The sequence below is a fragment of the Lactuca sativa genome, chromosome 2 (assembly GCF_002870075.4).
Source record: "Lactuca sativa cultivar Salinas chromosome 2, Lsat_Salinas_v11, whole genome shotgun sequence".
NCBI classification, from domain to species: Eukaryota; Viridiplantae; Streptophyta; class Magnoliopsida; order Asterales; family Asteraceae; genus Lactuca; species Lactuca sativa.
This window is the reverse complement of record NC_056624.2, coordinates 120,633,297-120,705,385: the sequence shown is the minus strand read 5'-3', so window position 1 is coordinate 120,705,385 and position 72,089 is coordinate 120,633,297. Positions and strand designations below refer to the sequence as shown.

At 34.9% G+C, this 72,089-nt stretch overlaps 2 protein-coding genes across 2 annotated transcripts; one reads left to right on the top strand and one right to left on the bottom strand.

The window, feature by feature from the left end:
* The first annotated feature begins 35,160 nt into the window (after window positions 1-35,160).
* On the top strand, window positions 35,161-37,558 carry LOC111887665 (uncharacterized). Its single transcript, XM_023883842.3, has 5 exons — window positions 35,161-35,319; window positions 35,435-35,611; window positions 35,951-36,079; window positions 36,173-36,739; window positions 36,831-37,558. The coding sequence occupies exons 1-5, from the start codon at window positions 35,280-35,282 to the stop codon at window positions 37,388-37,390; spliced, it is 1,473 nt and encodes a 490-aa protein (XP_023739610.1). The 5' UTR covers window positions 35,161-35,279; the 3' UTR covers window positions 37,391-37,558.
* An 8,119-nt stretch (window positions 37,559-45,677) lies between these two features.
* On the bottom strand, window positions 45,678-46,067 carry LOC111888245 (uncharacterized). The gene has a single exon (XM_023884378.1). The coding sequence runs from the start codon at window positions 46,065-46,067 to the stop codon at window positions 45,678-45,680; it is 390 nt and encodes a 129-aa protein (XP_023740146.1).
* Between the last annotated feature and the right edge of the window lie 26,022 nt (window positions 46,068-72,089).

The following is a 72,089-nucleotide window of genomic DNA, read 5'->3' as shown; positions in this document are numbered from 1 at the left end:
ATTTTTTTTTACAATAAAGTCATAATTACCGGCTAACTAGAAAAAAAAAGGCAAATGTGTCAAAAATTGTCAGTAATTAAGATTTTACTGTCAAAAAAATAAATTTTATGACTTTCTTGTCAAATCGATGAAAATATTGAGACTTTAGTGTATATATCCTTTGGTTTTATACGAGAGAGTTGGGTTATTCATCTTCCTCGAATTTGGAAGATTGTTAATTCAGATTGTAAATTTATAATGGACAAAATTACATGAATGATCCTTGTCGTTTGTCAAATGTCATAGTTTTTGGTCTTGTTTATTTTTTTATGAACTCAGTCCTATGGTTTATAAAAGATAAAATTGCAAAGATGCTCATGTGGTTTGTCAATTTCTTTGGATAACGACCTAAAAAGAGTTTATTAGCAAAAAAATGTTAATATTTGATGGTTTTTTTTTTGTGGTTTTGATCCCAACCTCATTAAGTTAACCGCATGACCGTTAACTTTTTGAAAATAACAGATTTATTCTCAGGGACCATTTCTATAGTTTTTTTTTTTTTTTTTTTTTTTTTTTTTTTTTTTTTTTTTTTTTAATTTTTTTTACCAAACTACAATGACCATTTCTGCAATTTGTCTTTCTCATTTTATTGAATTATTGTATATTATTATTTTTAATTAAATCTTTTTTTTTTCAAATTTCTTTCTTGTTGTATTATTTTTTTATTGGATTATTACATATTAATAAATAATTTTTTCAAATATTATATTTATATATTAATCAATAGTACTTTATTTGATTATTAATTTTTTAATTTATTCTTTATTGGGTTATTATATACTAATAAATATTTTTTTAACATATAATATTTACCTATTAATAAATATTACTTTATTGGATTATTAATTTTATTTAATTAATTTTTAAATTTTTTTATCGAGTTAATTCTTTTTATCGGATTATTACTTTAAATTTATTATTTTTATTTATAATAAATATTATTTTTTTTGTTGTTTTTATTTTCTTTTAATTGTTTTCTTTATTATTTTAAATAAAAATTCCAAAAAATCTCACATACCCTACCTATCCTAATTTATTTTAAATTTTTTGAAGATTACATATTTTGGACAACATCACCATCATCACTCAGTCACCACTAACACCATCGGACCGACTTCAACCCCTGTTACTATATATATCTTAAATTTTTAGTAATTATTCACGAAGTGAGATAATCATGTGTATTTTAGTTTTTGTGTATTCACATATATCTAAATTTGTTATATTTTTCAATAAACTTATCATTTTAACTTATGATTTTGACATAATTTATTTCCCTAGACATATTTCTACACGAGTTACTAAATCTGAGTACTCCCGAGTACTCGCTACTCGGCAGTCGGCCGAACGAGTATCGCGTAGCGATTTTTACAACCGTGCCACCACATACAGTGGCTATGGTGGTTTGAAAACCTTCGATCTAACATTGTCGCCATCGATGGTGGCGTCGTTAACGAATGGCCGGATGGAGGCTGTATGTTTTCTGGGGTTTTTTTCATTGTGGTATGTTTTATGGGGTTTGTTGCGTATTGTGTGGGTGGTCAACCAATGTAGTTATCGTCGAGAATGCTTGAATGTAGTTGATGATCGGTGATTACCAACGAGATGATATGATGACGGGAGGTGGTAGAAGGTAACGAATGTAGGAGCTGACTAGGAGTGTTTAGACCGGACCTCCTGGTGGTTCGAATGGTAGTGATTATAGCAGAATATGACCGACTTAATTTTAGCAATGAAACTTGTATACTCATTTTAGCTACGAAACTGTTTTACTCATTTAAGCAACGAAACTTGTATACTCGTTTTAGCAATGATACTTGAATACTCATTTTAGCAATGAAACTTGTATACTCGTTTTAGCAACGAACTTTATTTCCCATGAGAATATGAACTTTGCATCTCATTTGAGCAATGTACTTTGTTTCTCATGATGACAATGAACTTTGTTTATGCAAACTTATTTACTCATTTTAGCAATGTACTTTTATTTATGGAAACTTCTATCAAAACTTTGATTACGATTCATGAAACCAACATTTTTGTAAACCTGTGAACTCACCAACTATTTTTATAGTTGACACTCGTTTACATGTTTTTTCAAGAATCAATGAGTAAGTGGCATATAGAGATATATCACTTGTAGGAGCATTCACATATGTGATTCTTTTTATACGTTGTAATTACTTTTAAAAGTTGTTCAAAGTTACTGTAAATTGTAAATCTTTTAATATTATGGTTTGTGTTGTCTTTTAACTTTTGCTATGAGACCCGTTGTGCTGTCGCGTCCTATGTTTCCGCTTTAGCGGGGTGTGACAACTCTCTCGTCCGACGTCCGTTCTCGACTATCTTTATATCGACAGGTTTATATTTACGATATATTCAATTATTGTTTAGATTATTTTGGCTAACAATAAACCGATTTGAAATTCAATTTCTGTGTCCGCACTGTTACGCTGAAACTTCGAAAAATCATAACTTCCTCTTATGAAGTCAGATTTGGACGTTCTCTATATGACACTCTTGGTTATACGATTATTATGACTTTCGTTTAGATTAATTAGGCTAAAAAGTAATTTCTCACAATTCCACAATTTACCATGTACAGTCGTGTTAATTTAATCTCGAAACTTCTAAGAAGCATAACTTCTTAATATGAAGTCGGATTTCAATGTTCTTTATACGTACACAATCCTTGTCATATATACTTGTGGTTAAGGTTATTTGTACCAAATAACCTTTTATCAAAAAGCCATGTTTAACACTTATTATAACTTAATTGACTAGCCCAAATTTCCAGGTTTTACAATATTGTATTCCTTTGGGTGGTTGTAAATGATGAGCCCATATCAATCAACCATCAAGGTATGTATGATCATCTCCCAGAGTAGGATGACAACCACTGACCCTTTCTAGAAGATTTGGCGGAACATTAGCAGGTATATATTCTTGTATGTGTTTCGTACTCTATCCCCTCCAACAAGGTTGCCTTTCTGACTTTCACTGTCAAGGAATCCCCGTAGCAAAATAGTCAACTCATTTCTTATAGTGATCTATCAGTCTAGATCTTATAAGATCATTGTTATAGGATCAACATGTGAGAATTAACGGGCTGGGTAACTGGGGTATAGTGTTATATAGATATCTATCTTATAAGATATGTTGTTTGGTAACAATTGTTTTTATAGGTGTATTAGTTATGGATTATTATCATAATAAGATTGTGCGATTGAAAACTCTATGTGTCTCACCAAGTTTCCCAACCCAAACCACTCAAACTATATGCATCACAAGTATCATGGCTAAAGCTGCTGCAACTTGATTAGGATGTTGAGTGATTAAGAGACAACCTGTAATAGAGTTCTAGACCATTAGGTCTTTACGATGTAACATATGTTGTGTATTCATTATGACATCCTTAGGATTTTTTGATTTTGAAACAACATGTGTACTCAAGATATTTTAATAAAATGATACAAATTCTGCAAAATGTTGTATTAAACTGGCATTTTCCGCAAACAAATACAACATGGTTTTGAATGCATAAAGAAAAGTTTTTTTTTCGGTTCTTGAAAATGAGGGATGTTACAAGTTGATGTCAAACATGAAGTAGGGAATGTAATAATAATTGAATTGTACTTACACATGAAGGTGCTTCAGTATCTAACATTTTTTTTATCATGCTATGTAAGTAAATGAAATAAACATGTTTTAGTAGGTCAATATCAGGAGGAGGTGCAACTCACTCTAATTAATATGAAAGTTACTCCAATTGAGGTTCAAGTTTAAGAGGATGCTCAAGATGAAGAGGAGTTTGATAGTATGAAAGTTGATCAGGATGTTGTTAATGTTCAAGTTCAATAGAAGATAAGAGTAACACCCATTTATGATATATTGAGGAGGATGAGACAAAGAAAGTTAGAGAAAATCTTGAAGTTGAAATTGGGTAAGAGAGTAGGTGAGGATGATATTGCATGAAATTTAAAGGAAAAAGCTATTAATCTAGACTAAGGGAGTGTTTAATGATGATGTGTATGCCATATATAATGTTTAATTTTCTTTTATTGTATAGACTGTATGAAAATTATACAATGTTTTTTGCATTTTAACATGTATGAAACTTGTTTGCTTGTTTTGGAATGTAACATGTTAGTATTGATTATATATGCATGTATGCATCAGAAGGACTAATATGGTTCATTTGGGTTACATATTAATGGTATATACAAACCAAATAATTTGGATGCTTGTGTAATAAAAAACCAATGTGGTCCCAATTCTTTATTAATGTCAACCCCTAGATTTTTGAAGCAAAACTTGCACATTGTTGTTTGCATTATAAATAATTGCTGATTGTACACATGTATTGTCCACAAGCTGAATGATAATAACTTATATGTTGTAATTATGTTTGCATTATAAAAGGAAAACAATGTTGTCCATTAAAGTTATTCAATGTACTTTATGTAAGCTTCAGGAATCTAATACACACACTTTTCCACACATAATTTTTTATAATAAGTTGAACACTATTCATTGTAATAAGGCCACAAGTCTTTACAAAAGCATACATTTGTTAATATAAAAAAGTATTGGCAGTATTTATAAACTACATAAACTAATTCAAAGGCTCCCGAAAGTTTGTTGGAATTTTGATCATCAACCAATGGTATTCCGAGGCTCCCAAATGTTGGTTCGAATTTTCATCATCAACCAATGCCTACTACCTATTAAAAAACCGCCTACCCTAGTAGACTAACATCACTTGCATAACATATATATGTAAAAAATGACAACCACAACAGGACACACAACCACAAACTTCAACCTAACAAATGCCTTCTTTGAGTCACCCAGGATATACTGAGGTTTCTCAACCTCAACCATCTCCTTTGAAAACAAAAACTCCAGCTCAACCACTTTATTCATGCACTTATGTAATTTATACATATCCTCCTTTTATCCAAACTTTTCTTTAGTGAGTAAATCAATGTTTTGTAATATCCCTCTTCCATCTCATCATCTTTTCACTCAAAGCACTCGCATTTCTTCATCCCGATATATTAATAAACAAAAAAATAAAGAACATAATTATTTCCAAAATTGTTGACATAATCGGTCCATAATGTTTTCTTGATGAACGCATCATTGATATATTTAGTAAATTAGGGGTTTTAAACAAAACATTGAAGGTGGATCATGTTCGTGTCCTCGATGAGGGTAACATATGCAAAGATTCTCAATAACCTTTATGGTTTCTTTTGGACACATTAGGGTTTTGAAATTTGAAACCCTAATGTTGCTAAATCGGAAGCTCACTAAGCTATTTTGACAGTTATAGAACCTTCTCCCTATGTTTTCAATGTTCCATGAAGCGCGTTCCATTGAAGGATTGTCACAACCACAAAAGGGCAGATCTTCGCCGTCACCAACTGTGGCAACTCGTAGCCTCAAATGTCGACCGGAGGAGGAGGACGACATATTTTCAGCGAAAGCTCTTAACTGAAGGACCTTAGATCCAAGAGTCAGATGAAGGAAACAATGTTAATGGAGTGTTCCATAAGGACTTATATGTTGGTGGAGACTTACCTGTCACAAGGCCATAATGTTATAGTGCTATAAGCTTCCTTTAAACGTCACACTGCCATGTAGATTTTATCATATGTGCTATTTGAGTTCATTTGCTTTTGGGTTATTATGGTATCGATATCAATAACTGTTTTTACAGCATGTCGGTCCCTGATTATAAGTTCTCGTTAACGACGACCTATAGGAACCACACTATCTCCCACTTTTAACCTAGTTTGCATAGGATCGTGCACATATTTATGATAAGCGTTTTAAATAAAAAAAATAGCTTAATTGATAAGTAACTATTGATTTAAACAATTTATTATAAAAAATAAAAATTAATAAACGATTCGAGACAAAAACAAAAAAATCATTGTGTAAGCCTTCAATATAAGTAGTAAATTACTATTTTAAAAGGACATTCTTAAAAGCAACCGGGTTTAAAGAAAGTGTAAGAGTAAAATCTTACGTGTCTCTCTCTAGTATTTATAACCAATCACCAATAACCATACTCCCTAACACTCTAAAAATCTTTTTTATCACTTTTCTCCTTACATTCGCGAGTCTTCTAAACCCTCATGGCTTCGGAAGAAGTTGAAATTTGTTGTCCTTGTAAAGGAAGTTTTTGTGATTGCCATCGCCATGTCCCTGGAAGTGACGAGGATAATGTCAATAACGCCGGTTTGGTTACCGGTGTAGAAGATGGGGCGATTTTCATCGTGGAATCCCGATTGGTTTTAGGTTCCATCCTTTTGACTCCGAGTTACTCTTTGACTATCTATTGAACAAAATCAACAAAACAAAAATGCCGAAGAACAACATCTTGGAAGTGGATGATTGTAGTGCTAATCCTGCAACGCTAATTGGTACGTGATTGATTTTTATTGATTTTTATCTCGTGTAAGTTTCTTTAATGTCTTTGCCAATAACTTCAGCGTTTTTATTTTATTTTATTTATAATAAAGAGAATCAGCCTCCTGTCGTGGAGGGGGAGTAGATTTTTTTCTCCCCCAAAGAAGAAAAATACAGAGGCTATGACAGAAATCATAATGTTTGGTGACGGCTTCTGGAGTTTTACAGATAAACACATAGCGTTTTCGGATAACAATGGCGAAATTGGTGTCGTACATGTCTTTGTTTATTTTGAAGGGATTAATCCCCATCTAATAAAAAATATTCGGTGTGTTGAAGGTCACAACTAACCCAATGGAGCTTAATATAGTTTAGCCTTTTATGAAAAAGATGTTATAATGTTCTAGAATGATCTACAAGATTCTAGAACATAGTGGAAGCCTATGGAATATTCTAGAACGTACAAGAAAACTCAAGAATGTTATAGAACGACATGGAAGACACTAGAATCTTATGGAGCATTCTAGAAGACATTGGAAGACACAAGAACTTCCTAGACTTATCTAGGAAATTATATAACATTCTAGAAACATATATAAGGATGTAATAGATATAGATTACAGTAGAAGATTCTAGAATAATCATGAATGTATGTAGCTTGTAGGAAGATCTAGAAACTTCTTATAGCGAGGTGGAAACACCTATAAATAGGTGTGGAGCTCATTTGATCCAAACAATCCCAACATCCAAACCATCCAAGAAACACCTGAAAGTAAGCAAAGTGTAGTAGTCTCTGAGAGTGTAAGTTCTTCTTAATTGGTCTTAACAAAAGTATTGTATTTTCCTACATAAAGAGTCGTGTTCAACACTTTGGTATTAGAGCGAGGCTTCTTGATTGTGAGAATTAGTGATTCTCTTTGTATCATGAGTAGTTTGTGACTCTGCAAGTTTAGTGTTAAATCTATCTTGTATGGTGTTACCGAGGTATTGCCAACATGATGGGTGATCTCCAAGTCGTCGGAGGAATCAAGAAACTCAACAAAACAACTACAAAACATGGGAAACGTGTATGAAGTCCAACTTACAAGGACAAGATCTATAAGAGGTCATTGACATAAGCGAAACTATGCCGCCAAAAGAAGATGTTAATGGAACCTTGCGCAAATGAAGAATCAAAGCAGGCAAAACAATGTTTGCCTTGAAGGCCACAATCGAAGAAGAGATGTTGGAGCATATTCAAGATGACAACACGCCGAAAGAAGCTTGAGACACGTTTGTGACACTTTTCTCAAAGAAGAATGATATGAGACTACAACTATTGGAGAACGAGTTATTAACAATGTGACATGTTGATTGCTCAGTATTTCCACAAGGTCAAGTTGATATGTCAAGAGATTACTGAACTAGATCCGCAATCCATCATTCTAGAAGCTCGAATGAAGAGAATAATCATCCATGGACTGAGGCTAGAATATAGAAGTTTTGTTAATGTTGTACAAGGATAGTCCATTCAACCATCACTTGTAGAGTTTGAGAATTTGTTGTACAGCCAAGAAGCTATGTCTAAGCAAATGGGAGGCATCACGTTGAAGAGTGAAGAGGAGGCACTCTACACAAGTAAAAGTCAGGGGAATTTCAAGCCACCTTTTAAAGAAGGATACAAAAATGCTGACAAAGGGAAGAATCAACAAGTAACCCCACAACCATGGAGATCTCAAAAGACCGAAAATTAGAGTTCTCGAGGGAGGAGGTTCGAAGACAACTGCAACAATTATGGAAAGTGGGGCCACATGTTTAAGGATTGTTGGTTAAGGAAAAGGTCTATGGGAAGCAATGTAGTAACTTCCAAAAAGGAAGTAGAGGATGAATGAGATGCTGAGGTACTATTTGCTATAGACGAGAATAAGACTAAAAGAGGAAGGCTAATGTTCGTGGAGGCCAGGGTAAATGGAGGATACACCAAGGCATTGGTAGATACAGGTGCATCTCATAATTTCCTTGCTGAAGATGATGCTAGGAAGTTCGGGATCAAATACACCAAAAATCTAGGCCGGTTGAAAGTTGTCAAATCTTTATCCAAGCCTATCATTGGTGTTGCATATGAAGTACCTCTTAAGATAGCAGAATGGGAAGGCACCATAGACTTGACAGTGGTGCATATGGATGACCATCACATGATATTGGGAATGGATTTCCTAGACAACATACATCCCTGGTCATTTGAGAGAGATGATACCATGCATATCACTAAGGGTTCAATAATTCACATTGTTGTTGGATTAGTGTCTAAGTACATAACTATTTTTGTATATACTTGACCCGATTATGAGCATGGTCCTTTTGGGTTGCCTTCACCATAGCAACTTGTAAGATGAATTAAGGAGAGAAAGGATTAATTATGATTTATTAATATTTTATAAGAATAGTATATTAAAGGAGAAATCATAATGTTTAATTAATATTAGTCAATAATTAATTAAGAATTAATTTTGTGGCTAAAAGAGATTAATTAAACTTAGGGGACTGGAATTACAATTATAAGATAATTGCAATTGGGCTATGGATCACCTTGGAATATAGGTTGGACGAAATTTATGGGAAGCCCATATGATTTTCGTCCAAGGCATGTTCCAGAAGGGATCCATGGGCTGCTTAGGGCTTAAGCAGTCAAATTAGGGTTTCCTTGTTAGATAACCCTAATTGCCTACCTATTTAAAGGCCCCTTGAGACCCAAAAACGTGGCTATATTTTTGAGAGGGTTTCCAGCCGTTTTTGAGTGTCTTATCTCTTCTCCTTCTTCATCCTCTTGCTCTTGGTGTTTGTGAGCCATTAGAGGAGTGACACTTGTGACTCTAAGATTTATGAAGTCATTACAAGAAGGATTAGATTGTTATTGCTATATAACAATCAAAGGTTAGATCTAAACCCTATTTTATGTTAATATGATTAATTGTATGCTAGATCTAGGATTTATAGCTTTGGATATTCAATTGCATGTTCATTAGACAAACTAGATCCAAATACTATTAGGGTTTGCATGTACACCATAAGAATGACGTAGTGGTTAAAACCCATCAGTGGTATCAGAGCCTAGGGCTGTTTGTTAATGAATTTGATGCCATTTGATTGAATATTAACTGAAAATCGAAAATTTTGAGTTTTTAGGGCTGGACTCGCCGAGTCCACTGGGAACTCGACGAGTCCAGTGCTGACTCGACGAGTCACCGAGTCTGCCAGCTGATTTTCGCGATTTTCTTGCTGGTTTGGCCTAGGATAATTACCAAAAACGTTTTTGATTAATAAAATCCAAATTTTATTGATTTTGGGTGAATATCCTTATCAAAATAGAAGATAATTACCAATTAATCAAATATTTGTTGCCTTATAAGATAATGTTTAATTATTTAAGTTATTTGATGAATTATCTTGCAAATAATTGGACTAGGTCAAAATTAGATAATCACCAATTAATTGTTAATTGCCTAATTTGAATTTGTGATCTATAATGTTCTTTATATAGTTTTGAAAAGTTTCAAAACTTACCCTCAAGTTTTGGAATTTAAATTTTTATTAAAAAGTTTATTTTTGAAATATTTAAATTCTAAACCCTAATGATTTGAAATGTTTCAAAAATTGCCCTCAAGTTTTGGAATTTAAATTTTAATTAAAAGTTTATTTTTTTTAAATGTTAAATTCTAAAACCCAAAGTTTTGAAAAAGTTCAAATTGCACCCTATGGTTTTATTAAATTAATTAAGTGTATAATTAAAAGAGAGTTAATAAATCCATAGTAATATGGTTTACTTTTAATTAAATTAAAAGTGTAATTTATTAAATTAGACCACCTAGTATTTTAAAAATGTAAAATACAACATTATACTATATATAACATTAAGAGTCTAATATTATATATGTATAACTTAAACTGCTAGTCTTACCGTTAGTAGGCCTCATTCACGAAGCCGATCTATAAGGGGGGGGGTATAAGGTTATGACCTATAAAATGTTCGTTTAATGGGTGTCCAGTCTCACCCACCGCTTCCTTGATTGGTGGAGGGTCGTTAGCCGAACGGGTAGGATAAGGCAAACCCTTTCCATTAAAAGTATAATGAAGTATAAAGTAATTAAATGTATTTACAAAATTCCCAGTCTTAGTTACTTTAGGCAAAAGTGAATTGATGTAATTCCATGAAATTACACTTTGTACCCTTGCGAAGACGTTAGTGGAGCGTGTGTGGTTAACCGACACACTAAATGGTTCTAAGCAAAGGTAGCAAAGAGTGACTCAATGTTTGTTATAGTTTGGTGGAGTGTGTGTGGTTAACTGGAACATCGAATAGGTGACTGTAACATTGGGGGCACCATGTAAGTTTGCATGGTTATTCACACCCTGTTTTGTGATCCTCAGCATCCCAGTCACAATTCGAGGGGCATATCGAGTTTTAAACATGCCACTGAAAAGTTCAATAAATCCCAAAGGATCTAGGAGTTTTTTCAATACCTTTAAAACCTAATCTCTTTTTCGTTTTTCATGGTGGAAAATTAGTGAATCGTCATTCACTTACTTTCAAATGTTCTGCAATTTGGGTTACGACATCCCTCTCCCAAGTTGTAGAATATTGTGTTGGGTCCTAGTCTTAATATCTCATTTGGGTGATTTATTAAGGGCACAATCAATCAACTATCTTGAATTTTCTCCCGTTTTTGTAGATATCTGCATCTTACAATGGTCTTCCTAAATTCCATGGAACAAGCTTTCCAAATGAAGATGACATTCCACGATACGATCGAGGTACTCAAGGTCATGCTTCACTTCCTCCACCTCCTCCTATTGTTCTCCCTAACCCACGTGATTGAAGGCTTGAAAAGTTCAAGCTCACTCAAGCCCTATTGGCAAGTAAGCATGAAGAAGGAAAGTTTGTGTGTGCACACGTCTTAGAGATGAGGTCACACATTGACAGGTTGGGTATGTTGGATGTTGTCATCTCAAAGGAGCTGGCTGTAGAATGGGTTCTTAAGTCGCTTCCTGAATCATATAGTGAGTTCGTAAGAGAGTACTATATGATGGAAGTATGATGTGACACTCATCGATCTCACCTATTTGCTTGTTGCTGCTGAATCAACAATGATTTGGCGCACTGGAGAAGCAAAGTTGATTGGTAGATCTGCCTTCCAAACCTCCATGGAAATAGGCAATGGTAACGAAAGGCATGCCATGGTCAAAAGGTTTGACCATAAGAGAAAGGCAAGGTCTGAAGTAGTGTCATGTGCTGTTCCAAAAGAATTAATTTCCTTTTTTTGCCAAGAGAAGGGGCATTGGAGACGAAGCTGCCTTATTTACCTGCGAGATCTAAGAGATGGGAGAGTCAAGACGTATGGCTCTACTTTAGGTAAAATCTATTAACTAACTCTATAAGTTCCAATTTTGATTCTTGATACATGATGTGATAAGATTACATTTTGATGTTTTGAAGGATCAAAGAAAAGAAAGGAAACTTAAGGAAGAAGCATGCTGAATCTGATCATGAAGAAATAGATTTCAATCGCATGGATTCGAGGATCGGATTTTTGAGTTGCTACTTTAGAGTTAAGGTAGATTGCTAAGAAATATGTAATAACATAGTTTTCAGTTGAATTGCATTGTAAGGAAAAAGTTTTTCCGCAATAAAATAAAATTTGATTTTGTCTTATTTATTTATCCTTGCAATGGCATGTATGAAAAATTGATGTTTGAATGTTTCTACTATTAGCAATAATGGATTTGATTCTTAATTATGTTATTTGTGGACATGTCGACAATTTATCAAATAGGGAGAGTTTCTCATCGCCCAAGTTTCAATTGGATAGAAACTTGGAATCATGCAACCTGCATTGTGTGATGAATGAAAAACTTTCATATATGGAAATTAGACTAATTCCTTGACAAAGAGTCAAGTGAAGGGCTAGGGATCAGGTACACTTGGTTGTGCGCTGGTCAAGTCCACCACAAAAAGAGATAAAGTATTCGTCATGATTTTCTAAAGTTTAGTAAATATGATTATGCTTATAAGATTAAGTGTAATTATGGGTTGGTTGAAAAGGTTTCAATAAATGGCAAAACGAATAAGAAGAATCAAATAAGCAGAAGTATAAAAGTTTATCCATTCTAAGAAGAAGGAAGAGTACCTTTTATTGTGTTTTATGATAAGTCTTAATGATTAAGAACCATATCTCAATTTATCCTATAAGTGAGTCTTAGTGCATTTGTATGGCTAAGAAGAGGAATCGAGAATTGTGGAAATGGTTAAATTAAGAAGCCAATAATACTTCGTTCCAATATCAAATCTTAGAGTCATACTCCAAGATTGTGACATTGAGTGACACGTCTTTAGTAGGTTTATAACACTCAACAAATGTGGAATTTGGAAAAGTTTTCTTATTCTTGCACATTTGAAATTGGCAAGTTGTGCTGTCTTGGATAAGACAAAGACCAAGTAGGACCAATTATGTGAAGTGTTTTTGTCTTGATAAGAACTATACTAACTCTTGAATATTTGTTTTGTCTAGGAAAGTTTCCTGACAAAAGAATCATATATGTCAAGAGGCCAGTGGGAGTTTTAATGATCTTGAAAAAGTTTCAAGAACAAATCAAGAATAAACCTTATCGATCATCACTAGCACACGACTTGAGGTTTACCACCTATCGTGTTGACATAATCTTGTTTATGTGCCATTCCAATTTGGTTAATTATGCATGTGAGTTCTATGAGTTCTCATTTGAATGCATAAAGGCAAAGCACCATGATCAATGGAAAGTACATTGATATGTAGGGGTGAGCTGTTGAACAACTTGGAAGACATGGTGGGCATCCGTGCTACCATGAGGCAATAAATCAAAATTAAACAAGTTCAATCCATATGAGTTTAGATTTGTCATGAACATTATCTTACGATGATGGTTATGACAAATTTACATGGATAGGAACACATACACCATAAAATCTAAGTGTCATAAGGTTTCTCTCCTTCATGAAAATGATTGTGAGGAAATGCTTTCACTAAGAAAGATTTTAAGGAGATAGCGTTTATGTAAATTGCATTCTCAAATTCGATTATGATTACGACATCCCTTTTCATAGTTCGAATTGTGAGATTTGGCGATTAGTCTGAACGTTGGGGACTTAGTAATATAAGTTCTGAATTAGTCTAGACACACATGCAACGGGGACATTGCATAACTTAAGTGTGGGGTAGGGGGTTGATTACATTTAGTCAAATTAGAATCCTTGCTTGGTTTGAAAAAAAAATTGCATAAAAAGTACTAGGGTTAATTTAGAAAATTATGGTAAAAGCAATTAGGATTCCATGCTAGTATTGTGTTTGATGATTTTATGAGGACCCAAATGTTTAGTTGAGCCAATGTACGTTATAGTGAATTTGTGGCCCCCTTTATTCTAGTGAAATCATGGGACAAAAACCCAACCTCGCTTAGTTTGAGGATCGCAATATGTTTAGCATCGTGTACTTGAAATGTATCCAGGAAACCTCAAGTAGTCATTGCACACGAGACTAATGCCTTTAACCAATAAAGGATGAAGTTAAATTCCCTTGCTTAAGCATATGTTTTTTCTAGGTTTTTAGTTTTGAGTGGAAAAAGTGCGTTGAAAAAAAAAGTTGAAATAAAAAGAGTGATGAAATGTTTGAATAAAGAATCTACAAAGCTATGAAGACAAATAAGAGTATCATGAAGAAAAGCTACAAAATATAAAAGATTCAATCAAAAGTTGTATTTGTCTTTTATTTGTAATTTTCTTTTCTAGGTTATTTTATCGTATGTATGCTTGGGGATTTAACCAAAAATGACTTGAGGTTAAGAAAGTTTTCTGAGGATGGATTCGGAGGGATGCATAAAATGAGCGTTGTTCAAAAGAAGTGGGCGAGTGTTTATGAGGATTGTAAGTATTTAGAATTGAGGGGGGTCCTTAGGAAAAATTTTAGACACAAATGCATGCGTTGCGGTCTTGGCTTAATGGCTGGGTTCAATTGGGATTGTCTTATGTGATATTAGCGTGCTAAAATTCGGTTTTGCTTGGGGGCAAACAAAAGTCAAGTATGGGGTATTTTGATATGGGCTTATTTAGTCATAGAAATCATTCATTATCTTATTAATTATTGTTGATATTATATCATTTAATGGACAAAAGGTACTTAATTAGCTTAATATTTCAATTTCAGCAATAAAAGACATGCTCGGGTGAAAAAGGAAGAGGATTTGAGTGATTGGAAGCTTGGAGATTGAAGACTGAAGAAAGAAGGATGTTGCTAGACAGTTTGACCCATCGTCAGTGTTTTGTCCATATCTCAAGAACCGTAACTCCGATTGACGAGATTCAAAATGTTCTGAAAACTAGATACAATTTCGGACGACTTTCGTGTTTTGCAAAAATGTTGATTCCAAAAGAAACTCAACGAGTTTTTAGCACAAACTCGACGAGTTTATTAGAATATTCTTGATTCGAAGATGCCTTGCCGTACACGCTGTATACGCGGATTATCGAAAAAACTCGACGAGTTTTTGGTGAAAACTCGTCGAGTTGACGCTGTTTTCAGAATTTATATATAGAAACTCTTCTCATTCGAACCCTAACTTTTTGTGGAGGCTAGCTGCGACTTTTGAAGACCAGAAGGGTTCTTGGAGCTGCTATTTTCGAGATTGCAACATAAGAGACAATTTAGAAGAGAATCAAAGGCAAATAATCATTCTTCTTTTCTTAATCTTTGTTTTGAACCATGTTTGAATCATTAGATTTTGATTTTAGGTTATTACTTGCTTTAGATATGAGCTAAAAGCTTTTTACTTCTGTTTGGATGAGATAATCTTATGAATATGGTTTGATTGAGTGGTTGAATTGATATTAATTTGGTTATTCATCTTGTTAAGCTTATTAAAGATCCTTATGTATTGATGATAAATGTTTTTAGTTAACAAATAAGTGATTGAGTTGCATGAATATCTTCTTGATTACTTGATTCATATAGTTTTATGAATATAAGATTGTATGCCTAGGAATAGTGAATATGAAACTAGGGTTAACTATAAAATATGTAAATCAATGTGTGATGAACAACCATACATGAATTGATTGAATTAAACCAATTTGATTAATTATTATTATAAGTCTTACTTGATACAAACTGAACACTAGGAAACTTGTTAATTTAATCACTTGATCACTGTTTGAATTAACTTGTCTACTAAAGGATTGGTAATAATGAACATGAACCCAATCACATTAGGAATCGATAACCATTGACATATTAATTCATTGCACCTGCCACGAAATCAACCATAGGAATAAGTGAATCGAATCTAAACAGAAGTCGCTTTTATCATTGAATCTAGTTGTCCTTTCTTGTTCTTCTTAGTTGTTAATTGTCTTTGTTTGAAAGTTAATTGATTGATTAAGTTTCTAGTCTTGCAAAACTAGAGAAACCCCCTTCTTTTATTAATTGTTTTTAATTAGGTAATACTAGTACTTAATTTGATTGTTACCGTTCCCTGTGTTCGATACCCTACTTGCTTAAACTAAACTACTATCGATAGGTAAATTGCCTGCGTGTGTTTGTTTACATTTGAGTTTGTTAGGATTAAAACTAGTTCGTTTTACGCACATCAATGGTCCTTTTGTGTTGCCTTCACCATAGCAACTTGTAAGATGAATTAAGGAGAGAAAGGATTAATTATGATTTATTAATATATTAATTATAAGAATAATATATTAAAGGAGAAATCATAATGTTTAATTAATATTAGTCAAGAATTAATTTTGTGGCTAAAAGAGATTAATTAAACTTAGAGGACTGGAATTGCAATTATAAGATAATTGCAATTGGGCTATGGATCACCTTGGAATATAGGTTGGACGAAATCTATGGGAAGCACATATGATTTTCGTCCAAGGCATGTTGCAGAAGGGGTCCATGGGCTGCTTAGGGTTTAAGCAGTCAAATTAGGGTTTCCTTGTTAGATAACCCTAATTGCCTACCTATTTAAAGTCCCCTTGAGACCCAAAAACATGGCTATCTTTTTGAGAGGGTTTCCAGCCGTTTTTGAGTGTCTTATCTCTTCTCATTCTTCATCCTCTTGTTCTTGGTGTTTTTAAGCCATTAGAGGAGTGACACTTGTGACTCTAAGATTTCTGAAGCCATTACAAGAAGGATTAGATTGTTATTGCTATATAACAATCAAAGGTTAGATCTAAACCCTATTTTATGTTAATATGATTAATTGTATGCTAGATCTAGGATTTATAGCTTTGGATATTCAATTGCATGTTCATTAGACAAACTAGATCCAAATACTATTAAGGTTTGCATGTACACCATAAGAATGATGTAGTGCTTAAAACCCATCAATTGTACCCTTGAAGAGAAATAGGATTGGGTCCCAAATCCTATCAACTATGCAACTCGACAAAGGTCTTCTTCCGAATCCTATCATTTATGAAACTCAACAAAGGTCTTAAGAAGAATGAGAAAAAAGTTTATGACAACCTTGAAGTAGGAAGTTGTTCCCTCGAACATGGATGTTCCGAAGGAGAATAAGAACATGACGTCACCAGAGCTGCATAAAAAGTCACATATTATATGAAAAGTGGAACATGTGACGGAGAAACTGGATAAGGCGAATAAGAAGAAAAACAAATTGATTTGTAAGGGAAAATTACAATCTCTCAACCGAGCAACATCTAAACGAGATGATCAGATCGATAAGGTTTCACGTCATAACATGTTAATGTTGCGGGAATTTTTTAAGGCTTGTAAAAGGGACAACCCACATGCTTACAAGTTTGACAAAGGGAGGCATAAGAATATATACAAGATAGTTCAACGGGGACAGGAAGAATATTATGGTGGAACAAAAGGCAACCAAGAATGTCGTTGTCAACTATGGAAAAAATATATGAAGCAACGACTGCAACAAATTAGGAAAAACAAAGCATGTGCAAGAGAAAAAGTTCAAAAGGAAGAAGTCAATATAAGAAATATCAAGCCTGATGGCTAAGTAGCAGACGAGTTCACAAAATGGCTAAGTACAGGAAAATATAAGAGTTTTCATTGTCAGCTTAACATGGTATGAAGAATAAGGGCTGGTGTTAAGGAGGAGTGTTGAAGTCACCACTAGCCCAATGGAGCTTAATATAGTTTAACCTATTATCAAAAAGATGTTATAATGTCCTAGAATGATCTACAAGATTCTAGAACATAGTGGAAGCCTATGGAATATTCTAGAACGTACAAGAAAACTCAAGTATATTATAGAATGACATGGAAGACCCTAAAATGTTATGGAACCTTCTAGAAGACAGTGGAAGACACAAGAACTTCCTAGACTTATCTATGAAATTATAGAACATTCTAGAAATATATATAAGCATGTAATAGATATAGATTACAGTAGAAGATTCTAAAATAGTCATGAATGTATGTATCTTGTAGGAAGATGTAGAAACTTCCTAAAGGGAGGTGGAAACACCTATAAATAGGTGTGGATCTCATTTTCTCAAAACAATCCCAACATCCAAACCATCCAAGAAACACCTCAAAGTAAGAAAAGTGTAGTAGTCTCTCAAAGTGTAAGTTCTTCTTAATTGGACTTAATAAAAGTATTATACTTTCTCACAAAAAGAGTCGTGTTCAACATGGTGGGTCATGGATGAATACATCATCCATGCAACCCGAAAAAGACTCCAAAACAACTTCGTGTTGTGTAGAATCTACTGCAAGAACGATGGAAGAATAAAGAACATCCAGATTGTTCAAGGACAACGAGAACCGAAAACCTTAATTCCGGCACCAAAAACCAACATCACCAATTCGAGACTTCTACTGATGAAAACCCTAACCCTAACCATAACCCTCATGTTGATACTTATATTCTTGGATCTGAAAACCTATGCCATCAATTCAATACTATAGTTGAAAACTCTAATACTCATTCTTCTGATATGGAATTCGATCGTTCTAATCTTGAATTCGATCCTTATGTTGAAAACCAAAACCCTAATGTTCAAGTTGGTCCTTATATTCCTGTATTTGAAAATCAGTTCCATCAATCGAGACTACTCCGCTAGAAAACCCTGATACTCAATTGGATTCTTCTGACATAGAATTAGATACTTCAAATCTTGAATGACAAGAACTAAGATCTTTAATTCCCACATCGGAAAACCAACATCACCAATTCCAGATGTCTTCTGTTGAAAACCCCAACCCCGACGGCAACCCTAATGTTCAAGTTGATGCTGCTATTCCTATATCTGAAAACCAATACCATCAATTCCAAACTACTGTGATTGAAAACCCTAATACTCAATTGGATTCTTCTAATATGGATTCCGATCCTTCTAATCCTAATTCAATGCTTCTTTTCTATTTGTGGATCAAGAATCTAATAACCAAAATTATCAATTCCATAGCCTTTTTGATGCCCAATTCATTACTTCTCCTAACCCTCACTTCTAAAATCTAATCCAATTCCCACAAGAATACATTCCAGAACAAGATAGTGATTCCAACTTCCTAAATGGCTAGTATATCGATTCCATTCCAAGCACAAATGGTGGTTTCAACTTCCCAAATTCGAATGGTGGTGACATTTAGACCTTTCCAAAAGTCAAATGTATTATTTTTGTTTCCCTACTACATCAAAATTGTAAGAAAACTTGGATTGCATTCTTTTGTGCATTGTATGGGTCTCTAATTTTTGAAGTTTTTAGCAACAATAATTGTGATCTTTGATGTTCTCTTGAAGTTTTTAGCAATATAATTGTGATGTTTGAGGTTTTGTTGAAATTTTTAGCAATAGTAACTGTGATGTTTGAGGTTCTGTTGAAGTTTTTAGCAATATAACTACGATATTTCAGGTTTTATTGAAGTTTTTTTAGCAAAGTTTTACTTCTTTCCACTATACGCATGACGATATGTGCCCTGTACATTGTTGTTAGTGCATACTTGGTGTATAATTTCAAGTATTACCCTTGAGTTGGTTTAGCCATATGATGATAAGTCAATGTTAACCGAAAGCAGATTATATGTAGCTGGAATTTTCTTCTGTGATTGTTGATGTTGACATCTTTTTCTGGATCTTATTTGTTTAGTTTGTTTGAAAATTGATGAAGTGTTCTAAGGGTATAGTGGAGCTGTTTAGATGCTTATGACCTACACTATAATCTACATTAAAGGTGACACTATATAATGTCTAGGGATGTGAATAAATTAGCAGGTAAGAAGACAAAACGGTTGCACGTGATAGATTTAAGAAGCACGCTTTCATGAAGTATATATAGCTTTTTTCTTAGATATTTGTCTTTTATTCAATCAATATAACCAATAATATATTTAGAACCTTGGATTAACAACTTTTACAGAAAACCTTATGTGTCCCTTTAACATGAAGATGGTCATGAAAACCAAAAATTTCATTAGTTGCATGAATAACTCAAAGTGATGTCATCATGACAATGGGTGGTTATCTTTTTTGTTACTTGTTAAGTATTGAGATAGCCAAATCTTTGAACATGCATCTTCTTCGTTAAACAAAGTATGTTCTTGACATTATATGAATGTTTGAAAGTAGTGTATTAAGATGTTGTTTTCTGTTTAACTTAATAAACTTAATAGGGACATGGCTTAATTCATGAGGTTTTATATCAATGTTTATTTCAACTTAACAAAGAAAGTTATTGAAATGAGAGTCTCCTCTTTAAGTCCTAACTTTTTATAATTGTAAGTCCTAACTTTTTACAATTTGTCCAACATTTATCCCCCCCCCCCTCCATTTCCACAAGTGTGCCATTAATTCTAAAAGTATATTTTATTTAAATATTTGATAATGTATAAATGTATATACATACATATGTGTATGATGACCTTGACATATTCAACAACAAATAATTTTAAGGTTATAAATTATTCACCAAGACAATGTACAAAAAACTAAATAAAATACAATAAATTTAAAGATAATATTTGTAATTATAAACCACAACTTGATGTTTTTTTAGTAAAGGGTCAATTAAAAATCAAAATGAAATGCTAGAAATGTTGGAAGATGACATGAATCTAACTTGAGGTTCTATTGGTATGTTTAATAGATCAATGAAACTTCAAATCAGATGCAAAAAAATCTTAAAGGATAACAATTTAGATAAAGTTAGCCTGGGATTTATTTAGAGGTTCTTTTGAAATCTTTAATAGATCGATAAACATACAAAGAAAATAGAAGAAATCTTTTATTTGAAGTTCTCCCCTCAAAAGAAAAAATAAGATCCAAGAAATCTTAGATATATCGAGCATAATCGTAATGGATTTAGCCGGAGGGTTTATAGTCTACTAGGTTACAACCTGTGGTAACCACGGAAAAAAGATTTATAAACTTTTGATAAATTAATAAGGTTTAAATTTTTTTTAGACTTTTGGATTGTTAATATATATATATATATATATATATATATATATATATATATATATATATATATATATATATATATATATATATATATATTATTGTGAAGAAATTTCATATAATTATGATTTGTAAAACATAATATATTTGAATAAAGAAATATATACTTCACAATATTACTTTCCTATTCCTAATGTCATTATTACTTTCCTATTGTACATACAAAATTCTCATAAAATGGTGCGAGATGTAACCCCTAATTTACATTATGATATGACCCATGGAATGATATGAGATTTTATATCTTTAAACTTATTTACTTTTAGTAGTTACATACAAGCGTTTGTAATAAAATAATTTTAAAAAGTTGGAAACCGAAAAAGAGTTAAATCAAATTATATTTGCAATCTTAGTCCCTCACTCTCACAATGCTATAATTGGTTAGTTTCAAAATAAAATAGTCAAACTGCAATACTTGGTTAGTTTCTAAAAAAGCGAAGTATGATGCTACAATTTGTTAGTTTTTCATAATAAAAAAACTCAAGGTCAATGATATAATATACAAACATAAAAGTATGTTGCTATTTGTTGCAAACATTTGAATATATAATTGACGTTTTTCTTGGTTGTACATGTAATAAAAAACCTTTAATTAAACATTCTAGTAACTTTATGAGATTGCAAGTGAGATGTATTTTTTTAATAACACATGTCATCTTGTAGTCATTTGATTGTCTCATGACTTTTTTTCATCAAAAGTTCGGTGTGTTCTTCATCGATTGCTTAAAGTTTCAATGTATGATTTCCCCTTAGTTGTTGGTTCAGCCAAGACATTGAAAAGTGTCTGGAGATTGAGTGAATTGAGCATAAACTCCATTTGTATATCGTTCAACCTAGAACGACCTAACCAGTTTATGAACTTTCAGAAAATAAATAAGAAATTCAATAGAGAATTAAACATTTTTACCTACCAATCCAAGTTAAGTAAAATATTAAAAGGTAACACATTTAACTTCAAAAAAAATCAAACATTGACATTTTCACGACATATTCACCCTTTGGACTTCTTAGAATTATAAAATGAGCAAAAGGATAATTTGGTAACAAAAATACTTTGACTAAACTTGTATACAACAATAACCAAACTTATAATTTGCTCTTGATTTCAACAAGATTTATAATATATATTAGTAATTAATAGAAAAAACTCACGATTCTTTTTAGTCAATGCCCTTGTAAATTTATGATTGCCAACTATCATTATTTAACTATATTTACCTAGACACCAAAGGGACTTCAACCATCTTCCCTCGTCATTGTCCCTTAATCAGGAAGTAAGTCTTATTCAATAGTTTCCATTAAGCATTTCAACCAGCAAAAAAAGCTAAGATTTTCACAATCTGAAATTATATTGCATTAAACAAATGTCAACATTCACTTCTTGGTCATTTCAACAAAAAAATACATACTTTGGAAGGGGAAGTAAAATGGCAAAATTACCCTTGTCTAAGAGACATTTTATCAAATGTTTTGAGAATTGTGTACCTGAATGTATGTCAACAGATGCAACATCACCATATCCTTTGTCAATGTTAAGTGTATTACCATCTAGATCTTTAGCGACTTTTTTAACCGATGTCTTGTGAAAATAAAATGCCATTACAGGTCTTCTCTGAGCAACCGTATCATACATGAAGTGAAAACCAACAGGATAGATATAATTCATATGAAGTTATACTTCATAAACCAAGCACATAAACATAAATTAAAAAAAAAAACATTTTTATTGGACTATTTTTTGTGTTTACCCGGAGAGAGACCATGCAATTGAGACGCAGGACGGGACATAAATGAATGAACTGAAAGGTTTTCTTAACCAGGTAGAAAAATAAAGCATCAAAGTATCTTTGAGACATTTAGTCGAACAGCTGAACGCTACCTTTCAAAAAAATTCTCTAATTTTTGAACTTTTTTAAAACCCATTCACAACCATATACATAGGTCAAATAAATACAATCGCACACACCCATAGTTACATATATTCATATACAAACACACTAAACACCATATACATACAGTCAAATACATAGACCTGAACACAATTCTTGAAAACTTTGATTATTGATTTTTAGAGCCTCGTTATGCAATTTGGTAGCTTGGACCTATAACTTAACAACTTTTTGGTATGAATAGACGATCAATATAACGATTAGGAAGAAACTTGAAACTACTCTAATCCTTTATTGGATTTAGGCGACTAGGTATTTTTTTAAAACCTAAGTTTACCTGAATGATTTTAGCATCATGTTGAAAAGGGCATTTTCGATTTGAATTGCACATGAGATGATGGTCCATGGAACCAAAAAGAGAGATGGATTGAAAAAGATTTGTAACAGATCACACATCAGAATAAAAAAGAAGATTAAAAATGTTAATGGCGTTTAATTACGGAAAAACAATTTTCATTTTCCGTTTTTTGTTTTCTCTTTTTGATTTTCGTTTTCCGTTTTCATTTTTCATTGAAAAATTTATAAAACACGTTTAGTTAAACTTATTCATTTTTCATTTTCAGTTTTAGAAAATTAGAAAATGTGTTTAGATGTGCATTTTCTATCGGTTTTCATTTTTAGAAAACGGTAGTGGTGGTAGGGTGTGGGTGGGGGCGGTGACGGTAGCGGGTCGGCGGTGGTGGTGATGACAGGCGATGGCGGCGGCAACGGCAATTGTGTCAGTTGAGGTGATGGCGGCGGCAGCGGTGGTGGTGGTGCTAGTGATGGGTTAGTGGTGGTGGTGGTGATGGTGATAGTAGGTCGGTGATTGTGGTGGTGATGTTGGGTGGGTGGGGGTGCGAGTGTGTGTTTATGTGTGAGTTTGTGTGTGTGTGGGTGTGTGTCTCTGAGGGTGGGGGTGAGGGTAGGTGTGGGTTTGCATGTGTGTGGGTGTGTGTGTCTGTGAGGGTGGGGGTGGGGATAGGTGTGGGTTTGTGTGTGTATGGGTGTGTGTTTGTGGGGGTGTAGGTGGGTATGTGTGTGAGTGTATTTGTGTGTGTGGGTGCGTTGGTGGGTATTTATGTGTGTGTATGTTTGTGGGTGGGTGTATGTGCGGGTATGTATGTGTGTGTGTTTGTGGGTGAGTGTGTGTGTGGGGGTGTGGGTATGTACGTGTGTGTGTTTGTGGGTTGGTGTGTGTGTGTGTGTGTGGGGGGGGGGGGTGGGGGGTGTTAAGGTGGGGTAGGTAGAGGTGGATGGGTGGAAGTGGGTGTGTGTTTATATTTTAGAAAAATGATGGAATTAGAAAATGTGGAAAACAATGATTATCAGTTTTCCAAAAATTTCCAACTTCTTTGTAATTTTAGAAAACGGAAAATTTTTATTTTCCGTGAAAAATTTAGAAAAACAGATGAACTAAACGCGTTTTCAAAATTCTCATTTTTCTTGGAATTTTTTTCCGGAAAACGGCTCATTTTTCCGCAACTAAACGCACCCTTAGGGTTTCCAATTAAATTACTTGTAGATCATCGCGCCAGTAAGGAATCACCGGCAACAACCTCACAACAATCTGCAAATTTCAAGAAAACTGATAACGATTGCAGGGATTTGTATTTCACTAAAGGAAATTTCGAGAGAAGAAAGAAGAGTAAATAGGTAATCAACATCCAAAAATTCTAGGTGATTTGTTGATTTTTAGGAATAGAGTGTGTTGACTTCTTGGGATACATTTATGGGTGATTTGTTGATTTTTAGGAATGGAGTGTGCTGATTTCTTGGGATACATTTACGATACCATAAAAAGATGATGTTAAATATTGAGTTGTTATAATATAATGAGATGGTTATAATGATAATGAGGTGATTATAGAAGATAATAAAAGAGGGGGAAAAAGGTATTTAACTTAGGATGAAATTAGAGGTTTTGAAGGGACACGTGGCAGAGTAGTTTCGTTTATTAGATAGGGAGATTCAAGAGATAAACAAAAATCCAAAATGATATTGTGGGGGGAATTTGGGGTTGGTTATTTAGAGTTGTAGAGTACAAGTTTGTTATGCATTACTGCTTTTTAAAGGGCGGTTAATCGCTTAGATGACCAAATGAATAGGACATTGAATGGTAGAGTCATTAATACTTTAGAAGAAAAATTAAAAGCATTAATTTTCTTTTTTGCCATATTTTTTACATTTTTGTATTAAATTAACTTTATTCCAATATATTTTATAAATATATAGTTAACTAGTTGCTTGCACAAGCCTATTTACTGAATTTTGATGATTATATTGATAAAAGGTAGATATCGTTGCATTTGTTGATATAAAAATATAGAAAGTTAATACTGTTGTACATACAAATTTTGCATCGTGTATTTACGAAAATGTAAAAGGTTGTAAATGGCAAACAAAACAATTCATGCTTTAAAAGAAATTTGAAGGCCTACAATAGCAAACGAAACTATGAGTGTTCACGGGGCAGTTCAGATCGGATAGTAATAAAATTGTGAACCGTGACAGTGGGACGGGTATCTTGCATGCACTAACCGAAACCGAACTGAATTGCTAAAAAAACCGAACCAAACCGTATTAAGACGGGTAACCATGGTTCGGTTCACGGGTATCCGTTAACTATAAAAAATAAGAATCGATCAAAATTACAAACTTTATTTCGGTGATTTCTTTCTGTAACTCAAATACTTACGAAAATCCAAGAAAAATCAACTATTGCCGATAAAAACATACATATTATGAATCTGATAAGATATACCTTTTATGAATATAAACACATATAAATAAAACATACATCTAACCTAATAAAAAAAAATCAATTTTGCCAAATGTCATGTTCTCATTAAATTTGACACATGCCATTTTCTAAGAGTTTTTGAATTATTTCTTTTCCACTTGTTATTTTCTTAAATTTTTCATTTTTCTTAAATTTAAAATCCATATTTTAATGAGATTTATATATGTAAAGTATATTATTCTATTAAATTTCATAATAAATGCTCTACAACATTTATTATTTACTTTATTTATTATATTCCTTGTATTTATGTAAAATTATTACTTTAAAAAATATGTAATGCATAATTTTATATTAAATTTTTTTATAAACCCGTGTAATATACAGGTCTCACACCTAGTTTGATAAATAAGATAAAGTTAAAAATCATACGTTAAACAAAACATCTTAATGTGAACGACATTATACTATATATTAGATATATATCAAGAGGAAAGTTATTAGCAATACCATATTTTATGCGGTTTACATATATGCCACACAAGTTTTCCATTGATAATTTAGGTACAAGAAGCTTGGAATAGTATAGTTTTTTGTTTCGCACTTTCGCCCCAATAATTTTCTATTTTAAAATTTGGCCACAATACTTTTCTATCTCATATTTTGCACAAGACTTTCGTATATTAGTATTTTCCACCATCTACTTTGTACAACGACACTTTCCATCCCTTTACTTTTTAAAACTTAAATTAAGAGAACAACATTTTCCATCATTTTACCTTTCGTATTGTCCCCATAATTTATAGATGAGGTCCATATGCATTTTTTTATAGAAACATTCCATATATTTAAAAAAATTACAAAAATAGTTCATACCTAATAGAAAATTATAAAAATAGGTTGTACCTATACAAAATCGGCTATGAGAACCATAAAAGTATGTTTACATATATTTACTTAAACTTTTGAAACCATTCATTCTTTTTTTACTTGAAATTACTTAATACTCCTTTAATTACACATGCTTAGGTATGTATATGTATAGGTTTTAATTTAGTGAACCAATCAACTTCTTTGATTTTTTTTAAAGATGCATCTTGATATCTACATTGTTTTATGCATGTTTGCTATAATATACATTTATTTAATTTAAAAAAAATATATTTTAAGTATTAAGTAAAATATGATTATTAAGTATTATTTTGAAGTCAAAGGTTTAAGTCCTGACGTGGACATAAGTGAAATACGATTCATGTTATAATAATAATTATAATTTGGTAATTAGGTTAAATAAATATCAAATCTAAAGTATATTTATATATAAACTAAATTTCAATATTAAAATAATATCTTTAATTCTACTTATAAAATTATGTTTTTTTTTTTTATTCTTTTTTTATATTTTTTATTTTTTTAAAAACTTTTAACATATTATACTTAATTTATTAGTTTTAATATATTGTTGGATGTAAACCATTATCATTTTAAAGCTATAATTTTTGAACAATTTGTATAAAATACTTAAATTATTAATTAAAATATAACATTATAGGCTCAACTTAAATATAAATTTTATTTAACTTAAACAACCCAAAGATTATTTTATAAATAGTTAAAAATGATAAATTGTAGTGTCTTTCTAATAATGATTGTAAGTTGGTTTATAAGGTTAAATAAATATCAAACCTAAAGTGTAATCATAAATAGACTAAATTTCAATTTTAAAATAATATATTTACTATTATTTATAAAGTTATTTCTTTAAATTGTAATATATTTTACTTAATTTATTAGATTTAAAATGTTGTTGCATGTAAACCATTATCAGTTTAAAGTTACAATTTTTGAAAAGTTTTGACAAAATACTTAAATTGTTAATTTAAATATAACATTACAGTGTCAACTTAAATATAAATTTAAGTTCCACTAAAAAAGCCAAATAATATTTTGTAAATAGTTAAAAGTGATAAATTATAGTGATAAATGCAAAAAACTAAATTGTAATATCAGCTTAACTAAAATATTTCCTAAATATATTTATATAATCGTTAAAAAATTTCAAATAAGTAGCTTAAAATAACTTATAATAACAATAGTTAAAAATAACTCTATATAAATGATTATATTGTTACATTTAAAATCAAAAAATAATGTTTGATGTTTTAAATAATTATAATGATAGAAATTAAAACATTAAGCAAATATATTTTAAAAAATTAGTTAAAAATAACAACTATAAATAATATTAAACCATATATAATATTTAATTTTATTGATGTGTAACTCGCGAGTAGAAGTCATTCAAACGATTGAGATTATGACGTTATAATAGATTTATATATTATCATATAATTCAAAATAGTCAATATATTATATCAAATTAATATACGAATTATTATATCAAATTTAACAACAACGTTAGTGTTATATTTTAAAAAATATATATTTGTAAAGACTTCAACTATATAGGTGTTTCTGCGCATTACAATGTCAACTCAAATATAAATTTCAGTTTCATTTAAAAAAACTAAAGAATATTTTGTAAATAGTTAAAAGTGATAAATTGTAGTCATAAAAGCAAAAAATAAATTGTAATTTCAATTTAACTAAAACATTTCTTAAATATATTTTTATAATTGTTAAAAATTTCCAAATACGCAGCTTAAAATAACTTACAATAACAATAGTTAAAAACAACTCTATATAAATGATTATATTGTTAGCTTTAAAATAAAAAAACAATGTTTGATGTTTTAAATAATTATAATGATAGAAATTAAAACATTAAGCAAATAATTTTTAAAAAATTAATTAGCAATAAAAACAACTATAAATAACATCAAATCATATATTATATTTAATTTTATTCATGTATAACTCGTGGGTAGAAGCCATTCAAACAATTGAAATTATGAAGTTATAATAAATGTATATATTATCATATGATTCAAAATAATCAATATATTATATCACTTTAGTATATAGAAATTATTATATCAAATTTAACAACAACATTATTGTTATATTAAAAAAATAATATATTTGTAAAGACTTTAACTATATAGGTGTTTCTGCGTAACGCGCGGGCATTCGCCTAGTATATATATATTATGGATAATATATTGTCTCATGTTTGCTATAATATCCATTGTCATGTCTACGGTCACCTCCACTCCTACTCCATCGTCTATCTCTATAACTACAATTTTTCATTATCGCCGTCCACCATACCTCATCGCCCCTCTATATTTTTCTCTTACCACCATTCATTTATGTTCATAAACCCTCCCTCTCTCTCTCTCTCTCATCATAACAAAGGGGATGGGGATTTCATAGTCGACCATTGATCTTATCAGCTTTGTTTGCATCCACCTCCACCTCTACCTAGTGAATATGAGCCCAACTTCTAACTAAGACATACATTTGTGTCTTTCTCATAAGAATTCGTGAACCATATGTAACAACACTAGCCTAGATTAGAGTAGTATGATCAATGAATTTAACTTGCAACGAGTTTTAGTTTCCAAACAAAGGAACTCAAACCTGATTTTTGCCTATGACTTCTTCAATTCCATAGGTTAATTTTGAAATCTCTTGTGGTAGCTTGATTCGTTTCATTGATACACACATAAGAAAGATAAACAAATCTATGGTTTTATTAGACTGTTGGGTATGAACAACGCTCACCGGGGTATTTTGGACGTTATAACACAAAAACACCGCCCCCTTCACCGTTATTGGGCGTTATACGCCTGCGTGTTGTTTCCCATTACCACCACTATCTTCCTTTAATGTCACACCTACCAGCCTTATAAAATTCGTGTATGGTTTCTTCTCTGATTCCTATGGATTTTGGTGGGTCCTTTTTAATTTTCTATTATTCAAAGTTATAAATGAATAAAAGATAAAAAAAATGGAGTATTACAAAGATAAAACATTCACTTTATATGGAAGTAAATATTCTTGCAATAAAAATAAAATTTGTTTTCGTCAAGACCGTTGACCGGAGAAATGATGACCATGGATGCGGAAGGCTTGAAACTATGTATAGCGTGAAGGCCAAGATCCAAGACAAACAAGAGATGTCCAATTGATAGAATTTTGAAAGTACGTTCCATAAAGTTTGAAAGTACGTTCAATAATGGCGACTTTTAAAATTTTAATTTTTTTTGAAAGTACGTTGATTGTGGATATATTATTGTTGTAAATCATTTCTGGCGGATTATTTATACGTTCCTTCTAAATCGTTTTTAAGTATATAAAAGGGAGTCTGAATTTTATAAAATAAATGATCACACCTAAAACCACTACATTATTTAAAGATTGTTTTGTGATTTCACGTTGAAAATGAATAATAGCTACATGAATCTTGATAAAATAAATAATTAATAATTTCCAACCTTCTAGAACAAGTTGAATTTCGTCTGGAAAAGTATAATATATGATTTAAGATACATTTTAAAGAAAATTAAAACTAATGATCAATATTAAAATATTGACATTTTTTTAATATGTACTATGAATGTTAACATATAAAAAGTTAAGAGGTGATCGTTTAAAAAAAGTTAGATTTTCTGAAAACAAATTGAAAGAAATTACATTACTTTTTTTAATTCTCGTATCAAGGAAAACAACCAAAAAAATTTCATCTCCCTTTTATCAATTGCACAATGAAGCTTAAACCTATTAAATTGCAATAATGTCCCTAAACTTTTAAGTAATGGAGCTTAAACCTATTAAATTGCAATAATGTCCCTAAACTTTTAAGTATATGAAAGAGTTCTCATATGAGTATAAATAACACTGTTAATATCTTATTTTTGTAAGCATGTTAGAAAGTTATTGTTAGAAAATTTTTATTATTTTGTTTTAATTTATTGAAAAGTTTTATTTTTTAAATAGTAAACGTCCATATTATATAATATTTTGCCCAAATTAACTGAAAAACCCTATATTTTTTTAATAAAAAAATCATAAATTATCGTATAAAATTACGTTCAAAAATAAAAGTTTGAACTGTTTTCCTATAATAAGACAAAATAATATAATTTTTTTTAACTTTGAAACGACATTTCAAGCTTATTTATTTCTAAATAATTGTGTTTAGCTGAAGTTGAACAACTTCGGCCAATAGTCAACTCAAATTCATTCTTTAGTGTTGTAGATTCGTGGAACAGTGACGGAGCTTGAACATTCGAGTTGGGGGGGAGGGGGGGGGGGGGGGGGTGAAAGTAAAATATGTAGAAAAAGTGGAGAATAGGGGGGGGGGGGGGGGCACAGTCAATTTTTTTAGTTTAATGTCTAATATGTAAAATTTTTAAAAGTAAAGGGACTAGTTCTGAAGAAAAAAAACATGGGCCATAGCCCCCCCCCCCCCCCCCCCCCCCCCCCTCTGTCCTAATGAAGATCCGTCCCTGTCGTGGAAGTTCTTCTTATCTCAAGATGATGTTTTTAGAGTTGACATCTCACGGGAGCATGTTAACTGTGTATTGATAGCTTCCTCCCCAAAGAATATGGAATGGATGAATTCGGTCCCAATAAAAGTGTTGATATTTATTTTGAAGGCATGGTTGGATAGAATCCTAACTACAACAACTTTGATTCAAAGGGGCATTAACATTAACTCAACAATCTGTCCAATGTGCTTATACAAGGTGGAAACAACGGATCATTTATTAACTGAATGTTCATTTCCCCATGATACATTCACAAGGATATTTGATTGGTGTGACATTGATACTCAATTCTCCCCCAAATTGGAGTAAGAAAAAAGAAGATCATTTTAAGCATTGTTCATGATGTTCTATGGTGTATTTGGTTGGCAAGGAACAAAATGACTTTTAGCAATACTCCTTCAAAACCTTCCACAAGGATAGACCAAACAATTACTTTGATTTAGGGATGGATTAAACATATGTGTAAATTGGGGAATTGCAATTGGGTGAAGTGGTATAATCCATTTAGTATTCTTTAACTTATCCTCCTCCCCATAGTTTGGTGTATTTTTTAAATTGTACTCTCAGTTTGGCTTTTAATAAATTTTCGTGGGTTCAAAAAATAGAAAAGAAATAAAAAACAGTTTTATTGTTTTAGAAGATAAGGGTAGAGAAAGATGTTAAAGCATGGAACTAGTTTGCAAAATGATAAAGATCCGATGATTTTAGTTGATACTTGATAGATGTAAATAGCACTGGTAATCACAAAAACTAAAAATAAAAATAAAACGTAAATATGTTTTTAACTTGTACCATAAAATAATAATTTTTTTATAAAATATTTGTTCACGAATTTTTTAAACCAGTAACCCTACAAAAAATCTATAGAAATTATGAATATTTTATACCTATTTTGCGTAAAATGGCGTTATTTAAAAAAATGCATTATTATTTTCTATATAACCGTTTCACAAAAACATACTGTACTTTACAAATTAAATGATTAATTTAATGATATTATTTTTTATATTTTTTTTTATTATCATTAATAAATACCGTCCTAATCATGTTAGATCATCTCCATCCCACTTCCATTTTCCTTCCAAAATGAAGTAAAAAATTAGGTAAATAGTGTTTCATCTCCAATCCTATTCCATTTTTTAACCCATTTTTATCCCCAAAAAATATATTTCATTCTTTTAACTTATATAAATTATCAAATACAGCCCTTCTATTAATTTGGTTTTAACAAATATATAGTCTATATTTTTTTCATGACAATAATATTAAATAAATTATATTATATTTATAATACGTGATTATAAGCTTTTGTAAAATACATAATTGTGTTTTAAATTTTTCAATAAGTATTTAAATTTTAATATGAATTTGATAAACAAAAAGAAAATTTATATTTATAATTAATTAATATAATTTAATATATAACACAATATTATAAATATTAAATATTACATTTAAATAATAATTAGTAGGTAAAAAAACCAAAAATGTATAAATATATAAAACGAGAGATTAAAACCGACAACTCAAAGTTCATCCCCATTTTGGGATAAATGAATAATATAACACCATATTTGGTGTTATACTATTCATTTCCCCAAAAACGAAGGAAGAAATGGGATAGGGTTGGAGAGTAATGAGAGAAGAAATGGAGGAAATTATGGAGAATGAGAGTGGGTTGGAGATGCTCTTAGTATTGTAAAAAAAGAATAGCTTAATTGCGAAATATTTGTAAAAGAAAATTTTTTTTATGGGTCTATTCGGATATGATTTTTTTATGAGTATTTAAGAGATTTATTTTTAATTCTAATCTTTTTAAGAAACTCGAATTAAAAAATCAGTTTTATTTGATAGTCCTAAACTAAAACTTTTATTTTAAACATAAAAGTAATGAAAAAGCATTTAAGTAGTTTTGAGAACTTTTAATTATATACAAATAATGAAATAAGACTTATTAAGGTAATTAACTTTTTGGTATGTTTACATCTGAGTAGCTATCTTTTTTTTTGTACATATATAGGTAACAAACTTGTTGGAAGTGTTCACATATGACCATTATGACCCGCTATAGCAGGTTAAATCCTCTATGTGAACGCTTTCAACAAGTTCGTTACCTAAATGTGTACAAAAAAATAGTTACCCAAATATGAACAAAACAAAAAGTAAAATTTAAATTACACGAATGGTCCCTGTGGTTTGGGAAAATTTGTGTTTTTGGTCCATAACTTTTTTTTTTTTAACTTAGATGGTCCCTACTGTTTATTTTTGTTGAGCGCTTGGTCCCCGTCTTACCTAAAAAGACTATTGTGCCCTTATTAATTTATTTTTTAATTAATTTTCTTATTTATGTATTTATTTTTTACATATTTAAAAAATTAATAGACTACACATATTTGTATCTCCTTGGATGATCCCTACTGTTTATTTGTAATTTATTTATTTATTTTTAACTCGAATGATCCCTACTGTTTATTTTTGTTACGCGTTTGGTCTCTGTCTTACCTAAAAATACTATTTTTCCCTTATTACATTTTTTAATTAATTTTCTTATTTATGTATTTATTTTTTATAAAAAAGTTAATATACCCCACATATATGTATGTCCTCACTGTAAACCTGAAACCATATTTGAGAAATTTAATTTGGGTCTTACCGGTCACCATCTCATCTCTCATCCTCCTCATCTTCTATTTCTTTTCCATCTTTAGTAACATCGACATCTTCACCATCCATCTTTTTTTGGTACTTTAACTCTGGCGAACCAACACCATAACCTACTGTCTCTTCATCTTTAGTAGGTTGTGGTGTTGATTCGACGGAGTTGAAAGGACCGAAAAAAAAGTGATGATGAAGACGTCGATACCACTAAAAATGGAAAATAAATAGAAGTTGAGAATGATGAAAGATGGGATCGTGAGGAGATACATATATGTGGGGTCTACTAATTTTTCTTAAATATATAAAGCATAAGTACATAAACAAGAAAATTAATTAAAAAAAAATAATAAGAGTACAATAGTCTTTTTAGATAAGACAAAGACCAAGTTCGTAACAAAATTAAACAGTAGGGACCATCCGAGTTAAAAAAAATAAATTAATTAAAAAATAAACAGTAGGGATCATCCGAGGAGATACATATATGTGTGGTCTATTGATTTTTTTTAAATATGTAAAAAATAAATACATAAATAAGAAAATTAATTAAAAAATAAATTAATAAGGGCACAATAGTCTTTCTATGTAAGACAGGGACCAAACGTGCCACAAAAATAAACAGTAGGGACCATCCAAGTTAAAAAAATAAGTTTGGGACCAAAACCACAAATTCCCTCAAACCACATGGACCATTCGTGTAATTTAATTTTTACTTTTCGTTTTGTTCATATTTGGGTAATTATTTTTTTTGTACACATCTAGGTAACGAACTTGTTGAAAGCGTTCACATCTAGGATTTAACCTGCTATAGCAGGTCATAATAGTCATATGTGAACACTTCCAACAAATTTGTTATCTACATATATACAAAAAAAAGATAGTTACCCAAATGTGTACATACCGAAAAATTAATTACCTTAACAAGTCATATTCCCAAATAAAAACCGTAAATTTCGATTTCCGACTTTCAACTTCAATCTGCCACCTATCAATTAATTAAGCAAACATACCCACAATATAAATAATTTATCTGTTAATTTATTTCAACTTTTAATCAATCGTAACCTTTCGTTTCTTCTGATTTTTTTTATTGTTCACTTAATTGTATATTTGATGTTTAAACTAATTATCATTATTGTTAATGAACACAAGAACTAGTTGTTAGACAATTTTTAAAAATATTTCTTAACATAATTCCCTAAAATAACTATAAATACATGATCATGATTTCATTGATTTGTTCCACAATATATAAATACGTATCTTTACTATAAACGTAAATTACTATTTGAGGACATTCTCAAAGAATAATTGGGTAGAAAAAAAAAGTGTATGAATCGAGTCTCACGTGTCTCTCTCTGGTATGTCTCTTTCCATATACTCACCAATCACCATCACTCCTTACAAAGACTTTCTTAAAAATCGTTTTTTCCTCACTTTTCTTCTTACATTCTTCAGTCTTCTTCTATTAAGTCTCCCCTCATTTCCTCATCTTCTACAAAACCCTTTTTGTGTTTTCATCTTTATACAAACATGGATACCCAAGATCAGAGCAAAACCACCACCTCTTCAGGTCTTCTCTTCGTTAATTTATGAAATAGTTATTATATTTCTTATTTCGAATTGAATTACCGTTATGAATACGACATATTTTAATGGCGGATTTTGATTTTACTTCGATTTTGCAGGGCATATTTGCCATAGATGTGGGTGGCCGTTTCCGAAGTCACACCCCAGTTCTAAACATAGGCGAGCACATAAGAGAATCTGTGGAACCATTGAAGGGTATCCTAAGCTTATTGATTCAGAAGCTGTTTCAGACGATGAACACTATTCTGATGAAGAAGATATTGAAATAACCCCAAGTGAGTTTTATGATTTGAGTGTTCTTGAATCTTCTTTCGGGTTTTTTATTCATCTATTGAAGATTCTAATCGAAGCTATGGTTATATCTTATGATATAAATGTTATTCGACGAACACCATTCGTATTTGGGCTTTTTATTCGAGACGCTAAAAGAACTTATAGTTGATATGTATATCGATTAATCGTATCTTATTCGAGCTTTACTGATCTATAAAATAATCTCTTGCATCTCATTTGGGGAAGAAACTAAATAACCTTAAGTTCAGTTTCTAGTTGTTATCTTCAAGATTTCTCGCATTCCATTTGCTTTTTTGTATAACTTTCTTTACCCTTTTTAGGTCCCAAGATTGAGAAGAAGATCATTGACGAAAGATCCTCTAAATCCGAAGACGATTTGTTTTCAGATGCAGTAACAGAGTTTTCCGATGGTGGATTCAGTACCCCAGGTGCAGAAGAGCGATTCTTCGGTAATACGAATTAAGACACGATTTTTCTTCATTAGGGTTCTTGTTTCATCAATTTATCCTTACTTAATTTAGATCCCATTTTCCTAATTGTAGATACTACCAAGCTGTTATTCAGTCCTGTAGAGCTTATAAAAGGTGATGACAATCTCGAGGTTTTTCAAACCCCAGATACCGAAGATAAAAACGGGCCCCACTCCCACAAAGATAAAATCAAATTGGTTGATGACGTGGCACCTTCTAAATCTGACGTGGCACCTTCTAAATCTGACAAGGATCAAGAGAAAAAAGAAAAAGAAGAAGAAGAAGAAGCTGAATATATACTCTCTGTTCCTAGTGATATACCTATAGTAGATCAAGCTGAGACTTTGTTACAAGATTTCAAAAACCATGATAAAACTATACATTCTAATGTGGAAGACAAGATTGAAGAAAGTCAAACCTATAAAAATGGTGAGTCAACCATGGAGTCTGAAAAAGTTGATGATGGTGTATCGGTTTTGAATGAAGAATCGAATCATGAAATTGTGAAAGAATCTGAAAGTGAAAGTGTTATTGAATGTGAGGAAAAGATAGTGGAAAGTGTAATCGAAGGTGTTGATTCAAAAGATAGTGGCTCAAGTAGCCGAAATAGTTTGGAAGCAAATTGGGGTTCAGTTTCAGGTATTTTTTATTTTTTATTTCTTTATAACACAATATTGTGTTTTGAAAAATCTACATTTAATCATTTAACGTTTTTTTAATTGTTTTTTAGTGCTCTCAACGGCTTCATATGATGTGGAATCTAAAGATAAAAGTCAATTGGATAAACAAGATGCTTTTGAGGGACCTTTGATGGAAGTAGAACCGAATGAAGAAAATGTTGACCAGAATCAGGTCAAAGTCAAAGTCAAAGTGGAAGAAGATTCTCAACCATTAAAATCTGAAGGTGTTTTGGTGGGTAATAATGAAAGTGAAGGAAGAAAGAGAAATGAAGAGGCAATAGCAAAAGTTACAAATTGGAGTACAAGTGAACAAGCTAGTGGTGCTTTAAAGAATCTTGTAAGTGTAAGTGAGGCGAAATCATTGAGTCCTAAAGAATTGAAGATCCAAAAAGATGATGATGAGGTTGAGGTTGTTGAGAAAATTAGTGAAGTTGGAAAGTCAAACTTGGTCAACAATGAGAAAATTAGTGAAGTTGGAAAGTCAAACTTGGTCAACAAGGAAACGTCTCCACCTAAATACATTGGTGAGGGAAAGAAAGTTAGGAAGAAAGCTAAGGGAAAAGTGTCATGGGTGCCTTTTGCATGTTGTTCTTCTATAAATGTTAGTTAAAGGATCTTGATGATGATGATGATATGAACCCTTTGTAAAGAGTTGCTTTTTGGTATACATATGCTATTTCATCACACCTATTTTGTTAATTTGGAATCTCTATGTGGTTTAATTTTTGTATTTGTATATTTGAAGGTTAAATTCAAGATGGAGGAAAATACTTTGATTTGTTTGTGTATTATAACATCATACTTTTTTCTTTATTTAGGTATTGTATCTTGAAATATCGATTTGTTGACATACAATATTGAAATAGGAAGAAATGAAAGTAGGATATTATAAACCAAATTAAATAATTAAGGAGAAGAAAAATACCAATTAGGGTTTTTTATGTGCAAGAATTAATTAAAAGGAGGTCGACTAATGAGACTTTTTATAACTAATAGAGTGCTAATTCTAGAATAAGAAAGACTAAATATTTTGTTATAAAGTTCCGGCTTCTTAAAATTGGGAGGTGATATTTACACATGTATCCACTTAAAAACAATGTGTTGTGATAAGAGAGAATCTTGATGAAAATATACAAGACAAAACACCTTTATTTTAAGTGGATTGATCAAAAATACAAGTTGAGATATCACGTCTTAAGTTAGTCATTTTTACCCAAACAAACAATTTGACTTTTTGTAAACTAACAAAAACATGTTCTTTAACAAAGTCTAATAAATAGTTATGTTCAACCGGATATTTTTATAAAACATAAGTTAACGGTTGGTTTGAGTAACCAATTTTTTTTTATGAATTATAAGTTTCTTTAGTTTTTTTAAATCCTCACACTTTATGGAAGTTCATGTCATGTATTATTTCTTTAGCCCACATCATTCAAAATATAGACATATACATAGAAGTTGAACATTTGTAATCTCTTATTACCGGTCTAACATGTTATCATAAGGTGATATTTTTCTTTTTCTTAGTAAACCATCCAACTTTAGGGAGTATTTTTGATTTGAATGCAATAAAACTTTTTTGTATTACTCTTGTTAAATATTGTATTTTCTTGTCACAAAAAAACTGAAATCTGAATTAACCTCCCATTTCTTATTTCGGAGTCAATATCCCCTTTGTTACTTTTAAGTATATTTAGGATTCTCTATCTCTTTTTCTCTTACTCCACCATCGCCAAACCATATTAACATTATAAATATATTTTCTCCGTTTGATATTATATATGTTATACCGCAAACCACCCCATCAAAATTAAATTTGCAGGTTTCCTGGGAGAAGAGAGTGTGAACAACTATGAAAATGCCACAAGTAGAAGGATGTCTCATATTGGATGGGCCTGATTTTTTATATTTTACAATTATAAATAAGAAAAATAAAAAATAAAAAGATAAAAATAGTATAGTCATTTCATTTATGAAAAACATAACAAAACTAAACATAGAGACGATCCAAGTAAAAAACATAGAGACATAACACATAGATCATCATAATCCACATCCACATGTAATTTACTCTTATTGTATTCATCACATTCTTGTTACAATAAAAATTTCTAGCACACAAATTCCTATAAGATGTGCAAGACATAATTGTTTGTCATAAATGGAGGTATTCTAATTTTTAAGCAACTAACCTATATTTTCTTTTGGTTTAATATAAAATATAAACACAATAAGTACTAGTAGTATTAACAATAAGTTTAAACAAAACTACAAAAATGGTCACCGTGGTTTAAAAAATGTCACAAATTCAATCATTGCTAATTTTTTTTTGACGAACATTGTGTTTGTGGTTTCCAAAACTTACGTGAATAACCTTTTTTGCTGATGCCGTTACTGTTCATCCGTTAGTATGAGATTATTTTGGTATTTTCAAGTTGTAAGGACTGAGTTTGTGACAAAGGATAAACCATAGGGACAATTTATGTAATTTTTCTATATTTTATGTTTTTGAGTTTGCTGCTTTTCCACCCCTTTATTTTTTTTAAATATCACTTTGAACCCTTCACTTTAAACTTTGAAAAAAATTACTTTTACCTCTCTATTTTCTAAATTTTCGTTTTTAACCCCGTATTATATAATTTGATTTTTATTAATAACTTATGTTCGTTAACCTAAAGAAATATATTTTTACGTGTTTATTTTCATATATTTTTCGGTATAATTGAAGGTGGTTGTTTGGGGTGTCAGACCCAACAAATAATAGGGGTACGGTATACTCCTAAGTAACACTACTCTATTGCACTAAAAAGTAGTACAAGACAAGTAGGGTCGATCCATAGAGACACGGGACAATCAGTATATACCCTTTTTGCGTAAGATACTTGTTCACAAAAGATGAAAGAAAAAGGGGGGTTTAATTGCAATGATTAGACAAATAAAGTAAAATCACAAGTAATTGGCTGAATGAGTAAATTAAATTCAGATATTATAAAGACTCCAATTTCATGTATGACAGTTCAACAATGTGAATCCAAGATGACAAGACTTTTGTTTCATTCTATCTAAATTGGTACTTGAAAGTGTTAACAAGCTCTAACACTTTCCATTCACCACAATAATTAACCAAAACAAGCTCTTTGATTAATCCTAACCTTACTAACCTAATCTAAACAAACTCTTAGAATTAGATTGAAAGATTGCATGAAGCTTTATGTGAATGTGATGGGTTTTAGCCATAAGAACTTTCCTATGTGCGCATGCAAAACCCTAATGCTTGGATCTAGGCTTTCTAATCAAACATGCTTTGAATCCAAGACTTCTAATGACTATTTAGATGTAAGAATAATGTTAAAACAGATCTAGAATCATACCTTTGAATTCCTTGTTGATCTTGTTGTCTTGGAGCTTCTAGAGTCAAAATTGTCACTCCTCTAATGGCTTACAAACACCAAATAGCAAGGAGGATGATTTGGGAGAGAGGAGAGGGGAGGAAATCGGCCAGGCTTTTCTTACTTTAGATCAAGTACTGATTTCCTTATGCCATAGGGTCTATTTATACTTGTAGACTCCTTAAGGGTTACAACTTAAACCCTAATTGGATAATCTTCTCTTAAAGCTATCCAAATCCATTCCTTAGATAACCCCTTGGACGATTTGAACTATCCTTTAGCTTCTAGAATCCATCCAATGCATATCTATATGGATTTACAATCTAAAGTTTAACTATCAAACAATTGACACTTTATACCCTCTTATTTAATTAATCTCTTTAAGGCACCAAATTAATTCCAATTAATTCTATGACTTATATTAATCAAATAACAATATATTATTCTCTATATTATTCTCATAATATACTAATAATATTTACTCTCTCTTAATAAATCATCCTATCAAGTTGCTATGGTGAAGGCAACCCAAAAGGACCATGCACAACCGGGTCAAATACTTGCCTAATATAGTTGCAGCCTTAGACACTATTCCAACAGAATGTTCCCAACAACACCCAATACTCCTCATAAGCTCGGGAGTGTAAAAGTGTATGAATAAGATTTACACTAAATTCATTCAATAGAGATCAATTTAATGCTTGTTACTTGTTCAATTTCACAAAACAATTACGGATTTTGTAAAAGAGATAACTGGAATGACCTAACCCTAATTCAAATGGCAAATAAGAATCACAATTAGAATCAAACATTCGATTGAAGTAAAATCAAATTCATTAGATAGAAATTAAGAACAAACATCAAGTCATATGATTAGATTCACAACTAGAAAGTCAAAACATGAGTTGGAGAAATTAGGGTTCTAGCCACACATGACTAGAACAAAACTAGAAATCTAGAAGATGAAATCAAGAACTAAAGTGCTTACAAATATGAAATCAAAATGTTTCCAAATGTTTAACGGACAATCCTTGCTAAAACCTTCAATTCCTTCTCTCCAAAAATGCTTTTTTTTTCTGCTTTGCTTCCCCCCAAAATGGCCTAATTCCTGTCATAAGAAAAGAGGAAAAACTGCCAAAAAGACAGTTTTTTAAGTTGAACACGCCCCGTGTCGAAATAGAGCAAATCAACACGGGTCGTGTTGAGTGTAAACCAACCCTTCAATTCTCGATTCCAAATCTGAAGTACGATGCTCAAAAATGCCCAGCTAGCCCAACACGCCCAGTGTCCATATAGGCTGAATGAACACAGGTCGTGTTCAGTGAATTCAAAGTTGCTTGAGATCATCAAACACGCCCCGTGTTGGATTCTAGGCCAAACCCAACACGCCCCGTGTTGCCCTCTGGATGCTCATCCAAACTTGATTTTTCTAATTCTGCCGATTCTTGCCCAATCGTCCCGCAATCTTCACTAACGCTCCCTAGCACCTCCAAAAGCGTGCTCCAACCTCCGGTTCAACTGAAAAGGACATGAAGGAGTGCAAATAAGGTTGTTCAATAAATTAACCTAAATATGCTAAAATGCAATAAAAACAAAAAAATTATGCTAAGGACATACATAAAAAAGGGCTAAAAGCTGTGCAAAAAGGTGCACAAAATGCACTTAACAGATCTCCCCAAGCTTAGACCTTTCTTGTCCTCAAGAAAGAACAAGAAACAGACAAAACATGACGATTTCTAGATGACAAAAAGAAACTTAGAACGAAAAGGGGATGAAGGATCCTAAAGGTTAAGAATGAATGCATGCAATGTAATGCCATGAAAATTTAAGATATGTACAAAATGCACTTGAGAAACAAAATGAAGCAAAAGAAAAGAAAATTAAGAACAAACACAAAATATGTACTTTTGTAATTAAATAAAGGTACGATAAGAATTTACATCAATAGGGCTCCGATCATTGATACCTTGGCAACCATCCTGTTTCCTTCCACATATCACAAACTCTCAATGTGAGGAAGACCCGAAACGGTGTAACCCAATAATCCAACCAAAGTTTTATTTAATCTTTATACCTTACTAAGCTTTATGGGCGAAAATAACATAGTCCGGATCTCATGTCCTTAAGACTAGATGGCCAAGAATTAGAATCGACGCATCCTTAAGAACTCGTCACGGCGAATCAGCTTTCGCTGAAACAGTGAGCCCACCCGAAGGGGCCCAGCTCCTATGCTTTCACTTTTTCGAGAGCCACAAGTATCATATCACACAGTTCTTCATTCGCCAGATTTGACTTGAATTGGCTATTGATTTGATTGAACTTTGATTGTACTTCGTTTTGAATTTGGATTCTTCAATCTTCATTTTTGGAATTTCTTTAGATTTATTCGTTTTCGCATTTGAAATTCTGATTTGGGTACTAGATATGACAGTTGTACCCTTCCTTCTTTCTTGACTGTGTGGATCTGATACTTAAGCTCTCTGTTACCGCGGGGGTAACGCGTGTCAACAAATAGGTCCCTGTTCTGTGGGTTCAGAGTTGCCGATAAAGATTCTTTTTAAACATTCAAAAGCAAATCATCCTAAAGCTGTTATTACTGCCCAAAAAAATGTTTCAATATAAATTATTTTTATTATCTAAGGCTAGGGTCTCGAATTACGGTGTTTGGGTCCCCTAGTTATGACAGCTGATTCTACGCTTCCGGTAACTATCCGGTCGCCTCAGAATTCTTTCATTTGATTTCTTGATTTCCCACTTCATGGAGCAATTGTATGTAAAGAGTGTCATCATCTCGTACATTTTTTTGAAGTACAAATGTACAATGGAAGGAAAATGAAAATAAGAAAATAAAATAGAAAAGAGAAAATAAGAGAAAATAAAATAAAAATTTTGAAAATAAGAAAATGCATGCCTGAGTATGAATGAACCTAATATACAACAGATCTCCCCAAGCTTAAAGATAAGCATCGTCTCCGATGCTTGAAGAGGGTGGAACAACCTAAAACAGAGGTGGAGGAGGAGGATAGTAGCTAGGGTTTCGGGTCCAAGCCCAGAAGTCTTCCTCATGTTTGCGTTGACGCTCTTGATCCCGAGCAAATTGAGTGGTGAAGGTGGAAAAATTCTGGGTCAGGCTTGCAATATTTTGCTGGTAGGTGTCGAGGCGTGTATGGATTGACTGGAATTCATCCATATACTGCTGATGATAAGACGGGGGTGCAACATAATGGGACGAGCTGGCACCACCGATGGGAGAAGCATGGTGGGGCTCCTCCTCCTCTTCATCATCATCATCATCACCATCTTCCCCGTTTTCTTCACTTTGCTCATCTACCTCGGTGGAGTATAAGTGGGGGAAGATGTATGGAATGATTTGCCAATCGGTCATGTGAATGGGGTTTCAGAAATCAAGAATGTCTTTATTTTCTGGTGTGATGAGGAGCTTTGGATCATGATTTTGACCCACGGTCCAGTGGTGTGTGCCATCGTCTGCCGAACGGAAGAGTCGCATGAACTCAAGGACAATAGTGTTGAGATAAGGCTCACCCGGCAGTGGCTGATGGGGACCGGGGTATGGGGCTCGGATTTGGGCGCTATTGGCAAGCATGCTGACAATACCCCCGCAAACAATCTTTCACGATCGGTATGTGCTCAGGCGGATGAGCTTGTGGCACAGAAACCGACCATAATGAGGAATGAGGTTATTCTCAGGATGGGTCATTGCATAGAGGATTTTGAGTTCTAGCGCGCTGATGGTGCTTCGCTCCTCTCTAGGGGCGACGAGCGAAGCAATGATTCTATGGGCTACCTTCATCACGGGATGGATAAGTGATGAGGATTTAGCAGCGTTAGAGACATATGGGTGTAATTGGGTGAGTTGGGTCCACCATGTCAAGTCAAAGTATCCTTGAATTGGGTCAGTGGGGCCAAATGTGTTTTCCGTTGGGGCCCCCACAATGGCATTGATTTGATCTAAAGAGATCTCATAGTCTTGATTCATTAGAAGGAAGGAGAGGATCCCATGGTCCAAATAAACTGAGGATAGAAACTCAACTGTTGGGACTTTATAGCTCAATTCATGGACCCTCAACAAGTCGTGCCACCCTATGTTGCGAAATAGGGTTTTGACTTGATTGTAAACATGCAACTCTTTTAGGGATGGAACATGCGCGAATTTTTGGATGGCATGAACCCGTTTAAGGAATGACTCAAGTTTGCCCTGTTGAATTTGTCCAAGACATACGACACCACAATGAGACGGGTCGGCTGGAGGTGTTGGGGACCTAGGTGGAGGTGATGGGGACCTAGATGGAGGTGATGGGGTCCTAGGCTTCCGACGGCGGGCGGATGATTTGGTGTGTCTTGGTCTTTTGGAAGATGCAACTTCCATAGTCAAGTTTTAGATCAAATTAAAAATCAATAGGTCAATATGTCAAAAAGTCAACTGTTGACGGGTCCAGTCAACTTCGAATTTGGCCACCAAAATTTCGCAGGAAATTTGGTTTTCAAAGATTTCCTACTAAGAATCAAGTCCAAATAGACCACAATTTCAAGTAATTTGACTCAAGTACACAAAATCCAAAAGTTAAGAGTTGGGAGGAATTTACCGAATCGTGTGTGGGATTGTGTTGTTCTTGATGGAAAAGATCTTCCTTAACCTCCCCAAGCTTGCCCTTTTTAATATTAAGACACTAAAACACCAAGATTATGTGAGATTTTTGGATCTAGGGTTTGTCAAAACCCCCAAATCCACCATTAAAATGCAAGAAAATGGTGTTTAAGATGGAGAAGATGAAGTGTAGATGATGAAAATCAAACCTTTTTGTAGATGGAAACCAAAATCTTGAAGAAATTGAAAGGTTTTGATGAAAATCAGACCTAAGGTTTTTGTTGGGAGAGAGAGGCTGTTAGGAAGTGAAAGTGGGGATAAATGAGGTCAAGTCCCGATTTTTTTCTTTAAAAAGCACCGAAACTGCTGCGCGGACACGACCCGTGTCACCGCAGGCTTAATCAACACGCCCCGTGTTGGGGGGTTTTATGATGAGTTAAGGACGAACACGACCCGTGTTGAGTTTAAGCTAAAACTAAACACGACCCGTGTTATGATCTGGAGGAGTTGGGGGTACTTTTTGCATGGACACGACCCGTGTTCATTATAGGCCAAAACCAACACGAACCGTGTTAGTCTCTGGAAGAATTTGGGTCCTGTTTTTCATGGACACATCCCGTGTTCCATTAAGGCTAAGCGGGACACGACCCGTGTTGGTCTCTGGATGCTAATCCCCACTTTTTGAACTTGAAAATTTTTCTCTCTTTGAAATGAAATACTTTTGCATCCCCAGGTTTGTTTTTTTTTGGAAACAATGAGAAAAAACATTTGGAACATAAAAACCATAAAAATTCAAAGAACGAAATGTTTTTAAAGAAAAATGACGAAAATACCCCCGGGTTGCCTCCCGGTTAGCTGCCCTTGTTTTAGGTCGTTGGATTGACTTTTCCCCCAAGTGTGCTTCAGTCTTGGTATGTGGGGTTCTCCAACTCGTCAACCTCTTCATTCTTCACCTCAAATCCTTCAGAAAACGGCTTCAGCCTGTGACCATTGACTTTGAATGTTTTACCCGTTTGCTTGCTCGTGATTTCCACCGCACCATGGTCAAACACCCTTGTGACCACGAAAGGACCAACCCATCTCGATCTCAACTTTCCTGAAATTAGCTTGCATCTTGAGTGGTAAAGCAACACCTTTTGTCCTTGTATAAAAGTCTTTCGGGATATCTCCTTGTCATGGTATGCTTTTGTTTTCTCCTTGTAGATCATGTTGCTTTCGTATGCATCATTCCGAATCTCCTCTAGCTCTTGGATATCAAGCTTCCTTTTATTTCCCACCTTATCTTCACTCATGTTGAATTTCTTTACCGCCTAAAAAGCTTTATGCTCAAGCTCAACTAGAAGATGGCATGCTTTTCCAAACACAAGCCTATATGGGGACATACCAATAGGAGTTTTAAAGGCGGTACGATATGCCCATAAGGCATCATCTAGCCTTAAGCTCCAATCTTTGTGGTTTTGTTTGACCGTTTTCTCCAAGATGCTTTTGATTTGCTTGTTTGAGACTTCTGCTTGTCCATTGGTTTGGGGATGATAAGCTGTTGAGACTTTGTGTGTCACTCCATATTTCTTCAAAACAGCTTCTAGCATCTGATTGCAGAAATGGGTCCCACGGTCACTTATGAGCGCCTTTGGTGTGCCAAACCGTGAGAAAATTTGTACCTTAAGGAAATCGACCACAACTTTGGAATCATTAGTACGGGTGGCCTTAGCCTCCACCCATTTGGACACATAGTCCGCCGCTAACAAAATATAAGAACAACCAAAAGAGGGCAGAAATGGTCCCATAAAGTCAATACCCCATACATCAAAAATCTCACATACTATAATAGGGGTAAGGGGCATTTGATTCCTAGAGCTTAAAGATCCAGATTTTTGGCACTTTTCACAATATGCACAAAGCACATAGGAATCATGGAAAATAGAAGGCCAAAAGAATCCACTATCTAAAACTTTCCTAGCTGTCGTTTGGGGTCCAAAGTGACCACCACAAGCATAAGAATGGCAAAAATTAAGGATAGATTGTAACTCTCTTTGCTCAACACACTTGCGAATTACTTGGTCTGCACAGTACTTCCAAAGGTAGGGCTCATCCCATATGTATCGTTTGGCTTCCTTCTTGAGTTTGTCTCTTTGCCAACGGGATGAATCTGGGGGAAATTGACTTGTGACCAAGTAATTGATGATATCTGCATACCATGGTGCTTCTTTGGCTGCAAATAGATGCTCATCTGGAAATGTGTCACAGATTGGTATACCATCTTCGGGCGATACAATGCGCCTTAGATTATCCGTAACCAGATTTTCCTTTCCACTCTTGTCTTTGATCTCAATATCAAACTCTTAAAAAAGCAGCATCCACCGTATTAACCTTGGCTTCGAATCTTTCTTTGTAAGTAAGTGCTTTATGGCTGCATGGTCCGAATATATGATCACTATAGTTCCAAGGAGGTACTGTAGGAACTTCTCTAGAGCAAAGACAATAGCAAGCAACTCTTTCTTCGTTGTGGTGTAGTTGCCTTGTGCACTATCAAGGGTCTTTGATGCATAGTAGATGACATGATGTGCTCAGTCAACCTTTTGTCCCAAAACCGCCCCAACCGCGGTATTGCTAGCATCGCACATGATCTTGAATGGGAGATCCCAATTTGGCGGTTGAATAATGGGGGCGGATGTCAACAAGTCTTTCAAAAGATCAAATGCCTTCTTACATTCATCACCAAACTCAAAATCAGCCTCCTTTTGTAGAAGTTGACACATCGACACCGTGATCTTGGAAAAATCCTTTATAAACCGCCGATAAAAACCTGCATGGCCAAGAAAAGAACGTACTTCCCGAACATTCGTTGGGTATGGTAAGTTCTTAATAACATCTATTTTGGCCTTGTCAACTTCTAAACCATTTTGGGACACCACATGTCCAAGTATCAAGCCCTTGTGAACCATAAAATGACATTTTTCATAATTTAGGAATAAGTTCGTGTCAATGCACCTTTGTAAGATTTTGGTGAGATTTTGCAAACATTCATTAAAAGAATTTCCATAAATAGTAAAATCGTCCATGAAAACCTCTATGATATTTTCGACATATTCTGAAAATATGCTCACCATACATCGTTGGAAGGTTGCCGGTGCATTGCACAAGCCGAAGGGCATGCGTCTATACGCAAAGGTGCCGAAGGGACATGTGAATGTGGTTTTCTCTTGATCTTTCGGGGCAACCAAAATTTGATGAAAACCAGAAAAACCATCAAGGCAGCAATAATGGGATTTCCCGGCCAATCGTTCTAACAGCTGATCAATGAATGGAAAAGGGAAGTGGTCTTTACGTGTAGAAGCATTCAACTTCCTATAATTGATACAAACTCTCCACCCGTTTTGCACATGGGTGGGTACCAATTCTCCCTCGGAGTTTTTGACAACGGTGACTCCGGATTTTTTCGGGACAACTTGTATGGGACTTACTCACTTACCCACTTACTATCAGAAATGGGGTAGATTACACCTGCATCCAAGAGCTTCATGATCTCTTTTTTAACCACCTCCATCATAGGTGGATTCAACCTCCTTTGGGCTTCACGGGTTGGCTTGAAGTCCTCTTCCATCAGTATTTTGTGCATGCATAATGATGGGCTCAACCCTTTTATATCCGCAATGGTCCAACCAATAGCCTCCTTGTATTTCTTCAAAATTCCAACCAACTCTTTTTCTTCTTCTCGTGCCAACTTGGTCGAAATTATCACCGGTAATGTGTCTTCCTCTCCAAGATAGGCATACTTGAGATGGTCGGGAAGAGCCTTCAACTCAAGAGTCGGTGGTTGTACTATGGATGGGAGAAGTTTCAAATTGGAACTTTTTAGCTTCATGCGGGGTGGTTCAACTCTCATGGGTTGTGCTTTCTCCAAGGAATCGATTACTTCAATCAATTCATCCTCCAATGTGTACTTGTCAGCCAAATCATTAATCCCTGTCTCATCAAAGTGTTTGCTCAAGATGGTGGTTAGCACATCTTGGCTTGACATCTCAAAGCAATCATTAGTACATGAATCAATAACATCTATGAAGTTTAAAGAATGAATATCGCTAGGATAACGCATGGCTTCAAAGATATTAAAGTTAATCACCTCACCATCGAACTCCATTGACAAAGTACCATTGGCTACATCTATTTTTGTTTTTGCGGTACTCATAAAAGGTCTCCCCAAAAGGATGGAGCTCGATTGTGGGGTGTTTTCATCACCCATGTATAAAACATAAAAGTCAGCGAGAAAAACAAGCTCATTAACTTGCACTAACACGTCCTCCAATACACCTTTCGGGTGTACCAAAGACCGGTCAACAAGTTGAATGATAACTCTGGTTTTTGATAAAGGTCCAATTCCCATTGTCTTATAACTTGAATAGGGTAAGACATTAATTGATGCTCCAAGATCAAGCATGGCACGTGGTACAAAAATGTTACTCATTTTGCAAGGAACCGTGAAAACACCCGGGTCCTTGCATTTTTTTGGTAGCCGCTTTTGTAACACGGCTGAGACATTTTCACCAACCTTCACAGTTTGATTTCCTTTAAGCTTTTTCTTAGATGTGCAAAGTTCCTTAAGGAACTTAGCATATCTAGGGATCTGTGTAATGGCATCTAAAAGAGGGATATTGATTTCAACCTTTCAAAACATGGCCATGATTTCATCATCTTCCTTTTCTCCTTTGGTGCTTGCCAGCCTTGAAGGAAATGGAGCTGGTGTGACTTTCACTTCGGATTCTATTAGCTTCCTGGACTTTGGAGTACTCTTCCTTTCCTCTTCTTTGACAGCTTCTTCCACCTCAATCTGTCACACCCCAAAACCAAGAACGGCGGAAACGTTCTGGGGCGGAGGACGTCATGTACAGTATCACAACAATGTAAAGTAGTAAACAAGCAACAACATCATCCATTGCATTAATAATATAATTATTATACAAGTGTGTTCTGTCAAATTTTGATAAACACTAAAGCATAAATCAAAATGAGAGATGAGTCTTGAACGAGCTCCATCTTCTCTAAACCTTGCATCGGTACCTGTCTATAGATGACCTGAGGATACAAGTAATTTTGAAAGCGAGTATCAGCTTTGAAGCTGGTGAGATCATAAGTAATTTAGTGTCTTATTTTGTATGTAAGAAATTGTTGGTAAATGAACTGTAAGTATGGAAAATGTATATGAATTGTAAGTATTGAAAATGTATATGAACTGTAAATGTAAAAATGTTTGTAAAACAACTGTAAACGTTTGAAAAACCCTAGAAATCCCTATGATTCCTACTATTATATAAAGTGTGTCTTCTACCAAGACCTAACTGTTCTCAATCTAGTCTTCTACCAAGACTTAACTGTTCTAAATGTTCGTTTCTTGTAAAAGTGTGTAATTTTCCCAAGTGTAACTATCATTTATAAAATATAGTTTTTACATTTAATGTTTAAGTGAAATGATCACTAAAATATGAAAAGGGGAAATTAATGTAGTACTGTAGTGTTGTATTATAGGAACTACCGCTGTACCAACTACCTTAAACCAGATTTATATTAAGGTATTATGTGATTAATTGCACCGTACTATTGACTGGTAACAACGACATACGAATGGTCGTAAAACGGAATGACGTTTGGCACCCGCAGACCTGCAGGTCTGGCTGTAGTTTGCAGCAAGGTGTAGGATAGTCAATCCAGTATAGATCTATACGCAAAATCACGCTCTCCCTCCAATAGAATTCTGGCTACAACTCGGGCCATTACATTTAAGGCATGCTCCGATACAGTGGATCACAATTGTTAACGTATTCATGTATATGTAATGTAATGTTACTTGTTCTAGTATCGTTGTATATGTTCTCTTCTTAGTATAGTTGTATATGTTCTTCTCTAGTATAGTTGTATATGTTCTTCTCTAGTATAGTTGTATATGTTCTCATAGTAGTAAGTATTGACTCATGAATGAACTGACTCATAGTATGATATTGTGTTCTAGTAATAGTTCTAGTATCTTCCTAAACCACCCCTAAGGTAGTTTACTAGTAATCTAACTGGTAAGTATGAACATGGATGTATACCCTTGCTACCCAAGGGCATTGGATGAATTGGAAGGACCTTTATGACTATATATGTACATATGTTATATAACTAATATTTAAACGACCTTCGGACGAGTACCCGATATCCCACCAGACCACATCTCAAGCGCGAAAAGGAAATAGGGTGGATAGCCTTCCTAAGTCTTTTAAACATTTCTTATATAACTATACATATAGAGGCATGCAATTTATAATATAAAAGCATAAAATAAGTTTTGTAAAACCTTTGAACATAATCATTATCTAAGAAAAGATCGACTTGATGTCGATTTATAAAATGGTTTGAAGGAATGGGTTTGATAAAACAGTTTAAGTTTAAGGAAACATTTGTTTGAAACACAATTGTAAATAAGTTTGAAATAAAACATACAGAGTAAAATGTATAGGGTAATAAGGAGTTTTAAACATATAAAATCTTTATGAACATCATTTGAAGGAAACTGTTTGGTAAAACGGCTAATGAGTAGCCAATCATTTGAATGCTGTTTATTAATCACAAATGATTGATATAATAACTAGCATGTTTCTACTTGTATCCCCCCATAAAACATTTAAAAATAGTTAAAACATTGATTAAGGGGTATGAACTCACCTGTTGTGGGTGATACGGATGAACTGAAGAGGTAGGACTGCTAGGTGTCAAGTGAAGACTTTAGACACACACAATGATCCTAATTTCATATGAAGACATATGTATATAAATAATTAGTGATTATAACACTAATTAAACATGTATAAATATCCTAATACGAGGAAAACACTTTTGGTCAAGTGCTAGGAGGCTAATAGGTTGCGACAAAGGAGTGCAAGGCCTCGTATGGGAGTTTATGGTCAAAAGGCCATATGTTTTGGAGTTTACGGCCCAGGGGAGTAAACTCCTAGCCGTAAAATATCTTTAGGGTCACTAAATGAAGTCTAACTTTAATACAACTTAAGTCGTGAAAAGCTTCTAGTCTTAAACAAATGTCTGGGCTTCCTTTTAACTTCTTTGAGGAGTTCACGGCCCTGGGACCACTCCCCCATGAGTTTACGACCGTAAAATCATGGTAAGGAGTACCATTTGATGTTTTGAGGTTCCTAACATGTCAAGGATATGATCTATGTTGGGTTCTAGGCATAAGGAAGGAATGTAGGTGTTATTTGCCCCCCTTATAGGGGTTTACGGCCCAAGAACTTGTCTTGGCCGTAAACTCCTCAATACTTGTGATTCCTTATGTTTTCTAGGCTATTAACACTTTAGGGTACATGTCTAAATTCAAGCCTAAGCCTTAGGAAGCGCTTGTGGCATCAAAACACCCCTAACTAGAGTTTTCGGCCCATGAACCATTTGGCCATGTGTTTGCGGCCGTGAACACTCATAGGTGTTGGTATTTTGATTGTTTTGGGTCCTAGATACATCAAGGTAATGTGCTATGCTAGTCTCTTGGCTTAATGAAGGCATTTAGGGCATTTTGGCAACCTAAAATGGAGTTCATGGCCCAAGAACCTCCTTGGCCGTGAACTCACTTTCACCCTTGATTCTTAATTGTTTTGTGGACTAAACATTGTAATAAAGGCTTCTAGTTTGAGCTCTATGGTTTTGGGGGGCATTGGGACACTTTTGGCCCTTAAAATGGAGTTTACTCCCCAAGTGTTCTTGGGCGGTAAACTCCCAAATCTTGGGGTTTTGGCATGATTTTGATGTTTCTAAACACAATCTAAGCTATATAATATAACTAGATCGAAGTACTCACAATTTGGGATAAAAACCCGAAGATCCGTGAGAGAATTTGACTTTTCTCTAATTGGAAATGTAACTAATGAATTATTTGGTTTAGATTTCTATATATAGTCCTGGGATTTTTGGCAGAAAATATTTTTATTCCCGGAATGAACTCTAATATCCTAGAGTATTAGAATAACAGTGTTGCACAAAACCCTAGTGCATCCACTCTCCTGATATCTCCTTAAGTGTAAATCCTAAAAAACTGCCAAACTTATACCTGAAGTCTGGAATTTCACTATAACTGTTCTACTTCTATTGGCTTCAAATGGTTTGTTCAGAATGGAAATTTCGAGTTGTCACATCATCCCCCTGTTGAAGGGAATTTCGTCTCGAAATTAGAATTTAGGCAAGGAAGTGGGTACGAATGATCGAGTCGTGAGGAGGAAACTTCCTAATCGATTGGTTCTAGCGCACCTAAGTGAAATCAGGTTCTCGGTTGACATTCCAACGAACCTTCACTAACTGGCGACGACGTTGCTTCGTCCGCTTGACCTCTCGGTCGAGGGTCACGACGGTTCTAATATGAAGGCGAGGATCTCGACGAGTGGACTTACAAGAGTCCTAAAGGAAATGTATGGTTTCACGATCGACATGCGAAGAGTAGAATGTACGTTACTGAGTTCGCAGAGTAGGTCTAGTTTGCGAGATACTGGTAAGAATCTCGGAGGTCCTGTGTATCTTGGATTTAGCTTTCCACGCTTTACGAAGAGTATTAAGCCGTTCCCGGAGTGAGACTTCCTAAAGAACTTGGTCTCTCACTTGGAATTCCAAAGGTTCTTTTTCTTGCTTAACTTCCCAGTCAAAGGCCACCCCTTGCTGGGTCATAGTCGTACGGGTTTTTATAATTTGTGAGGGGTTCTGAATGAACTATGACAGTAGGTCTGTAAGACCTAGAATTTGGCGAATTTCTGTCGGCGTCTTCGGTTTTGACAATTTCTCAACGGTTTTGACAAATTGTAAGAGTACTAAAAATTTCCCACATCACTACAGTGTGTCATAGAAATTTGACTCTTCAATTTCAAAACTCGTGCCTAGGGAACTTCGCGAAAAGTTCCTCTAAAGGAAATGTCTCCATAGGTTTCTTTTTACTACGAGGGTAGAAAAGTAAGTCATTACATGGAGAAATGACAAACCGATACAAGTAAGAAAGACGTACCCTACTAATTTAGCTCATGAAAACTATGGGCGTATTGGTCCTATTCGAAGGGTATCACTACGGACTCGAAGTGTCCGCATCGAGTTTGGAATATAGTCGTTCGAACATCCTTCCCTAACACTCGAACTGGTGATATTCGGATCTCAGATCCATTTCTGAAAGTAATTCTTTCCTTGCATTTGCTCAACCATTTCATCTATGCGAGACAGAGATAACGATTTCTAATCAAAAATCTTAACGGAGTACTCGATAGCCGAGGTACATACGATGCGATCCGTCGATCTCTGGAAGAATATGACCGGGGTTCTCCAGGGTGAGTAGTCTAGTCTTCCAATTCTATTTCTGTGTAGTTCGTTAAGTTGTCTGTACTGTTCTGGTATCTCCGTAGGTGTTTAGACTATAGGGCGATCTGTTTACAAGAGTTGTACTGGGTTCTAAGTTTGTTCACATGACGATGCGATTACTCGTAGGCTTAGGCAGTTCTCCGTCCTGAAGTTCATATTAGAATTCATACATGTTTTCACAATCACAATCTTGTGTATACGAGTCGTATATAATTAAGATTGAAAAGGTAGTCGAATAACTGATTCTTCTTTAAGCTCACTTCCTTTCGAGGAAAAAGATGTTAAAGTGGAATCATCAATTCTAAACCTGTAGAACCTTGATTATATATCACTCTTATGTATACATTCCTCAGTGATAGATCAATCGCATGAATCCTTGGATTAAACTTGACGTACTGCACGAGTGGTACTTCGGGGATTTCTTCGGAAAGAAAATAACTAAGAGGTACTCCTGGCATGAGTACTTCGGTGTTCTGATATGACTATTTCGCTAAAAAGACGTTTACTGATAAGGAGACGTACGTATGAAGCTGTTTTTGTGAGGATCAAATTGAATCGAGTCGTATGATAATGTCGAAATCATACTGAAACTTAAAGACATTAGATTTGAACATAAGACGTTTACAGACAAAACGCAACCGTGCAACCATGAACAGAGTTACTGTACTTTAGACTTACAACAAGACTATTGCTGCAAAATAAGGTATACTACAAAAGGCAAGTATACGCAGCATGAGCATCCTTATACATACAGGATCTCAAAATTTAAGACTCTAGTTGCACTAGTTCTGGATAATTTATAAGTCTGTTACAACAACATGCCTAAGCTACATTAACGAGGGTTCCGGAGTAGGCTCTCCTGGAGCTGTGATCCTGAGAATCCTCCCATCTGCGCCAGAGTTCTTTGCTATAGGGCAATCCTTCTTGACGTGCCCTATCTCACCGCATTGGTGGCATGACTGGCTAGTACTTGCATTGGTGACGGGATTGCGGTGCTTATCCAGTGTTATGTGGACACGAGTGCCTTCCTCATTACTCCACTTTGAAAATTGCTTCTTAAAGCGTTCTGTAGGAGTTGCCACTTCTGGCTGTGGCATGGCAAGTCCTTGGGCTCTCTTGCGCTCCTTTAGGGCTTTATGATATCGCCTCTTCCTTTCGGTCTTACTACTTTGCAAGTCCATGGATGTTGCCATTTGTTTGTTTCCTGGTTTGGTACTACCATCGGAACTCTCGACTCCTTTTTCAGTCTTGTTTATGTTGCCTGAGTTGATGTGCGTAAGGAAAGTTGTCACAGCAGCTGCTCCTGCAGCTTGTAATGTAGCGGCGTCGATATGGAGGATAGGGGTTTCGTTGTTCGACTGATTGTTTCTGGATGACGACGTGATTCTGTAACACGAAAGATAAGGATTTTGTGAGCGATTCTGGTTGACCCTAGGTGTAGTTCGACTGTTATGTAAAGAATAGAAGTATGTTTTCGAAAATTTGACCTACATCCCTATGATGCAGTCCTAGTACTGAGTGGAGGTGTGTTTATGAAGGGGTTGACCTACATCCCTATGATGCAGTCCTGGTAACGGGTGGAAGTAAGTTCGTAGAATGATCTCAAGACGTTTGTCGTTCAAGCCGAGGTATCGTAGGTTGGTGAATAACAAGATCCAACCACTGAAAGAGACATGGAAATGTCTCCAGAGCTAAATTACTATAGTCCAACGACTTGACTAAAGCAGGTTTCAGATAGACTCCAATGAAAGTATGATAAGAGTACTTGAATAAAGAATGACACAGAAGTTAGCCGACTGTCAATATCTTTGATATTCACGACGTAAAGATTCATGAAAATGACCTTGTAAAGGTCTTACATCATATCCAGAGAAGATGGTTCTTGATAGCATAAAGACCTAACCATAGTACTTACGGTACAAGATAATTTCATAGAAAATGCCACATCAGGCATAGGCAGAAAACGATTCCTTTTAACAAGGAAAATAAAGTAAAGCGTCTACTACTGGCGACGGTCATCCCTCTGGTGAACTCTCAATTCAGCCAGTTGACGTTCCATGTCGAGCAGGTGTCTTTCATACACCCTCTGGCGTAGTCGGAGCTCTATGACTTCGGCTTGTGATTCAGCCAGTGCTTGCAGCAGGGTTTCATGGTTTCTCTCATATCTCTCACGAGCATCTTCTACATGAATGGTGCAGAGGGCATGCATTATCGCATCAGTGACAACTTCGGTAATCTGATGTAGGGCTGTCCTGCCTTGAATCTCATTTCGGGCCACTCTACGGACCAAGATTGGAAAGGTTCTGTCTGCTTAGCCCCCATTGCTTAGGTCATAAAAGCTTTAGTCACCATTAAATGGCATGGGCTGATCTTGTCCTTGGCTCCATGTTTCCAAGCATTCCACCCACTCAGGCGTCGGGCCATGAAAAGCCGGACGAGGGTTAGGAATTGGAAATGGAGCTGCTTGGGGTAGATTCTCAACCTCTGTTTCGGAATTAGCATCGTCCGAAAGGTCTTCATCATGGTGATCCTTCAAACGGATCGGATGATCATTATCTGGTTCTTCTCCAAACCATCTAGCAATAACTTCGTTCGGAAGGAACAGGTTGCTGTGGGGATGGAGTCTAGCCATGTTATCTATGCGAGAATTGGGGTAAGAAAATAATTATTAGACGAACTATCTAGATATTTATTTAGAAAACCTTCATCAGTTACATCGCTATTTGTGAAGTGCATACCAGTTATATGTAATCGAAACAGGATAGGCCTTCGAATAAGTGACCTTAACTCCATATTCACACAGAATAGGGGTGAAGTAAAATTTTCACAGATTCTAAGTCTATAACATCCTAATTACATATAGCCTTAGTGTATCTACTTAGCAACTATCAACTTAATAATGAATATCCCGTTTTAGTTCTCAAGTATAAACTACTTATAGTAACACCAAATACTCCTATAGTATTTTAAGTTTAACGTTATGTTCTACTGTTCTCATTGTGGTAGGGTTGGTAAGATTTTAGACTTGTTGCAACCACACAACTACACTTAGGCACATGCTAATCAACCCTCGGATAATATAGGTGATCAGGCTATATCTTCCCAGTTTTGACTATATGTCTCTAACCCACTTGTGTTGCCCAACAACCGTAATTCTTTTGTATTGTCCTAGTGACACTGATTTTAGTATGAATGCAGCACGTATACTTTATTAAATATTTTAATATTTAAAGTATAAACTCTTGGTTAGAGTATTGTTAATCCCTTATGTATTTATAGTTAGTATATCTTTTATGGGTTGATATACTTAATTCACTATAAACAATGCTCTGATACCAATCTGTCACACCCCAAAACCAAGAACGGCGGAAACGTTCTGAGGCGGAGGACGTCATGTACAATATCACAACAATGTAAAGTAGTAAACAAGCAACAACATCATCCATTGCATTAATAATATAATTATTATACAAGTGTGTTCTGTCAAATTTTGATAAACACTAAAGCATAAATCAAAATGAGAGATGAGTCTTGAACGAGCTCCATCTTCTCTAAACCTTGCATCGGTACCTATCTATAGATGACATGAGGATACAAGTAATTTTGAAAGCGAGTATCAGCTTTGAAGCTGGTGAGATCATAAGTAATTTAGTGTCTTAATTTGTATGTAAGAAATTGTTGGTAAATGAACTGTAAGTATGGAAAATGTATATGAATTGTAAGTATTGAAAATGTATATGAACTGTAAATGTAAAAATGTTTGTAAAACAACTGTAAACGTTTGAAAAACCCTAGAAACCCCTATAATTCCTACTATTATATAAAGTGTGTCTTCTACCAAGACCTAACTGTTCTCAATGTAGTCTTCTACCAAGACTTAACTGTTCTAAATGTTCGTTTCTTGTAAAAGTGTGTAATTTTCCCAAGTGTAACTATCATTTACAAAATATAGTTTTTACATTTAATGTTTAAGTGAAATGATCACTAAAATATGAAAAGGGGAAATTAATGTAGTACTGTAGTGTTGTATTATAGGAACTACTGTTGTACTAACTACCTTAAACTGAATTTATATTAAGGTATTATTTGATGAAATGCACCACACTATTGACTGGTAAGAACGACATACGAATGGTCGTAAAACGGAATGACGTTTGGCTCCTGCAGACCTGCAGGTCCGGCTGTAGCTAGCAACAAGGTGTAGGATAGTCAATCCAGTATAGATCTATACGCAAACTCACGCTCTCTCTCCAAGAGAATTCTGGCCACAACTCGGGCCATGACATTTAAGGCATGCTCCGATACAGTGGATCACAAGTGTTAACATATTCATGTATATGTAATGTAATGTTACTTGTTCTAGTATCGTTGTATATGTTCTCTTCCTAGTATAGTTGTATATATTATTCTCTAGTATAGTTGTATATGTTCTTCTCTAGTATAGTTGTATATGTTCTTCTCTAGTATAGTTGTATATGTTCTCATAGTAGTAAGTATTGACTCATGAATGAACTGACTCATAGTATGATATTGTGTTCTAGTAATAGTTCTATTATCTTCCTAAACCACCCCTAAGGTAGTTTACTAGTAATCTAACTGGTAAGTATGAACATGGATGTATACCCTTGCTACCCAAGGGATTTGGATGAACTGGAAGGACCTTTATGACTATATATGTACATGTGTTATACAACTAATATTTAAACGACCTTCGGACGAGTACCCGATATCCCACCAGACCACATCTCAAGCGCGAAAAGGAAATAGGGTGGATAGCCTTCCTAAGTTTTTTAAACATTTCTTATATAACTATACATATAGAGGCATGCAATTTATAATATAAAAGCATAAAATAAGTTTTGTAAAACCTTTGAACATAATCATTATCTAAGAAAAGATCGACTTGATGTCGATCTATAAAATGGTTTGAAGGCATGGGTTTGATAAAACAGTTTAAGTTTAAGGAAACATTTGTTAGAAATACAATTGTAAATAAGTTTGAAATAAAACATACAGAGTAAAATGTACAGTGTAATAAGGAGTTTTAAACATATAAAATATTTATGAACATCATTTGAAGGAAGCCGTTTAGTAAAACGGCTAATGAGTAGCCAATCATTTGAATGCTGTTTATTAATCACAAATGATTGATATAATAACTAGCATGTTTCTACTTGTACCCCCCATAAAACATTTAAAAACAGTTAAAACATTGATTAAGGGGTATGAACTCACCTGTTGTGGGTGATACGGATGAACTGAAGAGGTAGGACTGCTAGGTGTCAAGTGAAGACTTTAGACACACACAATGATCCTAATTTCATATGAAGACATATGTATATAAATAATTAGTGATTATAACACTAATTAAACATGTATAAATATCCTAACACGAGGAAAACACTTTTGGTCAAGTGCTAGGAGGCTAATGGGTTGCGACAAAGGAGTGCAAGGCCTCGTATGGGAGTTTATGGTCAAAAGACCATATGTTTTGGATTTTACGGCCCAGGGGAGTAAACTCTTGGCCGTAAACTCTCTTTAGGGTCACTAAATGAAGTCTAACTTTAATACAACTTAAGTGGTGAAAAGCTTCTAGTCTTAAACAAATGTTTGGGCTTCCTTTTAACTCCTTTGAGGAGTTCACGGCCATGGGACCACTCCCCAATGAGTTTATGGTCGTAAACTCATGGTAAGGAGTACCATTTGATGTTTTGAGGTTACTAACACATCAAGGATATGATCTATGTTGGGTTCTAGGCATAAGGAAGGAATGTAGGTGTCATTTGTCCCCTTTATAGGGGTTTACGACCCGAGAACTTGTCTTGGCTGTAAACTCCTCAATACTTGTGATTCCTTATGTTTTCTAGGCTATTAACACTTTAGGGTACATGTCTAAATTCAAGCCTAAGCCTTAGGAAGTGCTTGTGGCATCAAAACAGCCTAACTTGAGTTTTCGGCCCATGAACCATTTGGCCATGTGTTTGCGGCAGTGAACACCCATAGGTGTTGGTATTTTGATTGTTTTGGGTCCTAGATACATCAAGGTAATGTGCTATGCTAGTCTCTTGGCTTAATGAAGGCATTTAGGGCATTTTGGCAACCTAAAATGGAGTTCACGGCCCAAGAACCTTCTTGGCCGTGAACTCACTTTCACCCTTGATTCTTAATTGTTTTGTGGACTAAACATTGTAATAAAGGCTTCTAGTTTGAGTTCTATGGTTTTGGGGGGCATTGGGACACTTTTGGCCCTTAAAATGGAGTTTACTCCCCAAGTGTTCTTGGGCGGTAAACTCCCAAATCTTGGGGTTTTGGCATGATTTTGATGTTTCTAAACACAATCTAAGCTATATAATATAACTAGATCGAAGTACTCACAATTTGGGATAAAAACCCGAAGATCTGTGAGAGAATTTGGCTTTTCTCTAATTGGAAATGTAACTAATGAATTATTTGGTTTAGATTTCTATATATAGTCCTGGGATTTTTGGCAGAAAATATTTTTATTCCCGGAATGAACTCTAATATCCTAGAGTATTGGAATAACAGTGTTGCACAAAACCCTAGTGCATCCACTCTCCTGATATCTCCTTAAGTGTAAATCCTAAAAAACTGCCAAACTTATACCCGAAGTCTGGAATTTCACTGTAACTGTTCTACTTCTATTGGCTTCAAATGGTTTGTTCACAATGGAAATTTCGGGTTGTCACATCATCTCCCTGTTGAAGGGAATTTCGTCCCGAAATTAGAATTTAGGCAAGGAAGTGGGTACGAATGATCGAGTCGTGAGGAGGAGACTTCCTAATCGATTGGTTCTAACGCACCTAAGTGAAATCGGGTTCTCGGTTGACATTCCAACGAACCTTCACTAACTGGCGACGACGTTGATTCGTCCGCTTGACCTCTCGGTCGAGGGTCACTACGGTTCTAATATGAAGGCGAGGATCTCGACGAGTGGACTTACAAGAGTCCTAACGGAAAGGTATGGTTTCACGATCGAGATGCGAAGAGTAGAATGTACGTTACTGAGTTCGCAGAGTAGGTCTAATTTGCGAGATACGGGACTGATTCTGGTAAGAATCTCGGAGGTCCTGTCTATCTTGGATTTAGCTTTCCATGCTTTACGAATCGTATTAAGCCGTTCTCGGAGTGAGACTTCCTAAAAAACTTGGTCTCTCACTTGGAATTCCAAAGGTTCTTTTTCTTGCTTAACTTCCCGGTCAAAGGCCACCCCTTGCTGGGTCAAAGTCGTACGGGTTTCTGTAATTTGTGAGGGGTTCTGAATGAACTATGACAGTAGGTCTGTAAGACCTAGAATTTGGCGAATTTCTGTCGGCGTCTTCAGTTTCGACAATTTCTCAACGGTTTTGACAAATTGTAAGAGTACTAAAAATTTCCCACATCACTACAGTGTGTCATAGAAATTTGTCTCTTCAATTTCAAAACTCGTGCCTAGGGAACTTCACGAAAAGTTCCTCTGAAGGAAATGTCTCCATGGGTTTCTTTTTACTATGAGGGTAGATAAGTAAGTCATTACATGGAGAAATGACGAATTGATCCAAGTAAGAAAGACGTACCCTACTAATTTAGCTCATGAAAACTATGGGCGTATTGGTCCTATCCGAAGGGTATCACTAAGGACTCGAAGTGTCCGCATCAAGTTCGGAATATAGTCTTTCAGACATCCTTCCCTAACACTCGAACTGGTGATATTCGGATCTCAGATCCATTTCTAAAAGTAATTCTTTCCTTGCGTTTGCTCAACCATTTCATCTATGCGAGGCAGAGATAACGATTTCTAATGAAAAATCTTAACGGAGTAGTCGATAGCCGAGGTACATACGATGCGATCCGTCGATCTCTGGAAGAATATGGCCGGGGTTCTCCTGGGTGAGAAGTCTAGTCTTCCAATTCTATTTCTGTGTAGTTCGTTAAGTTGTCTGTACTGTTCTAGTATCTCCGTAGGTGTTTAGACTATAGGGCGATCTGTTTACAAGAGTTGTACTGGGTTCTAAGTTTGTTCACATGACGATGCGATTACTCGTAGGCTTAGGCAGTTCTCCGTTCTGAAGTTCATATTAGAATTCATACATGTTTTCGCAATCACAATCTTGTGTATACGATTCGTATATAATTAAGATTGAAAAGGTAGTCGAATAACTGATTCTTCTTTAAGCTCACTTCCTTTCGAGGAAAAAGATGTTAAAGTGGAATCATCAATTCTAAACCTGTAGAACCTTGATTATATATCACTCTTATGTATACATTCCTCAGTGATAGATCAATCGCATGAATCCTTGGATTAAACTTGACGTACTACACGAGTGGTACTTCGGGGATTTCTTCGGAAAGAAAATAACTAAGAGGTACTCCTGGCATGAGTACTTCGGTGTTCTGATATGACTATTTCGCTAAAAAGACGTTTATTGATAAGGAGACGTACGTATGAAGCTGTTTTTGTGAGGATCAAATTGAATCGAGTCGTATGATAATGTCGAAATCATACTGAAACTTAAAGACATTAGATTTGAACATAAGACGTTTACAGACAAAACACAACCGTGCAACCATGAACAGAGTGACAGTACTTTAGACTTACAACAAGACTATTGCTGCAAAATAAGGTATACTACAAAAGGCAAGTATACGCAGCACGAGCATCCTTATACAGACATGATCTCGCAAAAGGTAAGACTCTAGTTGCACTAGTTCTGGATAGTTTATAAGTCTGTTACAACAACTTGCCTAAGTTACATTAACGAGGGTTCCAGAGTAGGCTCTCCTGGAGCTGTGATCCTGAGAATCCTCCCATCTGCACCAGAGTTCTTTGCTATAGGGCAATCCTTCTTGACGTGCCCTATCTCACCGCATTGGTGGCATGACTGGCTAGTACTTGCATTGGTGACGGGATTGCGGTGCTTATCCAGTGTTATGTGGACACGAGTGCCTTCCTCATTACTCCACTTTGAAAATTGCTTCTTAAAGCGTTCTGTAGGAGTTGCCACTTCTGGCTGTGGCATGGCAAGTCCTTGGGCTCTCTTGCGCTCCTTTAGGGCTTTATGATATCGCCTCTTCCTTTCGGTCTTACTACTTTGCAAGTCCATGGATGTTGCCATTTGTTGGTTTCCTGGTTTGGTACTACCATCGGAACTCTCGACTCCTTTGTCAGTCTTGCTTATGTTGCCTGAGTTGATGTGCGTAAGGAAAGTTGTCACAGCAGCTGCTGCTACAGCTTGTAATGTAGCGGCGTCGATATGGAGGATAGGGGTTTCGTTGTTCGACTGATTGTTTCCGGATGACGACATGATTCTGTAACACGAAAGATAAGGATATTGTGAGCGATTCTGGTTGACCCTAGGTGTAGTTCGAATGTTATGTAAAGAATAGAAGTATGTTTTCGAAAATTTGACCTACATCCCTATGATGCAGTCCTAGTACTGAGTGGAGGTGTGTTTATGAAGGGGGTTGACCTACATCCCTATGATGCAGTCCTAGTAACGGGTGGAAGTAAGTTCCTAGAATGATCTCAAGACGTTTGTCGTTCAAGCCGAGGTATCGTGGGTTGGTGAATAACAAGATCCAACCACTGAAAGAGACTTGGAAATGTCTCCAGAGCTAAATTACTATAGTCCAACGACTTGACTAAAGCAGGTTTCAGATAGACTCCAATGAAAGTATGATAAGAGTACTTGAATAAAGAATGACACAGAAGTTAGCCGACTGCCAATATCTTTGATATTCACGACGTAAAGATTCATGAAAATGACCTTGTAAAGGTCTTACATCATATCCAGAGAAGATGGTTCTTGACAGCATAAAGACCTAACCATAGTACTTATGGTACAAGATAATTTCATAGAAAATGCCACATCGGGCATAGGCAGAAAACGATTCCTTTTAACAAGGAAAATAAAGTAAAGCGTCTACTACTGGCGACGACCATCCTTCTGGTGAACTCTCAGTTCAGCCAGTTGACGTTCCATGTCGAGCAGGTGTCTTTCATACACCCTCTGGCGTAGTCGGAGCTCTATGACTTCGGCTTGTGATTCAGCCAGTGCTTGCAGCAGGGTTTCATGGTTTCTCTCATATCTCTCGCGAGCATCTTCTACATGAATGGTGTAGAGGGCATGCATTATCGCATCGGCGAAAACTTCGGTAATCTGATGTAGGGCTGTCCTGCCTTGAATCTCATTTCGGGCCACTCTGCGGACCAAGATTGGCAAGGTTCTATCTGCTGAGCCCCCATTGCTTAGGTCATAAAAGCTTCAGTCACCATTAAATGGCATGGGCTGATCTTGTCCTTGGCTCCATGTTTCCAAGCATTCCACCCACTCAGGCGTCGGGCCATGAAAAGCCGGACGAGGATTAGGAATTGGAAATGGAGCTGATTGGGGTAGATTCTCAACCTCTGTTTCAGAATTAGCATCGTCCGAAAGGTCTTCATCATGGTGATCATTCAAAGGGATCGAATGATCATTATCTAGTTCTTCTCCAAACCATCCAGCAATAACTTCGTTCGGAAGGAACATGTTGCTGTGGGGATGGAGTCTAGCCATGTTATCTATGCGAGAATTGGGGTAAGAAAATAATTATTAGACGAACTATCTAGATAAATATTTAGAAAACCTTCATCAGTTACATCGCTATTTGTGAAGTGCATACCAGTTATATGTAATCGAAATAGGATAGGCCTTCGAATAAGTGACCTTAACTCCATATTCACACAGAATAGGGGTGAAGTAAAATTTTCACAGATTCTAAGTCTATAACATCCTAATTACATATAGCCTTAGTGTATCTACTTAGCAACTATCAACTTAATAATGAAGATCCCGTTTTAGTTCTCAAGTATAAAGTACTTATAGTAACACCAAATACTCCTATAGTATTTTAAGTTTAACGTTATGTTCTACTGTTCTCATTGTGGTAGGGTTGGTAAGATTTTAGACTTGTTGCAACCACACAACTACACTTAGGCACATGCTAATCAACCCTCGGATAATATAGGTGATCAGGCTATATCTTCCCAGTTTTGACTATATGTCTCTAAGCCCACTTGTGTTGCCCAACAACCGTAATTCTTTTGTATTGTCCTAGTGACACTGATTTTAGTATGAATGCAGCACGTATACTTTATTAAATATTTTAATATTTAAAGTATAAACTCTTGGTTAGAGTATTGTTAATCCCTTATGTATTTATAGTTAGTATATCTTTTATGGGTTGATATACTTAATTCACTATAAACAATGCTCTGATATCAATCTGTCACACCCCAAAACCAAGAACAGCGGAAACGTTCTGGGGCGGAGGACGTCATGTACAATATCACAACAATGTAAAGTAGTAAACAAGCAATAACATCATCCATTGCATTAATAATATAATTATTATACAGGTGTGTTCTGTCAAAATTTGATAAACACTAAAGCATAAATCAAAATGAGAGATGAGTCTTGAACGAGCTCCATCTTCTCTAAACCTTGCATCGGTACCTGTCTATAGATGACCTGAGGATACAAGTAATTTTGAAAGCGAGTATCAGCTTTGAAGCTGGTGAGATCATAAGTATTTTAGTGTCTTAATATGTATGTAAGAAATTGTTGGTAAATGAACTGTAAGTATGGAAAATGTATATGAATTGTAAGTATTGAAAATGTATATGAACTGTAAATGTAAAAATGTTTGTAAAACAACTGTAAACGTTTGAAAAACCCTAGAAATCCCTATGATTCCTACTATTATATAAAGTGTGTCTTCTACCAAGACCTAACTGTTCTCAATGTAGTCTTCTACCAAGACTTAACTGTTCTAAATGTTCGTTTCTTGTAAAAGTGTGTAATTTTCCCAAGTGTAACTATCATTTACAAAATATAGTTTTTACATTTAATGTTTAAGTGAAATGATCACTAAAATATGAAAAGGGGAAATTAATGCAATACTGTAGTGTTGTATTATAGGAACTACTGCTGTACCAACTACCTTAAACCAGATTTATATTAAGGTATTATGTGATTAATTGCATCGTACTATTGACTGGTAACAACGACATACGAATGGTCGTAAAACAGAATGACGTTTGGCGCCCGCAGACCTGCAGGTCCGGCTGTAGTTTGCAGCAAGGTGTAGGATAGTCAATCCAGTATAGATCTATACGCAAAATCACGCTCTCCCTCCAAGAGAATTCTGGCTACAACTCGGGCCATGACATTTAAGTCATGCTCCGATACAGTGGATCACAATTGTTAACGTATTCATGTATATGTAATGTAATGTTACTTGTTCTAGTATCGTTGTATATGTTCTCTTCCTAGTATAGTTGTATATGTTCTTCTCTAGTATAGTTGTATATGTTCTTCTCTAGTATAGTTGTATATGTTCTCATAGTAGTAAGTATTGACTCATGAATGAACTGACTCATAGTATGATATTGTGTTCTAGTAATAGTTCTATTATCTTCCTAAACCACCCCTAAGGTAGTTTACTAGTAATCTAACTGGTAAGTATGAACATGGATGTATACCCTTGCTACCCAAGGGATTTGGATGAATTGGAAGGACCTTTATGACTATATATGTATAGGTGTTATATAACTAATATTTAAACAACCTTCGGACGAGTACCCGATATCCCACCAGACCACATCTCAAGCGCGAAAAGGAAATAGGGTGGATAGCCTTCCTAAGTTTTTTAAACATTTCTTATATAACTATACTTATAGAGGCATGCAATTTATAATATAAAAGCATAAAATAAGTTTTGTAAAACCTTTGAACATAATCATTATCTAAGAAAAGATCGACTTGATGTCGATCTATAAAATGGTTTGAAGGCATGGGTTTGATAAAACAGTTTAAGTTTAAGGAAACATTTGTTTGAAATACAATTGTAAATAAGTTTGAAATAAAACATACAGAGTAAAATGTACAGTGTAATAAGGAGTTTTAAACATATAAAATTTTTATGAACATCATTTGAAGGAAACTGTTTAGTAAAACGGCTAATGAGTAGCCAATCATTTGAATGCTGTTTATTAATTACAAATGATTGATATAATAATGTCACACCCCCGAACCAGATGGCGGAAACGTCCGGGGGCTGTCGTGACTCAATTGCATACCATAACATTGAATATATATGAAACATAACAACATTCGTCACCATTCATTTCATATTACAACCAGTAGTGTTTACATGTCATACATTGTTTAAAACGTTACATTCCCAAAAATTAATTTGTTCCATTCGTTCAAAAATAAACTGCAACCGTCACTGGATATGATTTCCCTTGATTCACTGGTTCCCTGAGAATACAAGTATTTTGAAAAACGTCAACATATGAAATGTTGGTGAGTTCATAAGTAGTGTTTGGAATCGAATGTTTGTATTGCTTGAAAAACCACCAGAAAATCCGATATTTTCTGAAAAGAAAAGCTTTTGAAAACGTTTGTGAAGATCCATAGGTATGCTTGTTTGTTTCTATACTTGTAAAAAAAAAATGTTCATTGAAGATGTATGCATTTCAAATCTGTATGTATTGAAAACCCTAGGGAAACCCGATGTTCCCCTAGTTCCTTTGGAATCCATTAAGTTGCGTTGAAACCATTACGAAAATAGCAGTGTCAGTCCCAGGCGACGTTGGAAGGTTCTCGAGCATGATTATTTACTACAAACCCGCATTACACAAACGCCCAGTTTATAGTTATACTAACGATCCCGAAGGCGTCGTCCGTACTAATCACATTATCCAATCGCCCTGACTAGGTGTAGTCCCACATCCGAAGAGAAAGAGGTCACGAAGACCCCGGTGACTCCATTAACCGGTTGGGGAAAATATGTGTGCGAGGGGTCCCCGACCCGCCTCGTAAAATATGCAGACTCTTCTAGCAATACCAAGGACCCTTGGGGACCAGTGGTACAAGCCATTGAAAGTCACTCCACGTTGTGCCAAGTCGGTGAAACTCAGCACTTCGTAGAAAATATGTGTCTTCGGGCCTTAAGATCAGGTCATTGGGCTAGCTAGGCCCAACAAGCAAGATTTTACACTTTTGGGGCCCGAAGATGGTGCGTAGACGTCTGTGCACACTCGTATGTATATGTATTACCAAACGTTATTTGTATGATTCGTAGTGTCGAAGAGTTAGTAGTTGTAGATTTCCATTGGCTCGAGACCGAGCCAATTCGTTTAACAACGACTTTTGGTATTGTAATGAGTTGTATTTCGTCGATAGTCGAGGTGTCGTTATTTGATCAAATCGTACATATTGAATTAGCCTTGAAATATTTCTGTTTTCAGCCCCTCATTATTTGTAAAATTTACATTTTTAACCCTTTTTATGTAATATTTCCCGGTTTGGTCCTTAAACTATTTTTCTTGACATTTTAACACCAAAAATTATTGAAATTAATATTTTCCAGCATATTTTTCATAGAAAACAGTTTAAGTCCCTGAAAGTGCAGTTTTTCTCGGTTTTAGCCCTTCTTTTCGCAAATTTGACAATTTTGGCCCAAATTGGAAAATTTTTGCAACTTTGGTCCTTTTTAAATTTAAAAAGCATTTTAAACCTTTGAAAAGGATTTGGGACACTTATAGTCCACTGTTTTACAGAAATTCACAGTTTTGGCCCTTCAAAACAGAAAAATTCGCATAGTGGGCCTCCTTGGGCCGAAATTTTCATTTTTAGCCCAATAAGCTTAAAATTTATTTTTTTAATCCTCTAATTGAATATAATTCCAGAAATAGTTTTATGGAAACTGTTTTGGCACATTTCATCCATCAGAATCTGTGAAATGTCAATTTGGGCCCTTAATTTTGTATTTTTCACATTTTTGGCCCAAAATGTGTGTTTTTAGCTTAAAGAAAATTGTTGCTAACCACTTAGCTATTTTTCTTGTATCACTTTATATGTAGAAACATATTTGAAGCTAAAATCATAAAACATAAGTTATATCTCGGTTTTGAGGGGTTTAATGGCTAGATCCAACATTAAAACACATATAAGCATACATATAAGCATGGAAATCATACAAGGCATACAAACACATATAGATCTACACTTTCACTTGTATTCCCCCCCCCCCCACAAAACTCGTAAAAACAGAAAATAGGGGTATGAATCTCACCTTGGGGTGTTGACTCGGTTTTGCAAGGAAAAATGGAAGGAAAATGAAGTGATTTTTGGCCTAAGCTCCCTTTGATGAAGATCTCGAGTTTGGGATGGTTCTAGGGTGCAAGATCACGATTTTTGTATGGATTAGGAGGAGATTTTTGATAAATAAAGAATACAAGTCATAGATCCAAGCAAAACCTTACCTTAGATGAAGAATTTTGTGGAAGAACCTTCTTGAATGCTTCCAAATTTTCGAGATTTTGGATGGAGGGGGAGAGATGTTCTTGAGTGATCTAGAGAGTGTTTGAGAGATTTTTGGTGGGTGTAAGTGTGTATGGCCGAGAGTGAGAGAGAGGAAGAGAAAGAAGTGATTTTTGAAGTGATGCTTGCATGGAGGCATGAGATGTTGCTTGGATATCCTATGGGTAAAGATGAGGTGGCATGCATTAAGTCAACACTTCCATTTCTCTTTGGGTTTGGGTATTGGGCCGAAACATGGAGGAAAAAAAAAGAAATTTGGGCCTTTTGCTCCTAAGCCCAATATTAGAGTTAGCCTTAGGTATGTTTTTAGTCTAAAAGAATGTAGTAGGATTTTTATATTTTTATTGGACTAGTTTAGGTTATTCATGTATCAAGGCTTTTAATTTATTTAATTCTAGGCCCAATATGACCTAAAATGTTAAAATAAATAAGTGTGGGTCCAATTAGAGTCCAATTAGGGTTCTAAGCCCATGATAGTCTAATTGGAAGCTTATTGGTCCATTTGGATTCAATAAGGAAGTTCTAGTCCAAAATAGACTTAACAAGAACTTCTAGGGTTTTCCAATTGTTTGATGACTACTTGTAGTTCTAGCATGTTGTATTTGATTGAAGTTTTTGATTCACATTAACTTGAATGTATAGATTACATGGCTCAAAATTTACAGTTGTGACATCATCCCCCCGTTAGAGGGAATTTCGTCCCGAAATTCTGTTTGAAAGCTAGATTTGAGAATTGCTAGAATAGGTGAGGGTACTTCTGCTTCATTTGATCCTCGCGTTCCCACGTGAATTCTGGCCCACGCTTTGCGTTCCACCGTACCTTCACGATCGGGATGCGACTTTGTTTAGTACGCTTCACCTCCCTGTCCATGATTTCGATTGGTTCTTCGACGAACAGGAGATTCTCATTGATTTCGATTTCGTCAAGAGGAATGACGAGAGTTTCATCTGATAGGCACTTTTTCAGATTAGAAACATGAAACACGGGGTGTACACCGTTTAGCTCCGTGGGTAGTTGTAGTCTGTATGCTACTGGACCTATTCGGGTGACGATTTCGAAAGGTCCAATGTATCGCGGGTTTAGCTTTCCTCGTTTTCCGAAACGTATAACTCCTTTCCAGGGTGAGACCTTCAACAATACTCGATCACCGACCTGGAATTCTAAGGGCTTTCGCCGTCTGTCTGCGTAGCTCTTTTGCCGGTCACGCGATGCTTGTAGTCGAGCTTTGATCTGGACAATCTTTTCTGTGGTCTCGCGAATGCTTTCCGGTCCTGTCATTGCTCTATCCGACGTATGTGTTCTTGCTAGCTGGGTGTCACCTACTTCAGCCCAACATAACGGTGATCTACATTTACGCCCGTACAGTGCTTCGAAAGGGGCCACCTTAATGCTCGAATGATAACTATTGTTATATGAAAACTCGATCAACGGTAGGTGGGTATCCCAAGACTTTCCGAAGTCTATCACGCATGCACGAAGCATGTCTTCAAGCGTCTGAATGGTTCGTTCGCTTTGACCGTCCGTTTGTGGGTGATACGCGGTGCTCATATCAAGATGAGTTCCCATGGCCTTGTGGAGCGACTGCCAAAAGCGTGACGTGAACCTACTGTCCCTATCCGAGATGATAGATTTTGGCACTCCATGAAGTCTTACAATCTCTCGTAGGTACAAACGCGTCAGCCTCTCCATCTTGTAGGACTCTTTAATTGGCAGGAAATGGGCAGATTTCGTCAGTCGGTCGATTATTACCCATATGGTGTCCAATCCGTCCGACGTCTTGGGTAGCTTGGTCACGAAGTCCATAGAAATCCCCTCCCATTTCCACTCAGGGATTGCCGGTTGCTGTAACAATCCGGAAGGTTTCTGGTATTCCACTTTTACTTTGGCACACGTAAGGCACTTACTAACATAAGTTGCGATTTCCGCCTTCATGTTAGGCCACCAATAGTGCTGCTTAATGTCCAAATACATCTTGTCCGAACCAGGATGAATGGAGTATCGTGTCTTGTGGGCTTCCTTCATAACGGTCTCTCTGAATCCTCCGATTTTTTGGAACCCAGATACGGTTCATGAAGTAGTATACCCCATTCTCTTTGACTTCTAGGTTCTTCTCCATTCCACGCAATGCCTCGCTAGTTCTATTTTCCGCTTTCATAGCCTCTGCCTGGACTGATGCAATTTGAGTGGTCAGATGAGACTGAATGGTTATCGAGTGCGTTTTCGTACGGCGATTTGTGTATTCCTTCAGAATTAATGCGTCAGCTACCACGTTGGCCTTGCCTGGATGGTACTTGATCTCGCATTCGTAGTCGTTTAACAACTCCACCCATCTTCGTTGTCTCATGTTCAGCTCCTTCTGATTCAAGATGTGCTGGAGGCTCTTGTGGTCTGTGAAGATGGTGCACTTAGTACCGTACAGGTAGTGCCTCCAAATTTTTAGGGCGAAGACCACGGCTCCCAGTTCTAGGTCATGGGTCGTGTAATTTACTTCGTGCGTCTTTAGTTGACGGGACGCATATGCTATCACTCTTCCACGTTGCATGAGAACGCAACCTAAGCCTTGATTTGACGCG

Coding starts and splice junctions, on each gene's coding strand:
- LOC111887665 (XM_023883842.3), top strand. CDS start 35,280: ATGGATACCCAAGATCAGAGCAAAACCACCACCTCTTCAG. Junction 35,320..35,434: donor CAAAACCACCACCTCTTCAG/GTCTTCTCTTCG, acceptor TCGATTTTGCAG/GGCATATTTGCCATAGATGT. Junction 36,740..36,830: donor AAATTGGGGTTCAGTTTCAG/GTATTTTTTATT, acceptor ATTGTTTTTTAG/TGCTCTCAACGGCTTCATAT.
- LOC111888245 (XM_023884378.1), bottom strand. CDS start 46,067: ATGAGTGAAGATAAGGTGGGAAATAAAAGGAAGCTTGATATCCAAGAG.